The 72,089-nt window shown below is 42.9% G+C and overlaps 3 protein-coding genes and 1 long non-coding RNA gene across 6 annotated transcripts in view; 2 read left to right on the top strand and 2 right to left on the bottom strand.

The window, feature by feature from the left end:
- LOC118401147 (SH3 and multiple ankyrin repeat domains protein 3-like) overlaps positions 1–15,528 on the top strand; it is a 96,477-nt gene extending 80,949 nt beyond the window's left edge. Inside the window, 8 exon segments of the mRNA XM_035798421.2 lie at positions 2,870–2,950; positions 3,274–3,297; positions 3,929–4,059; positions 4,320–4,425; positions 4,545–4,724; positions 4,727–5,085; positions 5,199–7,318; positions 14,924–15,528. Coding sequence (XP_035654314.2) covers positions 2,870–2,950; positions 3,274–3,297; positions 3,929–4,059; positions 4,320–4,425; positions 4,545–4,724; positions 4,727–5,085; positions 5,199–7,318; positions 14,924–15,482 — 3,560 coding nt within the window. The 3' untranslated portion in view covers positions 15,483–15,528.
- A 13,902-nt stretch (positions 15,529–29,430) lies between these two features.
- On the bottom strand, positions 29,431–33,912 carry rabl2 (RAB, member of RAS oncogene family-like 2). The gene is made up of 8 exons (XM_035798420.2): positions 33,093–33,912; positions 32,944–32,973; positions 32,589–32,668; positions 32,318–32,397; positions 32,114–32,225; positions 31,931–32,028; positions 31,726–31,809; positions 29,431–30,814 (listed from the first exon to the last, which is right to left on the bottom strand). The coding sequence occupies exons 1-8, from the start codon at positions 33,197–33,199 to the stop codon at positions 30,731–30,733; spliced, it is 675 nt and encodes a 224-aa protein (XP_035654313.1). The 5' UTR covers positions 33,200–33,912; the 3' UTR covers positions 29,431–30,730.
- A 372-nt stretch (positions 33,913–34,284) lies between these two features.
- LOC118401146 (uncharacterized) lies at positions 34,285–46,654 on the top strand. Its single transcript, XR_008075429.1, has 3 exons — positions 34,285–34,421; positions 35,381–35,520; positions 43,064–46,654. It is a non-coding gene; the product is annotated as an uncharacterized LOC118401146 (long non-coding RNA).
- An 8,052-nt stretch (positions 46,655–54,706) lies between these two features.
- LOC118400751 (CD209 antigen-like protein A) lies at positions 54,707–56,921 on the bottom strand. 3 transcript variants are annotated; one of them, XM_035797759.2, is made up of 6 exons: positions 56,688–56,921; positions 56,513–56,602; positions 56,320–56,427; positions 56,010–56,152; positions 55,358–55,408; positions 54,707–55,225 (listed from the first exon to the last, which is right to left on the bottom strand). In XM_035797759.2, the coding sequence occupies exons 1-6, from the start codon at positions 56,797–56,799 to the stop codon at positions 55,202–55,204; spliced, it is 528 nt and encodes a 175-aa protein (XP_035653652.1). In that variant the 5' UTR covers positions 56,800–56,921; the 3' UTR covers positions 54,707–55,201. The 3 variants fall into 3 exon arrangements, with proteins under 3 accessions (XP_035653652.1, XP_035653649.1, XP_035653651.1); XM_035797756.2 differs by having other exon boundaries at positions 55,358–55,458; positions 56,688–56,915; XM_035797758.2 differs by lacking the exon at positions 56,513–56,602 and having other exon boundaries at positions 55,358–55,458; positions 56,688–56,917.
- Between the last annotated feature and the right edge of the window lie 15,168 nt (positions 56,922–72,089).

Raw genomic sequence — 72,089 nt, 5'->3', positions numbered from 1 at the left:
GGGCTTGAGTTAATGACTGGAGCAGAATAAGTGGAATGGTTTCAAATACATCAAACACGTGGTTTCCAGGTTATTGATGCCATTCCATTTACTCCGTCCCGGACCATCATTATGAGCTGTTCTCCCCTCAGCAGCCTCCTGTGATGGTATGCAGCCTCCTTCTGGAGTGGACAGGGTGAAAAGTGGGACTTCCACTACTGCCTGTCCCTCATTGCAGATGTCATCTCCTCTTCCTCCAGTCCGGTGTCCCATTATTAGCTGCTCCATGTATTTGATCTTTAGCACATACTGTAGCCATTTGATTCTTAAATGACAGCTTCTGTATTCGTATGTTGTCATGGAAATGGCAGTTGACACTAGATGTATGGAAGTAGGATCTGTATGTTCCCGTCACCAAGGTGATTTCACCACGTTGCCACACTGTAAATTCATGTGGTTTCCATGTCAACGGCATCTCTCTGCAAAACATCTCCCACTCACTCCTGCTACTACAACCTCGGGAAAGTGTGTGTGTGTCTCTGTGTGCGTCTCTGTGTGTGTCTCCTTGGGTGGGAGAGAGAGAGACAGATAGCTCTGACCTACTTCCATCTGGACAGTAGATAGCAGATCTGTCTTAGTGCCAGTATGTGCCCCCCGCTCCTCCACACATACACACACACACACACACACACACACACACACACACACACACACACACACACACACACACACACACACACACACACACACACACACACGCACACACATGAGAGAGATAAATGATAGAGAGCAGCAGAGTGGTAGCTGTGATATGGAGGTCTTAGAGTAGTCAGTCAGTGATTGGTGATCTGTGAATCGTCTAGTCATTACAGATATATATAGTCCTCCTGTTACTAGAGACAGTACACTGGTCCATGTGGAACTGACCATGACAGACCTGCTTTGCTGTTTTTTAAGGATGATTTTCATATCCACCATATTGTTTTTTAAGGATGATTTTCATATCCACCATATTCTTTTTTAAGGATGATTTTCATATCCACCATATTCTTTTTTAAGGATGATTTTCATATCCACCATATTGTTTTTTAAGGATGATTTTCATATCCACCATATTGTTTTTTAAGGATGATTTTCATATCCACCATATTGTTTTTTAAGGATGATTTGTACATCCGGCATGTTGTTTTTCCAAGAGCTTCTATTTTTTTGACTAGAAATGTGGAATATTTCTCCTTCTGGTGATGTTTTTGCAGGTGAGTGAACTAATCTATGCAGTGACAACAATATTAAACCTGAGTATACTGAGCTGATAGCACAGGAGGTTGGTGACACCGTAATTGGGGGAGGACGGGCTCGTGGTAATGGTTGGAGCGGAATAAGTGGAATGGTATCAAAAACATTAAACACATGATTTCTATGCGTTTGATGGCATTCATTTCGCTCCGTTCCAGCCATTATTATGAACCGTCCTCCCCTCAGCAGCCTCCTCTGGAGAAATGAGTTGGTCATGAAGAAGTCCCCACATGCTCTCGTCACTCTAGAGGACTCAGGCGTGTACAATGTGTGTTGGGGGGTGGGAGGGGGCAATGGACAGGGCAGAGACGGTAGACAGATCTGAGAGATGTAACCACCCCATGGGGTTCTGCTGAGCTGGCTTTGCTCTGCCTGGTGATTCTGTGATGTTCTAAGCTGTTCTAAGCTGTGTTCAATACTCTAACAGGCTGCTCCAAGGGGACCTTCTCTGCAGTTTGTAACTCTGCAGACACTCTCACACACTCTCGCAATCCCCCCTTCTCTATCTCTCTCACACACAAGCCTCTGCGTCAAACCCTGCTAACGCCATGGTAACCATAGCAACAATGCTGCGTGCTTGAATTAAGCATTGCAATACACTTTCTCTAGCGCTCTCTCTCACTCTCCGTACTTTACATGAATATGCTGACCGGTGATGAAGTGATACTGTATGGACTAGATTAGATCAGATTTCTAGCTGCTCAGTGTAGCAGCGTAGCCAGGCTGTGGTGGCATCCAGATGTTCTGCTGATCTGTTGTTGCTCTCCACAGTGGTGCATTGAGACGGGACTGGCTGGTTGACAGTATGTTGACTGAGGTGTATTGTATTGTGCAGAGACTGGGAGGTATGCTGCTGTATTTTAACATGTTCAGATGATACAGTGTGTTGGGTGGCGGACTGCAGCATAGATTTCATAAGCTGTGCGGTGTATTTTAGCTGTGATCATGTGTAGCTGCACATGCGATGTAGCACAGCGGGAGGTATTGCACTGTAGTAGTTGACGCTGTGATGGCATGGGCTATCTGTTTTGAGGGATTGTATTGTAGCATGTTAACAGTCAGCTTTTCTCCTGTTATTTGGATGTGGACTGGATAGTATAGTAATAATATGTAGGTGTTTGGTATTGGTTGTGGACTGGTGCAGCACTAATAGTGAACTGATTTGCAATAGTTAGTAGGCTTTACAAGGTTCCTCCGGGTTTTTGGAGGTTAGAGGAGATGTGTGTATTCGGACTGGTGTGAGTGGTGTGCTGGTAGTGTATCAAGGGATTTCTGAGCTGTGGGATCTACAACTTTTTCCTCTGCCAAGGCCGCATGGCACAATGTACTCCCCACCGAAGTGTTCAGTGGGGTGGTGAGTGTGAGTGTGTCTGTGTGTTTGACGGAGGGAAAGAGAGAGGTACGATGAAGAAGAGTGTGTCTACCCGCAGCCTGAACAAGTCGTCCAGCTTTCCGCAGGCTGACCAGAGAAAGGCTGTGAAGACAGGATGGAGCGTTCGGCTGGGCCACACTCGCAGGGCGCTGAGCAGCAGGGCCAAGGAGCCTTCCTCCTCACCCTCAACATCATCATCTTCACCCTGCCTTTTCTCCACAGCTCCCCCACCACCCAAAAGAGCCCCCAGCACCACCTTGACGCTGCGCTCCAAGTCCATGACTGCCGAACTGGAGGAACTGGGTGAGTGTGAGAATACAGATGCAAACATTCACACACATATGTCCCCACTCTGTCTCTCTCTGTCCCCACTCTGTCTCTCTCTGTCTCTCTCTGTCTCTCTCTGTCTCTGTGTCTTTGTCTCTCTCTCTCTCTCACTTCACCTTTTTCATAAAAATATGCTTCCTGCCTTAACACAATTTAGAACATGTCTTTAGCTCTGACAGCATAATCTTGTCTTTCTTCTTAACTTTTGATATTTCCTTTCTCTTTGACTCACTCACTCACTCTCTCTTACACACACACACACATCCTGACCCACATTTTCTGTCCTCTCTTTTCCCAAGCTTCTGTCCGGAGGAGGAGAGGAGGTGAGTCTGAGTGGAGACCTGTTGAGGCATCATCATGACCTCTCTGAGCATCACAGCCTGACACACTGTTCAATATGGATGAAGCACCGGCACGGCGCAGGCACTGAGCTCTGAGTCAGTCAGTCAGAACCTGCTCCTCAATCTTGAGGCTCACAACGATTATAGACTCAGACGCTGTACCCCGTGCCTCTGATCCAGTGGAGGCTGCTGGGGGGAGGACGGCTCATAATAATGGCTTGAGTGGCGCAAATGGAATGGCATCAAACCATGTGTTTGATAGATGTTATACCATTCCACTGATTCTGCTCCAGCCGTTACCACAAGCCCGTCCTCCCCAATTAAGGTGCCACCAACCTCCTGTGCTCTAATCCAACATAGTAAACGTTTCTTTAGTTGTGTGATGTGCATGGTGTAACTGTCAATTCTAAATATATTTGAACATGTGTAGACCTGCATGGTTGTGTTGATATTGTGTGGCGTTATGACATTTTCTAGTTTCTAGATGTCTGACAGAGACTAGGAGCTGTGCATTGTGTGCAAACACTCACAATTTGTCACGTAGAAAGTATCTTGGTCCGTACATGCTGTGTAGCTTTATTCAGACTGTGTTGTCTGTGTGATCCCTGTACAGAAAGGCTAGATGAGATGCTGGCGCCCCAGGAGCATTTGACGTTACGTTCCCAGCCCACAGAGGCCGACTACAGAGCTGCTACTGTCAAACAGAGACCTACCGGCAGGAGAATCACATCAGCAGAGATCAGTGTGAGTTCACATAGACACACGTGTGCAGTAACACATTGATGCACACTCTCTCTCTCTCTCCCACGCACGCACACACACACACATACACACACATTCACACACACAGCCATTCTGGAACAGAGACCTACAAGCCGCAGAATAACATCAGCATATACAGTATATACCCTCCCACATACTCATATACCATACATACTGTTTTGTATAAAATATGCGTCTGAAACTTTTTTGTGAGTGTGTGTGTGTCTGTGTGTGTGTTTCAGTCGCTGTTTGAGAGGCAGGGCATGGCACTACATGGTGGGCTCCACCCAGGGATAGAGAGGGCTCATATGCAGCTGCCTAGAGGGATGTCCAGGACCAAGTCATTCGGTAACACCTTTCACCTTTAGTACAGTACCTAGTCAATAACTTGGCAACTATAGTGCATAATCTCTGTACTACTTTAGACATTCTAACTCTCTCTGTCCTTTGCCCCCTGACCTCTCCAGGTGCGACTGAGGAGGACCGACTGTCGGCTTTGGCTGGAGAACACCGTTTCCCCCGGAGCTCTTCCATGACTGACAGCCTCCGAGACCACTCCCACTCCCATTCTATCCCGCCCCCTCCCCAGACTGCCCCCCCTCCTCCCCCCTCCCTCTACTACCTGGACACTGGCCCTCCCCCCTCCTTCTGCCCCCTCCTCCCCCTGCCAGGGGTCAAGGTCAAGGTCATGATCCTGGAGGTCGTTCCAGCTTCAAGCCCTCGTCCCTGGACCTGGACCGGCCCTACGACCCATCGCACCGCCAGTCCTCCCATCTCGAACGCCAGAAGAAGACAAGGTCAATGATTATTCTACAAGACTCCTCCCACTTACCCGTGGAGCCCACCGACATCCCCCGCCCCTCTGCCTCTGCTACACCACCCGAGCGAATTAAAAGGAAAGGACGGGTGATTGACAACCCGTACGCCAATGTGGGCCAGTTTAGTATTGGGTTGTACACGCCCACCAAGCCCCAGCGCAAGAAGAGCCCTCTGGTGAAACAGCTACAGGTCGGTTAAGTTGTTGATTTCTTTATTCTGATTATTAGCTGTTACTGTAGCAAGTGAACAAAGTTTGTTTTGAAGTTGAAGTTTCTAATTTCTTGTCATCTCTACCCCTCCAGGTGGAGGACGCTCAGGAGAGAGCCAGCATCGCCTTGGCTGCCGCCCACTCCCGAGAGCCCTCCCCCTCAGGTCGACACCCACACACCCACGGCCACACACACACCAGCCGGGCCGACTACTACCAGCAGCAGCTGATGGTGGAGCGCGAGCGTATGCGTCTCCAGGGAGAGGCCCTGCTACAGGGGAAAGGGCCGTTCGCTGCCGCTATCGCTGGCGCTGTGAAGGACCGAGAGCGCCGTCTAGAGGAACGGAGGAAATCAACAGTCTTCCTGTCGGTGGGGACCATGGAGGGGGGTTCTGGGTCTGTTCCTGAGGCCCCCTCCTACACCACATCTCGCTCCATCGATGAGCGCCTGCTCAGCAGAGAATTTGGACAGCTGCCACCCCCTGCCCTGGCCCTGCGTCCCTCACCTGGTGGCACTACCTTCATCCACCCACTCACAGGGAAGCCCCTGGATCCTAACTCGCCCCTGGCTCTTGCGCTGGCCGCAAGAGAGCGGGCACTTACCTCCCAGACCCAGTCCCCCGCCAGCAGCCCTGAGCCCAGGACTAAACAGGAAAGGGCTGGGGCTGGGGCTGGAAGTCAGGGGGCTTCGCTCTTCATCGACAGCCAGACCAAAGAGCCTCAGGATGGGGATGGGAGTCCGGGGTCACCCCAGGCTGGTAAACCCCAGTGGGGAGCATCCTCACCCACCTTGCTTCGCCAGGAGATGGAGGGAAGAGTAGAGGAGAGGAAGGAGGAGAGGAGAACGGAGGATAAGAAGAGTTTGTTGATCAGTATCATGGACACATCCCAACAGAAGACGGCTGGACTAATCATGGTCCATGCCACCAGTAACGGCCAGGCAGTGGGGCTGGAACCAGGGCTGGAGCAGACCCCCACCTCCACAGCCACCGAGCCCAGTAAACCCTCCCTCAGTCGGGTTCCATCGCCCAGCCCCTCTGCCTCTCAGCCCCAGGCCCAGCCCCAGGCCCAGCACCCCTCCAGCCCAGCCCAGGCTACCTTGGCCCAGGGCAGTTCAGAGGAAGATGTGGAGCCCTACACGGTGAACCTACCTCCAGCCATGCTGTCCTCAAGTGATGAGGAGACCAGAGAGGAGCTGAAGAAGATCGGGGTGCTCCCACCTCCAGATGAGTTCGCCAACGGGTTGTTGGCCAAGGCACAAGCACTGGAACAAGCCCAAGCCCAAGCCCAGGGGACCCCTGTACCCCAGTCTAAATCCGTCACCTCCCCCACAACATCTACCACCCCTACTCCCCTCACCCCTTCCACCACCACCCCAACCCCCAGCCTGTCCCCCACCCAGCCTCAGGGCCCTCCTCTCCAGCTTTCCCCCGGAGGAGCAGTCGTCTCAGGGAAGCCCTCGGACCCAGACCAGCCCCATCCTCCAGCCCTGCTGGCTGAGTCTGGTTCAGCAGCAGACTCTGGTGTGGAGGAGGCAGACACACGCAGCTCCAGTGAGAGAGAGCGAGACCACCACCTGGAGACCACCAGCACCGTGTCCACCGTCTCCAGCATGTCCACTCTGTCCTCGGAGAGTGGTGAGCCCGCCGACACACATACCTCCTATGCCGACGGGCAGACCTTTGTGCTCGACAAGCCACCAGTGCCTCCCAAGCCCAGGCTAAAATCCCACATCGGAGGCAGTAAAGGCCCGGTAACCTTCAGGGACCCGTTGCTAAAGCAGAGCTCTGACAGCGAGCTGTTATCCCAGCAGCAGGCAGCTGCTCTTGCTGCAGCAGCGGCCGGAGGGGCAGGGCTGGGGCATGGAGGCCTTGGGTCTGGAGGCCTGGGGTCTGGAGGTCTGGGGTCAGGCTCTATATCTGGTCTGGTGGGAGGCCCTGGGAGGCCCCGCTACCTCTTCCAGAGGAGGTCCAAGCTGTGGGGGGACCAGATGGAGGCGCGAGGACCCGGGGTGGGGTTAGGGATGGGGAGTCTTGGCAGTCTAGGGGGGTTGGGGCTAGGGCTGGGGGGTGAGGAGGGAGGCAAACCATCGGTGATTGGGGAACTGAGTTCCAGACTGCAGCAGCTGAATAAGGATACCAGGTCTCTGGGGGAGGAGGAGCCACTGGGGGCATCGCTGGACCCTGGGAGGAAGTCCCCTGTGACAGGTGCCAGGTAAGACAGGAGAGAGGGAGGCTAACTGAACATGGCCAAACCAATCTTAGGCCCTATTCAAGTACTTCTGAGATTCCTTTTTCCCTTCCTTTAAGTAATTAAGAATCTCTTGGGTGGATTAAAGCAAGGCTCCATTAGGCTACACAGCTTTCACATATCCACTCAGCTGTTCAAAAAGCTTCATATTCAGTTTAAAGGTTAAAAAGATTCAAAAACATCTGTAAATATTACATTCTAATTATCACTGCTGGCCTTGTTGTGCATGGTTTGCTCTCTCCCATTATAAAGTATGCCACTGCCACCATTCCCCCTGCACAGCAAACTGCGGTGGTAAGTAAGAGAGACTGAGGATAGAAGACATGCCTCGCCAATGCTACAATGTTAGCATTAACTTTCCTTAGCAATGCTAGTGCAAACAGGCCCTTTCATTAGCAATCCCCATTCCTCTCTGGTACAGCATAGATGGTACAGAAAGGTGAGATAATAGATCATAGGATTCGGGTTGAGGTTACGTTTAGACAGTTTGCTGTGGAACCGATGGAGTGATTGTACGACACACCATTTTTGGAGGATTCTGTTTTTTTTTCTTTTTTTGTTCTTTCATTGTTCTACTGAAAGTCCTTTGTATTCCGACAGATGTTACAAGGACACGGATGGGAGTAAACTTTAAGTTTATAGCCACTAGGGTAAACCCAAACTCATTGTATTATTCATTTCCTAACCAGCCTATTAACTAACCCCATGGGAATGAAATCATTTACCGATTTTGTTTATTTTATTTCTCAAACCGCCATGAGTTACCTTGTTGGCATGATCCACTTCCTGACGTTTCGACCAATAAAATTAGACATCAAGCTTACCGTACACTAACTAATTAATCACTTCCTGTAGAGGACCATAAAACATGACTAAATGTTATTATTAAGCAATAAGGCACAAGGGTTGTGGTATATGGCAATATACCACGACTAAGAGCTGTTCTTAGCACGACGCAACGCAGGGTGCCTGGATACAGTCATTAGCCGTGGTATATTGGCCTTATACCATAAACCCCCTTGTGCCTTCTTGCTATTATAAACTGGTTGCCGATGTAATTAGAGCAGTAAAAATACATGTTTTGTCATATCCGTAGTATATGGCTGTCAGCCAATCAGCACTCAGTGTTCAAACCACCCAGTTTATAATTCCAAATATAATACATTTATAACCTATGTACTGTAGGAATGTAGTACTGGATCTCGCCACCATTATAATGTAAAGTATATATATATATTCAGTAACTGATTGGAGTTTTAAAGATTCTCTCCAATGTACATTACATTCTTTTATTGACAATTCTAGGTCTAGACTGAGTAACCTTCAGATCATCTCAAATAATTATATGATGTAATCTCATACAGTATAGAGATTATAGACCACCTGAAACATGCTGAGTTCTAAACTGTTTCCATGGTGACAGCATTGGCCTGCTATCAACAGCCACCTTTGTTGTATCTAGTCAGTAAATCAGCTCTAAATCTCACTCAATAAAAAACAGTGTGTGTGTGCGTGTGTGTGTGCATGTGTGTGCACGTATATGTGCAGGGTTGGTCGGTTGGTGCAAACAAGGTAACACAGGGCCTGGAGGGATGCACTTCCTGAATGCTTCTTCTCATCTCACGTAACATACACACTCTCACCTCTGACCTTTAGGCCCTGACCTATGACCCTGCCAGCGCCCCCCCTCCCCCCCCCTCACACCTCCCTCTTTCCTACGTGCAATGCTCAGCTGGAGTGGGTAAAAGTTGCTTCTAACCACTGATAAAGGATCAATTTGTTTTTTTAACACCAAAATGTTTTAAAGATGGAATCTGCAGTAGGAGAAACAGCACCAGTGTCTGTCCCACTGTCAGTGTTATATTTTGGGTTGCTGACAGGCAGAGGTGAGGAGGGTCGCGCAACGTGCTAGAATCAATTGCAGTACATGTTCTGCTGTTCTATCACCGTGCAATGATATCTGAGGCAATAAAACAGTGTTCGTTGTTTGCAGTCATTTCTTCGTTGTTGTAATATCACAAACAGACTTGGCAGTGTCACCATTAAGGATTCCAGCTTTAAATTCGGGTTGGGGCCAGGTTCATCTGATCCTAGATCTGTGGTTAGGGTTAACATATACAGTACCTCAACTCCCTCCTTAGATTGCTTTCATCTCTCTCGTCTTTGCCAGCTCCCATGTTCACTCCCTCCTTCCACTATGGTCTGCTGGCTGCTTACACGGATAGTACAACCCAACAATCTTAGTCTGTCAGATACCAAATATACGCGAGACTGTAGACTTCTCCTAATGCATATACAATAGCAGGATCTGCACATATATGACATCATCTACACAATATCATCTACATAAATGGCATAAACTATATGACTTTTAGCTCAACTTTTTAGGTATAAAAACATCTGATATATTTTTGGAGTGAACTATCCCTTCAACGTTCGGAGAGATTGGGCTAAATGAATGATCGTGCCCCCTCCCCTCACCTGACAAATCAACTTCAAGCTCAAGCACATCAGCAGAGATACAGTGGGATGAACCGTTGCCTGCTGTTGAAATACTGTGCATTCGTTGTTTTTACTAGTTTGGTCTTACTTATTTTAGTATATTAGATCTTATGTTGATCATGATTGTTTATGATGTATATAGGTGATAGTGGTAATACAGTATCAAATAGCTTAGATGTAGTTAGTGTAAGGCTCAGTTAACCAACCTTATTAGCAGCAACAGTCTTCTTTCAGGAGTCTTCAGATGTATCTCAATAGTCTAAAATACCTTCCTCTCCTCACCACCTCTCCTTCAGCTGTATTGAATTGATCTGAACAGGTGAGCGCAACATAAGCGATGGCTTCTTGGAATTCGCTTTCACCTGTCCAGTTCTTTCATATGATGCAGTGACTATGAAGTAAAGAAGGGAAGAGGAAGGCAAGGTGAAGAAACAAAGTGGTTTTAGGACTATTGAGATGCAGACCTGATTGTTTGTCTACTGAGTAGGAGGACCAATTATGACCACCAGTACCACCCTGACCTGGTTGTGGATAGGAACAGTAGTGGCGGCCGGCGGGCTCGCCTCATCTCTCTCTCCATGAAGCTCAGCAATGTTCTCAGATAGGTGCTGAGGGACACTACTACTATAGCATTCTATAGAGTAGTAATGGTTAGTCATGTAGCGTACCAGCAAAGCAAAATGTGTTAGTTAGATATTTCACCATGTGTTCGAAGTAAGTATCACATCCCGTCAACTCAACCAATCCCAGAGCTGGACTCTGACATTACCTACATTCCCTGTGATGTCAGAGGATAGCGTGATGTCATATGTTTCATGTGACAGAGTGTTCTGATTGGCCCACTCCTCCGTCTCAGTTAATTTGACTAATCTTGACCTTTTCCAGTCAAAATCAACCTCCCTGCATCGTCCCGCCCCCAACGTCATCTGATATTTCTATTTGTACAGACTTTCTTTCTGTTCAGTTTAAAGGAAGGAAAAGCTCAAATTATGCACATCGTTATTCTCTCTCTCTTCCTCCCTCTCTTTTTCACCCACTTCACACAGTTGCAGAACTCATTCGCTTGATTTCTGTGGTGTGTACACTCACTCTGTTTGCTCCATACATTTATCACCAGTCCATGTCTGTCTCATTCAAATGTATCCATGCTGCCAAAGGTGCTATATGTACCATTCATTCATCTATTCAATAATGTTCACTCATGCTATGTTGTCATAGCTTTGGCTGGTTCAGAAAATCCTGGTTGTCATTTGTTTGAGTTGGGCTCTTTGGTCTCCTGTTCTTCTCTGATCTTTTATTTATGTTACATATGTTACTGTTTGATATCAGTGATTGTGTTGGGTATTTCATTTGTCCACTGACGAGTCATCACACACTATAGTATACACTCTATTATAAACTGGGTGGTTCCAGCCCTGAATGCTGATTGGCTGACCACGGGTATGACAAAACATGTATTTTTACTGCTATAATTATGTTGTTAACCAGTTTATAATAGCAATAAGGCGCCTCGGGGGTTTGTGGTATATAGCCAATATACCACGGCTAAGGACTGTATCCATTCCACGTTCCGTCGTGCCTAAGAACAGCCCTTAGCTGTGGTATATTGGCTAATCTGGCTTTATTGCTTAACTCTACTATACAATACTATGAGTCTCCATAATCTGAGTTTAAACTCACAAACACACAGAGTCAGGAGACTCTTGCCATTCATCCTGTTCCTCATTGTTTTATTTTGTTGTTTTTTCTGTTGGTTTGTATTCTTTATCCTTTTATTCAGTGTTTGAGATGTGAATAGTGTGCTCATTTCTCTCTCATGTGGCCTGCTGGACTCATCTGGTTCTGATTTCCTCAACTCTGCTGTCGTTGTCATGTCAAAAACACATAAACACAACCACACACCCACAAACACGGGCACCATTCATCCACACATACTAACACAACACACATTGGCTTGACATGGCCAGAGGAGTTGTCTAAAGCAGAGCCAGGTGTGGCTAGCAGGCTATGTCTCATGGACTGATGCTAACATTCTCTCCCATTGCTCTCTCTCTGCTCACCTTGCATGTTCCGCCCCGCTGCTCTGATCTGATTGGTCTAGAACTGACTGTACGCCCAGGAGGGCAAGACGACCGTGTAAGTGCGCATGGAGCTCATGTCATCTCACTCCGCCCATCTCTGTAGCTACCAACCGTCTCACCTCCTAAACCCATACCACACAGCACTCTCCCAACACATACACAAATGCACACGCAATCGCAAGTACACATGGATGTTGGTACTGACTGAAAACGCCACGCTGTCCTCCACCACTCCCACACACCTCCCTGCCTGTTCCCAAAACCAACCTACTTCTCCATTTCCCCCTGAACTCTTCCACCACGCCTCCTCTCCACCCCTCCCTCCCCTTAACCCCTCACCCTCTCCAGTCATTCCTGCGGTATTGGCTGTTCTTCACCTCTCCACCCCTCCCTCCCCTTAACCCCTCACCCTCTCCAGTCATTCCTGCGGTATTGGCTGTTCTTCACCTCTACACCCCTCCCTCCCCTTAACCCCTCACTCTCTCCAGTCATTCCTGCGGTATTGGCTGTTCTTCACCTCTCCACCCCTCCCTCCCCTTAACCCCTCACTCTCTCCAGTCATTCCTGTGGTATTGGCTGTTCTTCACCTCTCCACCCCTCCCTCCCCTTAACCCCTTAGTCTCTCCAGTCATTCCTGTGGTTTTGGCTGTTCTTCACCTCAAAACCCTCAGGTCTCATACTGTAAGGTGCTTTATCTGGGTCAAATACAGACAAATAATCAAACCATTACTATCTAAAGTGATCTAACTGTGTACACAGGGTACAGTCCGGAGTGAGACTCAGGGAAAGCACTGGGATATGGTATAAATATGGTAGTTTGCACATCATCTACGGTGTGAGGACTGAGCTAGTGTTGTAGCTGCCATAGCTCTCTCCTTTCTTACCCACAGAGCAGACCATTTTTCTCCCATACAGAGCCCTACCTGTTTCTCCTGTAGAGCTATAAAGACATGACCCTTACTCTTACTACATGCATGGTCAGCTTTTTGGACCCAAAATATGCTGACACAAGGAAATCATGTTCACTGCTTTTATTTGTGTGCATGCTTGTGTGTGCGGTCAAAGACATGGCCAGGTTTTGAACAATTATCCTTTAACCCTGGCATTTGTTGGTGTTTACAGTAGGCTTGTATTATGTTCCTCTGACAGGACAGAACCATAAACCCCCTCCACCACATACCCTCATAGCTTCAAATCAGAGCTGTATTTATTGAGGCAAAAACAAAAAACATTATTTGATCTTGCAGACATTGATTCCGCTTTGATATGACTTTATTAAAAATGAACCATTCGTCAGAGTAGCCTGTTCTCTTGGCCTGCCGAATGAGTAGAGAAAAGACGTAAAGTAGAGGATCACACGCATGCCCACGTGAAAAATACTACAGTTTACTATAGGATACTGTAGTACTTGCTATAGAATTATGTAGTGAACTGTAGTATACAGTAGAATACTATACTACACACTCTAGTATCCTTCGATCATGTAGAATAATATAGTACAGACTACAAAAACACTACAGTAAATACTACAGTAATGTCCACAAAAACAATAATTATTATAGTATATGCTACAGTATTTCATTTGCATATCTCAATTCGTGCCACCCAGTGAGAAACCCATAAGTGAGAAATGATAATGTTCCCTACATATTATAGAAAAGAGCAGAAGCTCTGAACTATCTGTTCAGACCTCAGTCCTACCTACCTACAGGTTATGGAACATTTGCTCTTTGAGTATTTTGCCCAGTAGTTTTCCTCAAGGAGATAGCCACCACTGCTATGTCGAAGATAATAAAACAAAAACACTTAAATACTGTAGTAAATACTACAGTAATGTCTGCAAACTAACTACAGTAAATATTACAGTATATTACAGTCTGCAAAGACACTACAGTAAATACTATAGTATATACTACAACAAAAACATTACTACAGTATTTATTCTATAGTAAACTGTACATACGACAGTGTACTGCAATCATGTCCGCAACACTAGAGTAAATACTACAGTATTCAGTAGTCACTGTAGTGTTTTTGCGGACCAAGAATGGCCATTGGTGAAACTGCACCAGTTTCTGGGTCCCCGTCTGTGAGACTGGAGTCACAGTGGGGTTTAGAATGGACATCAGAGAAACTGAGCGATGGGATCCAGGGAAATGCTGATGAGGGCTCTATGTCAGAGTGGACAACTTGATTGGCAATAAGACGGAATTAAGTTTCACTAAAGTAATTCATGAAGGAGAGAGGGAAAGGGAGAAAGGGAGTGAGAGATAGAAAGAGATTGATGAGCAGATACTCTCAGTGATTGCTCTGTCAGAATGAGCTGGATCCACCAAGTGTTGCTTGATCGTCTTCCACTAGCTAGACAGTATGCAGAACGCGTTTCTCTTGCACACCATATGCCAGCAACTGGATAGATCGAAGCGAGAGAGAACAGAGAAAGCGACTACAGAGGGAATTGGTGGATAGAACCCATTTCTGCTCTGTCAGATGTTCTGCCATGTTCCGGTTCTGTAACGTTCCAGTTCCTTAGTTTTCCAATTCAACTGTGTTTTCTGCAGTGTTCCTCTCTCCTGACCCCAAGAAAGGTTGGACCATCTTGTATAAGGCCTTTAAGCCATGTACAAACCAACTCAGTAGTTGAAAACAATGAAGCTTTTGATCTTGCTGTGATTTTAACTAGCTTGCTCTCAGTAATGGTCACTAACCCTGCAGCCCCTCAGTGGCTTGATGTTTCAAAGGCTCAACAGATCAAATGGTTCTTTTTACTTGTGTGAACACTGTGACATTGTTCTAATATCTCTTTTCCCTTTTCTTTCTCTACATCTCATTGTGCCTGCTTTCTCTGTATCCCTCTCAACCTCCTTCCCTCCCAAACACCCTCTCTCTCTCTCTCTCTCTCTCTCTCTCTCTCTCTCTCTCTCTCTCTCTCTCTCTCTCTCTCTCTCTCTCGCTCTCTCTCGCTCTCTCTCGCTCTCTCCTCCAGACTTTTCAGCAGTCTAGGAGAGCTCCACACCATTTCCCAGAGAAGCTACGGCACTTCCTACACCATCCGGCCCGGCAGCCGCTACCCCATAACGCGCCGAATCCCAAGCCCCGGCTCAGGCTCCCCAGATCGGGGTGACCCCCTAAGTCGACTCCCAGGCTTCGGCTTACCCATTTCGCCCACCACGCCACCCCAGACCATCCTCAAGTCATCCAGCCTCAGCCTGCCCCATGAGCCCAAAGAAGTGCGCTTTGTTATGAGGAGCTCCAGCGCCCGGTCCCGCTCCCCATCTCCCTCTCACTCTCCTGGGCTGGGCTCGCCCCTCCTGGCCCTCAGGCCCTTCCACCAGAAGCCCCTCCACCTGTGGAACAAGTACGACGTTGGAGACTGGCTGGAGAGCATCCACCTGGGGGAGCACAGGGCCGGCTTTCAGGAGCATGAGATTGAGGGATCGCACCTGCCAGCACTCACCAAGGACGACTTTGCTGAGCTGGGGGTGACGCGGGTGGGACACCGCATGAACATCGAACGAGCACTCAAACAGCTGCTGGAGAGCTGACCCCTGAGAGAGAGAGAGAGAGAGAGAGAGAGAGAGAGAGAGAGAGAGAGAGAGAGAGAGAGAGAGAGAGAGAGAGAGAGAGAGAGAGAGAGAGAGAGAGAGAGAGAGAGAGAGAGAGAGAGAGAGAGAGAGAGAGAGAGAGAGAGAGAGAGAGAGAGAGAGAGAGAGAGAGAGAGAGAGAGAGAGAGAGATGAGAGAGAGAGAGAGAGAGAGAGAGAGAGAGAGAGAGAGAGAGAGAGAGAGAGAGAGAGAGAGAGAGAGAGAGAGAGAGAGAGAGAGAGAGAGAGAGAGAGAGATGAGATTATCCAGTCTTTAGAGAGAGAGAGAGAGAGAGAGAGAGAGAGAGAGAGAGAGAGAGAGAGAGAGAAATATGGATAGACCACCCCAGTTTTAAACCAACTCCATTTTAGGTCGCTGCTTTTCATTTCTTTTTTTTCTGATGTGTCTGAACGTTTCAGTGATTGCGTTCATATGCAGCTCTCAGCACTGCACTGAATTATGAAGTCCCTCCCCCATCTCACAACCTATCAGATGAGTCCTCTGAAAGAGGCACAGAAACTCTTTGCAGAACAGAATCTCGCATGAGCTCCGATTAGAACATTTGATTTGTGACTGCTTGAGTTGCTCCTTTAGTCACACCTTTAACCTATCCCACAGACCTTTCCTTGGCTGTGCCGTTCTTCTTCTCTCTGTCCCTCCATCTCTTTCCCTCCTGTTCATTGTTTGCCTCTGAAGGATCCCCAGTTTGTGTGAAGAAGAGGAGGATGAATCTCGTTCCAAACGGAAAGTTCAGTTGCCTTTCAAAATATTCTTACAGAGATCAGCTACGTTGAACACAGGAGTAAAGATGCAGTACTGACCTAGTATTGACATAGAACTGACATACTGATACAGTACTGACCTAGTATTGACATAGAACTGACATACTGATACAGTACTGACACAGGCCTCTCTCCACTCTGCCTGGCATTGTGTTTAACACTTGTGCCCAGAGACAGAGTTTGATGTTGGAGACCACGTGGGGAGAACTCATCTATCCTGGGACCGTCTCACGGACTGACTGTGCTATCTATTATATTTGGAGAATGTTTAACCAACACTAGTGGCTTTTTTCATAATCAAAACATTTGCTTTGGGTTTCCAAAGGGAATATTATAAATATATATATAATATAAATGTATTTAAATAGCTTTGGGGGGCAGAACGTTCTAGACAGAGTATAGAGAGAAGACTTTAACATTGATTCCACCAACAATTTACTTGTTTTTACCAATTATATATATATATTTGAAAGAAAGTATATAGATATATAAAAATGATTTTTTTTTCATAAAATATACAACTTTACTAAAACTATACATATTCAATATACAACACGCTATTGATTAACTGTCCTTCTATGGTCACTCTTTCCTGAACAGTAGCATGAGAAGTTGCATCACGTCTTGAACAGAAGGTTGTGTTTTCGTTTCCGCTTGTTGTCTTGCGGTCTTCCGTCATGCTGAAGGGTATCCCACACAGTGAGGGGTGTGACACCACAGTTGACCCCAGTTTAAACCCAGTGACCTCAACACATACTCAGATGTAGATATACACAGAGTCTTAATTATCAGCCTGTTGCAGAATAACTTTCCTGCACTTGTAGTGCTTGTAGGCTTCTGAAGTTTGTAATTTACACTTTGAAATGTCAGACTTGATTTTGTATCAACCAAAAAATGTCCATTAATTATAATATAATAATAATTCACATTTCCTGTTGCTGCAGGATTATTTTCCTGTTGTAGCAAACTGGCTCAAATGAAGATCTTACATCTATATATACTGTACACACATGACCATTCACCTGGTCAACCAAATAACACACTTAGATTCACACACAGACTCAGACACAATCCTCATCCAACCTAAGACCGGTAGCATCATTATCTACATCTGAGACCATGGTTTGGGTTATAGACCGGGATGTCTTAAGAAATCAACAATTGTAATGTGAATAGCTTCTCTCAATGGTTAGAGACAGTGAGTGGTCATCCATACACACACCATCACAGCGGGAGAACAATGGTGGTGCGTTTAAGAGGGAGCAACATTCTGAATACCGCATATTTATTGATTTGACCTGTATTTATACAGGTGAAAAAACATCTCTTTTCCAAGAGAGACCTGGTCCAATAGCAGTGAATAGACCTGACATGGTACAACTGTCATGAACGTCTTATAAAGAACAAACATGATTCCCTATTATACAAGTGGATTTTTTGCTTTTGTAGGTAAAGAATATGTAGTATAGGTTTCTCAACAGTAAAGCATGTCTGTTCTCTATGACTATCTACATTGAGGTTTAACATTGGACTACCCTGAACATGACCCAGGTGGGCTCTGCTACCACTAAAACCTTAACTAGTCAACAGTAGCACTGAAACCTTTATGCTCAGTTAAGATCCTTGGCAATCTATCTCTGTGAAACGTTCCTTTGTATCCATTCAGCAGGTGGTAAATTCAACGTTGTGTCAAGGTTGTAGGGATAACGCTCACTGTCTCACATTGGACCTCACAGATGATCTCACTCCTGATTCTGGAGACATGCGGGCTGTTCTAAATGACACCCTTATCCCTATAGTGCCCTCCATTTTACATTTTGTGGTACTATTTAAGGAAAAGGATATATTTTGGGCCACTACCATACCGTCTGACTCCTTTAGGCTTTTGTGTGCGGTTGATTGTTGGTTTGTGTTTATTTGTTACCCCCTCCATAATGTCAGAGTTGATTGTTAGTTTGTGTTTATTTGTTATCCCCCTCCATAATGTAAGAGTTGATTGTTGGTTTGTGTTTATTTGTTATCCCCCTCCATGATGTAAGAGTTGATTGTTGGTTTGTGTTTATTTGTTATGCCCCCTCCATAATGTAAGAGTTGATTGTTGGTTTGTGTTTATTTGTTATCCCCCTCCATAATGTAAGAGTTGATTGTTGGTTTGTGTTTATTTGCTATTCCCCCCCCTCCTCCATAATGTAAGAGTTGATTGTTGGTTTGTGTTTATTTGTTATCCCCCCCTCCATGATGTTAGAGTTGATTGTTGTTTGTGTTTATTTGTTATCCCCCTCCATAATGTAAGAGTTGATTGTTGGTTTGTGTTTATTTGTTATCCCCCTCCATAATGTAAGAGTTGATTGTTGGTTTGTGTTTATTTGTTATCCCCCCTCCATGATGTAAGAGTTGATTGTTAGTTTGTGTTTATTTGTTATCCCCCTCCATAATGTAAGAGTTGATTGTTAGTTTGTGTTTATTTGTTATCCCCCCTCCATAATGTAAGAGTTGATTGTTGGTTTGTGTTTATTTGTTATCCCCCCTCCATAATGTAAGAGTTGATTGTTGGTTTGTGTTTATTTGTTATCCCCCCTCCATAATGTAAGAGTTGATTGTTAGTTTGTGTTTATTTGTTATCCCCCCTCCATAATGTAAGAGTTGATTGTTGGTTTGTGTTTATTTGTTATCCCCCTCCATAATGTAAGAGTTGATTGTTGGTTTGTGTTTATTTGTTATCCCCCCCTCCATAATGTAAGAGTTGATTGTTGGTTTGTGTTTATTTGTTATCCCCCCCTCCATAATGTAAGAGTTGATTGTTGGTTTGTGTTTATTTGTTATCCCCCCCCCCATAATGTAAGAGTTGATTGTTGGTTTGTGTTTATTTGTTATCCCCCCCTCCATAATGTAAGAGTTGATTGTTGGTTTGTGTTTATTTGTTATCCCCCCCTCCATGATGTAAGAGTTGATTGTTGGTTTGTGTTTATTTGTTATTCCATGATGTAAGAGTTGATTGTTGGTTTGTGTTTATTTGTTATTCCCCCTCCATAATGTAAGAGTTGATTGTTGGTTTGTGTTTATTTGTTATCCCCCTCCATAATGTAAGAGTTGATTGTTAGTTTGTGTTTATTTGTTATCCCCCTCCATAATGTAAGAGTTGATTGTTAGTTTGTGTTTATTTGTTATCCCCCCTCCATGATGTAAGAGTTGATTGTTGGTTTGTGTTTATTTGTTATTCCCCCTCCATAATGTAAGAGTTGATTGTTGGTTTGTGTTTATTTGTTATCCCCCTCCATAATGTAAGAGTTGATTGTTGGTTTGTGTTTATTTGTTATCCCCCCTCCATAATGTAAGAGTTGATTGTTAGTTTGTGTTTATTTGTTATGCCCCCTCCATGATGTAAGAGTTGATTGTTGGTTTGTGTTTATTTGTTATCCCCCTCCATAATGTAAGAGTTGATTGTTGGTTTGTGTTTATTTGTTATCCCCCCTCCATAATGTAAGAGTTGATTGTTGGTTTGTGTTTATTTGTTATTCCCCCTCCATAATGTAAGAGTTGATTGTTGGTTTGTGTTTATTTGTTATGCCCCCTCCATGATGTAAGAGTTGATTGTTGGTTTGTGTTTATTTGTTATCCCCCTCCATAATGTAAGAGTTGATTGTTAGTTTGTGTTTATTTGTTATCCCCCTCCATAATGTAAGAGTTGATTGTTGGTTTGTGTTTATTTGTTATTCCCCCTCCATAATGTAAGAGTTGATTGTTGGTTTGTGTTTATTTGCTATTCCCCCTCCATAATGTAAGAGTTGATTGTTGGTTTGTGTTTATTTGTTATCCCCCCTCCATAATGTAAGAGTTGATTGTTGGTTTGTGTTTATTTGTTATCCCCCCCTCCTCCATAATGTAAGAGTTGATTGTTGGTTTGTGTTTATTTGTTATCCCCCCTCCATAATGTAAGAGTTGATTGTTGGTTTGTGTTTATTTGTTATCCCCCTCCATAATGTAAGAGTTGATTGTTAGTTTGTGTTTATTTGTTATCCCCCTCCATAATGTAAGAGTTGATTGTTAGTTTGTGTTTATTTGTTATCCCCCTCCATAATGTAAGAGTTGATTGTTGGTTTGTGTTTATTTGTTATCCCCCCTCCATAATGTAAGAGTTGATTGTTGGTTTGTGTTTATTTGTTATTCCCCCTCCATAATGTAAGAGTTGATTGTTGGTTTGTGTTTATTTGTTATCCCCCTCCATAATGTAAGAGTTGATTGTTGGTTTGTGTTTATTTGTTATGCCCCCTCCATAATGTAAGAGTTGATTGTTAGTTTGTGTTTATTTGTTATGCCCCCCTTCATAATGTAAGAGTTGATTGTTAGTTTGTGTTTATTTGTTATCCCCCTCCATGATGTAAGAGTTGATTGTTAGTTTGTGTTTATTTGTTATGCCCCCTCCATAATGTAAGAGTTGATTGTTGGTTTGTGTTTATTTGTTATCCCCCTCCATGATGTAAGAGTTGATTGTTGGTTTGTGTTTATTTGTTATCCCCCCTCCATAATGTAAGAGTTGATTGTTAGTTTGTGTTTATTTGTTATCCCCCCTCCATGATGTAAGAGTTGATTGTTAGTTTGTGTTTATTTGTTATCCCCCCTCCATGATGTAAGAGTTGATTGTTAGTTTGTGTTTATTTGTTATCCCCCCTCCATAATGTAAGAGTTGATTGTTGGTTTGTGTTTATTTGTTATCCCCCCTCCATAATGTAAGAGTTGATTGTTAGTTTGTGTTTATTTGTTATGCCCCCTCCATAATGTAAGAGTTGATTGTTGGTTTGTGTTTATTTGTTATCCCCCTCCATAATGTAAGAGTTGATTGTTAGTTTGTGTTTATTTGTTATCCCCCCTCCATGATGTAAGAGTTGATTGTTGGTTTGTGTTTATTTGTTATCCCCCCTCCATAATGTAAGAGTTGATTGTTGGTTTGTGTTTATTTGTTATCCCCCCCTCCATGATGTAAGAGTTGATTGTTGGTTTGTGTTTATTTGTTATCCCCCCCTCCATGATGTAAGAGTTGATTGTTGGTTTGTGTTTATTTGTTATCCCCCCCTCCATAATGTAAGAGTTGATTGTTGGTTTGTGTTTATTTGTTATCCCCCCCCTCCATAATGTAAGAGTTGATTGTTGGTTTGTGTTTATTTGTTATCCCCCCCTCCATAATGTAAGAGTTGATTGTTGGTTTGTGTTTATTTGTTATGCCCCCTCCATGATGTAAGAGTTGATTGTTAGTTTGTGTTTATTTGTTATCCCCCCTCCATAATGTAAGAGTTGATTGTTAGTTTGTGTTTATTTGTTATCCCCCCTCCATGATGTAAGAGTTGATTGTTAGTTTGTGTTTATTTGTTATCCCCCTCCATAATGTAAGAGTTGATTGTTAGTTTGTGTTTATTTGTTATCCCCCCCTCCATGATGTAAGAGTTGATTGTTGGTTTGTGTTTATTTGCTATTCCCCCCCCTCCTCCATAATGTAAGAGTTGATTGTTGGTTTGTGTTTATTTGCTATTCCCCCCTCCATAATGTAAGAGTTGATTGTTAGTTTGTGTTTATTTGTTATCCCCCCCCCTCCATGATGTAAGAGTTGATTGTTGGTTTGTGTTTATTTGTTATCCCCCCCTCCATAATGTAAGAGTTGATTGTTGGTTTGTGTTTATTTGTTATCCCCCCTCCATAATGTAAGAGTTGATTGTTGGTTTGTGTTTATTTGCTATTCCCCCCTCCATAATGTAAGAGTTGATTGTTGGTTTGTGTTTATTTGTTATCCCCCCTCCTCCATAATGTAAGAGTTGATTGTTGGTTTGTGTTTATTTGCTATTCCCCCTCCTCCATAATGTAAGAGTTGATTGTTGGTTTGTGTTTATTTGTTATCCCCCCCTCCTCCATAATGTAAGAGTTGATTGTTAGTTTGTGTTTATTTGTTATCCCCCCTCCATGATGTAAGAGTTGATTGTTGGTTTGTGTTTATTTGTTATCCCCCCCTCCATAATGTAAGAGTTGATTGTTGGTTTGTGTTTATTTGTTATCCCCCCTCCATGATGTAAGAGTTGATTGTTGGTTTGTGTTTATTTGTTATCCCCCCCTCCATAATGTAAGAGTTGATTGTTGGTTTGTGTTTATTTGTTATCCCCCCTCCATAATGTAAGAGTTGATTGTTGGTTTGTGTTTATTTGTTATCCCCCCTCCATAATGTAAGAGTTGATTGTTGGTTTGTGTTTATTTGTTATTCCCCCTCCATAATGTAAGAGTTGATTGTTGGTTTGTGATTATTTGTTATTCCCCCTTCATAATGTAAGAGTTGATTGTTGGTTTGTGATTATTTGTTATCCCCCCTCCATAATGTAAGAGTTGATTGTTAGTTTGTGTTTATTTGTTATCCCCCTCCATAATGTAAGAGTTGATTGTTGGTTTGTGTTTATTTGTTATCCCCCCTCCATAATGTAAGAGTTGATTGTTGGTTTGTGTTTATTTGTTATCCCCCCTCCATGATGTAAGAGTTGATTGTTGGTTTGTGATTATTTGTTATCCCCCCTCCATAATGTAAGAGTTGATTGTTAGTTTGTGTTTATTTGTTATCCCCCTCCATAATGTAAGAGTTGATTGTTGGTTTGTGTTTATTTGTTATCCCCCCTCCATAATGTAAGAGTTGATTGTTGGTTTGTGTTTATTTGTTATCCCCCCTCCATAATGTAAGAGTTGATTGTTGGTTTGTGTTTATTTGTTATCCCCCCCTCCATAATGTAAGAGTTGATTGTTAGTTTGTGTTTATTTGTTATCCCCCCTCCATGATGTAAGAGTTGATTGTTGGTTTGTGTTTATTTGCTATTCCCCCCTCCATAATGTAAGAGTTGATTGTTGGTTTGTGTTTATTTGTTATCCCCCCTCCATAATGTAAGAGTTGATTGTTGGTTTGTGTTTATTTGTTATTCCCCCTCCATAATGTAAGAGTTGATTGTTGGTTTGTGTTTATTTGTTATCCCCCCCTCCATGATGTAAGAGTTGATTGTTGGTTTGTGTTTATTTGTTATCCCCTCCATAATGTAAGAGTTGATTGTTGGTTTGTGATTATTTGTTATTCCCCCTCCATAATGTAAGAGTTGATTGTTGGTTTGTGTTTATTTGTTATCCCCCTCCATAATGTAAGAGTTGATTGTTGGTTTGTGTTTATTTGTTATGCCCCCTTCATAATGTAAGAGTTGATTGTTGGTTTGTGATTATTTGTTATGTCCTCCCCCTCCATAATGTAAGAGTTGATTGTTGGTTTGTGTTTATTTGTTATTCCCCCTCTCTCCATAATGTAAGAGTTGATTGTTGGTTTGTGTTTATTTGTTATTCCCCCCTCCATAATGTTTATTTGTTATGCCCCCCCATAATGTAGGGGTGGATTTTGTAGCTCTTGGATTAAGACATTAAGAACTTTTTCTATTCACTCACCTAATCTGAATTTCAGAGTGATCATGAAAAAGAGAAACTAAAATATTTAAACCTCTCAAAATGGCGTACACCCTGTAAATATGAACAAAATACAAATATTTGCTTTTTTATATTAATCAAAAGCAATGTATATATGATAGTTTTCATATACATTTTTGAAAATCAAAAAATATATAGATCTATATATGAATGTTTGGCATATATGCATAGTTAATCACTGAGGAAAAAATGTGTGATGAGATTGTATTCTTTCTATGAACTCTGAACTAGGAGATGATTTGCACAAAACACGGTGCTAGCAATACAGCCACCATTCGTTTCAGCGCATGCAGGCTGTGAAGAGAGGAACACCCTGACTCTCTGTACACTCCCCCCTCTCCTCTGTGTGATGCGTGTATGTATGTGTGTGCGCTAGTTCAAACCCTCAAAGTGAGTCCACTGTAGCCTTAATACCATCAGAGATTCCTGGCAGTGGCTGTGTCTCACACACACAAACACACTCACACGTGGTGCACACACACATTTGCACAAACAGAGACACAGACTGAACTCCAAATCTGTAATCATTATAGGACCCTTGGATATCTATTCATTGATGAGAGAGAGAGAGAGAGAGAGAGAGAGAGAGAGAGAGAGAGAGAGAGAGAGAGAGAGAGAGAGAGAGAGAGAGAGAGAGAGAGAGAGAGAGAGAGAGAGAGAGAGAGAGAGAGCTGAATCTTTTTTACATTCTGTCTGTTCCTGTATAGCCCCTGTCTGTGTGTCAGAGACCCTGTCTGCCTTGGGCACTGTGTGTGGTTTGGGCTGTGGTTCAATAGGAGACATAGACACAGACAATTACAATGTTACCATCATCCTGTTACACACTCTCTGCTCTGTGTTTCAACCTGTTACACACTCTTTGCTCCGTGTTGCATCCTGTTACACACTCTGCTCCGTGTTTAATCCTGTTACACACTCTCTGCTCCGTGTTTCAACCTGTTACACACTCTCTGCTCCGTGTTTCATCCTGTTACACACTCTCTGCTCCGTGTTTCATCCTGTTACACACTCTCTGCTCCGTGTTTCATCCTGAGACACACTCTCTGCTCCGTGTTTCATCCTGAGACACACTCTCTGCTCCGCGTTTCATCCTGTTACACACTCTCTGCTCCGTGTTTCATCCTGAGACGCAGTCTCTGCTCCGTGTTTCATCCTGAGACACACTCTCTGCTCCGTGTTTCAACCTGTTACACACTCTCTGCTCCGTGTTTCATCCTGAGACACACTCTCTGCTCCGTGTTTCAACCTGTTACACACTCTCTGCTCCGTGTTTCATCCTGAGACGCACTCTCTGCTCCGTGTTTCATCCTGAGACGCACTCTCTGCTCCGTGTTTCATCCTGAGACACACTCTCTGCTCCGCGTTTCATCCTGAGACACTCTCTGCTCCGCGTTTCATCCTGAGACACACTCTCTGCTCCGTGTTTCATCCTGAGACACACTCTCTGCTCCGTGTTTCATCCTGAGACACACTCTCTGCTCCACGTTTCATCATGAGACACACTCTCTGCTCCGCGTTTCATCCTGAGACACACTCTCTGCTCCGCGTTTCATCCTGAGACACACTCTCTGCTCTGCGTTTCATCCTGTTACACACTCTCTGCTCCGCGTTTCATCCTGAGACACACTCTCTGCTCTGCGTTTCATCATGTTACACACTCTCTGCTCCGCGTTTCATCCTGAGACACACTCTCTTCTCCGCGTTTCATCATGTTACACACTCTCTGCTCCGCGTTTCATCCTGAGACACACTCTCTGCTCCGCGTTTCATCCTGAGACACACTCTCTGCTCCGCGTTTCATCCTGAGACACACTCTCTGCTCCGCGTTTCATCCTGAGACACACTCTCTGCTCCGCGTTTCATCCTGAGACACACTCTCTGCTCCGCGTTTCATCCTGAGACACACTCTCTGCTCCGCGTTTCATCCTGAGACACACTCTCTTCTCCGCGTTTCATCATGTTACACACTCTCTGCTCCGTGTTTCATCCTGAGACGCACTCTCTGCTCCGTGTTTCATCCTGAGACGCACTCTCTGCTCCGTGTTTCATCCTGAGACACACTCTCTGCTCCGCGTTTCATCCTGAGACACTCTCTGCTCCGCGTTTCATCCTGAGACACACTCTCTGCTCCGTGTTTCATCCTGAGACACACTCTCTGCTCCGTGTTTCATCCTGAGACACACTCTCTGCTCCACGTTTCATCATGAGACACACTCTCTGCTCCGCGTTTCATCCTGAGACACACTCTCTGCTCCGCGTTTCATCCTGAGACGCACTCTCTGCTCCGTGTTTCATCCTGAGACACACTCTCTGCTCCGCGTTTCATCCTGAGACACACTCTCTGCTCCGTGTTTCATCCTGAGACACACTCTCTGCTCCGCGTTTCATCCTGAGACACACTCTCTGCTCCGCGTTTCATCCTGAGACACACTCTCTGCTCTGCGTTTCATCCTGTTACACACTCTCTGCTCCGCGTTTCATCCTGAGACACACTCTCTGCTCTGCGTTTCATCATGTTACACACTCTCTGCTCCGCGTTTCATCCTGAGACACACTCTCTTCTCCGCGTTTCATCATGTTACACACTCTCTGCTCCGCGTTTCATCCTGAGACACACTCTCTGCTCCGCGTTTCATCCTGAGACACACTCTCTGCTCCGCGTTTCATCCTGAGACACACTCTCTGCTCCGCGTTTCATCCTGAGACACACTCTCTGCTCCGCGTTTCATCCTGAGACACACTCTCTGCTCCGCGTTTCATCCTGAGACACACTCTCTGCTCCGCGTTTCATCCTGAGACACACTCTCTGCTCCGCGTTTCATCCTGAGACACACTCTCTGCTCCGCGTTTCATCCTGAGACACACTCTCTGCTCCGCGTTTCATCCTGAGACACACTCTCTGCTCCGCGTTTCATCCTGAGACACACTCTCTTCTCCGCGTTTCATCATGTTACACACTCTCTGCTCCGTGTTTCATCCTGAGACGCACTCTCTGCTCCGTGTTTCATCCTGAGACGCACTCTCTGCTCCGTGTTTCATCCTGAGACACACTCTCTGCTCCGCGTTTCATCCTGAGACACTCTCTGCTCCGCGTTTCATCCTGAGACACACTCTCTGCTCCGTGTTTCATCCTGAGACACACTCTCTGCTCCGTGTTTCATCCTGAGACACACTCTCTGCTCCACGTTTCATCATGAGACACACTCTCTGCTCCGCGTTTCATCCTGAGACACACTCTCTGCTCCGCGTTTCATCCTGAGACGCACTCTCTGCTCCGTGTTTCATCCTGAGACACACTCTCTGCTCCGCGTTTCATCCTGAGACACACTCTCTGCTCCGTGTTTCATCCTGAGACACACTCTCTGCTCCGCGTTTCATCCTGAGACACACTCTCTGCTCCGCGTTTCATCCTGAGACACACTCTCTGCTCTGCGTTTCATCCTGTTACACACTCTCTGCTCCGCGTTTCATCCTGAGACACACTCTCTGCTCTGCGTTTCATCATGTTACACACTCTCTGCTCCGCGTTTCATCCTGAGACACACTCTCTTCTCCGCGTTTCATCATGTTACACACTCTCTGCTCCGCGTTTCATCCTGAGACACACTCTCTGCTCCGCGTTTCATCCTGAGACACACTCTCTGCTCCGCGTTTCATCCTGAGACACACTCTCTGCTCCGCGTTTCATCCTGAGACACACTCTCTGCTCCGCGTTTCATCCTGAGACACATTCTTTGCTCCCTTTTCCCTATTCAGACAGAGTTTTTAGGGTATGCTATGATGAGGTGATTTTGAAGAGGACCGACAAAAAAAAGAAACAAAGAGGGAAAAACGTGCCAAAAAATAACAAAAAACTTTCAATGGTGTATTTTCCTTAATAGGACTACCTTAGTTTGGAAGTTGTTGAGCTGTTACTCAGTAATATGGTGCCATCTCCTGGGAATCTTGAGAACTACAGACATTCATTTAGCTTCTCCACTGTGTGTGCACAACATTTTTGGAGTGGAACTCCAGTCATTTTTTAATGTTTTGTAAAGGAATATATATATATATATATATATATATATATCCTGAAAAATGACCAGATTTGATGAGCTTTGCATTATTACCATTTCTATATCTATTTTGAGACAAGGTATCAAAGTATTGCTTGGTTTAAATGTGATGAAGGTTGTATAGCTTGTCTAACTGATGCTGAGAGATGCTGACATGGGTTTAAACACACAGCTCATATATACACACATGCTGTACAACGCACACGCCGGCATGCACATGCACTCACACACACACAGTGCAGTTTGGACTCCAGTTGCTTTCCTGGTTAGAAAACACGTCAGTAAGAGAGAACCTAGTTGGACCCCTTAGTAGGTTTACCACAGGTAGCCTATACAGATGCAAACCCATGCTGCGGGACACAGAAAGGTGAGGCAGACACTTCATTCACACCAATGAGTTTCTCTGTACGGTCGACTTCATCTTCTTTTCTAATCAACAAAGCACAAATCTACACGGTGAGAGGGTATCTGGTAGACCCACCACTGGATCTAGTGATCTTATCATCATTCAAAGGGTTTTTCTTTCATTGTTGATTTTCTCCTTGTTTGCACTGTGAAGTTTAACATGGTGGATCTATCACAGGCTATGTCTGGGCCTTGCCTGGCCCATCTAAACCTCCCCTCCTCTTGATCCCCCAGGCATCCCGGCTCTCCATCTTCCTCAAAGACACTGAACTCCACACAGAACTGTAGCCTGGCTGAAACTAATGATGAACACTGGCTTAATGACAACCTCAGTAGATTCATATTATTCAGTAGTTTAGCATTGTTGGATTAATCCTGACAGCATATGTGTCAAATGTGGTAGGAGGTGAAAATGTGAAAGGTCAGATTGCTAGCTAACTAGAATAAAATAGTAGCGTTCACTTTGGTGCTATAGATGTACAGATTTTTGCTAGACAGTGTTACTGTGACTATTGGTGAGGCCAGGATTTTAAGATACAGTTCTGTGTCATCTCAGATACAGGAAGGGCATACTCAAGTGTAAATGTTTTTGCTGTTGAAATTAAAATAGCCTCATTAGTCTGCAGAGAGAGAGATATAGGCTACCTGCCTCTAACTAGCATCTGAAGGTGAAGATGGGGAGCAACCATGTCTACTCCCAAACACACCGTACTGAAAGGGGTCAGGGCAGAAGCGGGCAGACAGACTGGAAAATAAGAGAGAATACAGTGGCCACTGGCCATTGAGTAGATTTCTGGAAAATAACAATAATGGAAACAAAAACACACTTTATGGTCAGTCCCATGATTTACAAGATCAGTTGAACCCTTTTCACCCTGGTTCTCTTATCATCCATAAGGGAACAGATAGGGAAGGGTGGCAGGGTAGTGAGGCTGAGGCAGGTCCACAGCTGTGATAGCTCCACCACAGAGATATATGTTTGTTATATTATGTAATACATTTATAATTAAAAACATGAATCCTGTGTATCAGCTCCTCATTGCTGAGATCTACTTTGGCCAGAGCTTTAGATGTGCCAACTGCCATGTCAGTTGTGACCGGAGTCTTTCCCGAGGAAAACTGAGGCCCTCTGCTGGAGAATTGCTGCCGTGTGGCTCTAGTTTCACAGTAGTCAGTACAGAATTTCCAAATAATTTATTGTGTACATTTGAGCTGTGATTATAAAATGTTTATTTCTTGAAGGGGGTTGAAATTCCACTAATAACCAGGGTTAATACCCTGAGGGAAGCACATCAAATAGACATAGTATGTCTTGAAATTATCCTTTTTTTAATCACAGTTCATAGGATATCATACAGATTTTTTTTAAATGTGGATTTTCCACACAGAACATTAAGGGCTCTATTCAATCCATATTGCAGGAGTTCAGAGTGATTTAAATGTGAAGGCATTCTAACACTTCAGTGACAGAATACAGTCCTTAGAGTTCTACTACACCTAGATTGTGAACCTCTCAGAAGTGGTCAGTCATTGTAGTTCTGAGCTATCTTCAGTACTTCTGCAACAATTCCAGTTGACTATCATATATATACACACACACACGTATATCTAACTTGTACATTGATCGATAAATGCACTGGAATGAATTACTGGTGACATTGATGCAGCCTAGCCATGTCAGGTAGCAAGTATTGAGGTATGAAACCACACTGAAATAATATCTAACAGTCGCTAGTGCCGTCACATGGTTACAAGGTACATTCATTGTTTAAAATACATTAAAAGACATGGCATAAAAGCTCTGGCTTTACATTGTAGCACTTAAGAGCAACGACAGCAGCCTTTACATACATGTACCCCACTATCACCTTACATTGAACAAATCCTCATGTAAAAGCCTCAGAGAGCAAAAGCTGATGACAAAATCACAAGTGGCAAAGAAAGTTCACATTCACAGTTTCACTTTGCTCTCCAAAAATAGCCCAAATAGGAAAGTATTGTGTGTGCCCCACATTTTACAAAGCTTCACATTCTAGTTCACCTCAAATAACAAGCCTGCTTCACACACTTTGGCAGACATTTCACCAGCCTGACAACATGTTTCCTACAGTATGTTTGTTCTCACATCAATAGATTTCCCCAGTTCTCACAGGTCACTATTATTATATGGGTCAAATGTTAGCATTTCCATAGCATCAGTCCCACAGAAGCATGGCTCTCTCATGGCATAAAATACACACGTGAGGAGAATGGAAGGATAACATGTCCACAAAGTGAGAATAATATGAATATAACATATCCACAACGTCAGGTATTCAGGAGCAAGGCTCTCCCAGGGTAGACTAGTAAAATGTCAACACTATCTGGATAACATATCCAGTGTCCATAGCTGCACTGTAGTCCAAATCAGAGCTTGTGTTCACAACGTCAGTATAATGTAAAGATAACGTGAGGATAATGTATCCACATCAACATCCAGTCAGACAGACTCCGAGCTCTCTGGTTTCAGTCCCTTCTGAGCCGTCTGTAACGACAAATCCTTGTTCTGCTCCAGCTCAAAGTTCTGCAGGCCGGGGATGAACAAAAAATACATCATAATAATTATAATACATTTATTTTATATTGAGCTTTTCATACAGAATCACAAAAAGTTTGTTTTATATATTTTTTATTTAGGGAGCTGGTTGTCGATGGGAAATGGTCTTCCGCAGATAGAGGATGATGGGGCGGCAGGTAGCCTAGTGGTTAGAGCATTGGACTAGTAACTGAAAGGTTGCTGAATCAAATCCCCAAGCTGACAAAGTAAAAATCTGTCGTTCTACCCCTGAACAAGGCAGTTAACCCACTGTTCCCCAGTAGGCCATCATTGTAAACAAGAATTTGTTCGTAACTGACTTGTCTAGTTAAATAAAGGTTACATGATGCATTTCAGGAAAGGAGTAGCTTAAGTGCAGTCTTTTAGGGCTCTAATCAATCTGTATCACTGAAGCGTTAGATTGTTCGCTAAAAATGTAAAATGTCATTTCCCATTGAGCCGACATATGCAGCACTTACCATGAATGCAGCCAACATTGCTTTTAATTATAAATTGCGCTAGAAAGCAGATCTTTAGTGCTACGGATTGAATATAACCCTTAGACTCTAAAATGGACCTCCAGTAGCTGTGTATTACACATTATCTGCAGACTTTTCCCCATCACCACCCCAGCCTGTTTTTGGTCCTTACCCCTAGCTAGGCTATGATCCAATTCAATACCTGAGCACTTCCTTGGGTGGGGAGCACCCTGAAGATCAGAGCCTAAACACTAAGACCAAATGTATTATCATTTTCTGTTCAATGTGCACCGAATAGATTAATTCTAATGACAGAGCAACTGTCAGTCAAATAGCTGCAGGTAACTGTGGAGAGTGAAACAGCAAAATAAATAAGAGGGGATATATTATCAGTGCTTATATCCAGAGGGAAACATGTACCTCTAGCTCCCGCATCACTTCATCCATGAAGTCACTAGAGTTCTGCTTGTACGACATCGCCATTTTGATCGTTTCCTTAAACATCTAGGATACATTTTCAGAACACAGAACTTTTGTTCCCTTTTTTTTTGTTAAGCATGGGAATACAGTATACAGACAGAGTATATGGTGTGTAATTAAGGAGGTCAGTGTTGTCCATCCTCACCTTGACCACATTGGTCCCATCAGCAGCTGATACAAAGTACAAAGGAAGTCCCTGCTTCTTGGCAAAGTTAAAGTTCCTCTGGGTCACCTTCATATCAGCTGCAAACAATAGAGACAACCGAGTAAAAAATAAAGTGGGAAGGAAATAAAACATTAAAGAATAAGCCTGTCTGGCTGGACTCACCATCTATCTTGTTAGCCACCACAACACAGGGGATCTCAGGCCTGTACTCTCTCAGCTCTGTGTACCAATTGGTCAGGTTCTTATAGGTGATCTTCCTCTGCACGTCAAACACCTAACAAACCCAGGTACAGTAAATGATACAGGCTGAGACATAAGTGCAAGCCTTGTAGTAGTATCGTCTTAGAATCTAGCATGAAGTCTTACCATGATACAGGCGTGAGCTTTGTGGTAGTACGAGGGATGCATGCTCTGGAACCGCTCCTGTCCAGCAGTATCCCAGAAGTCTTTGGGGCAGACATAATCACAAACACAGCTGAAGGCAACCAAACAGATAGCATGGCAACCAGATAACAGAACAGGATTATGGTTTAAAGCAATAACAGATTGGTTTACTTAAAACCAGCTGATTATTTTATAGCCTTAACAACTCAGTCTAAATCAGACATTTTGATAAGGAAACCATTCATAAACATACCTACTAATACAGCCTTTCTGTCAATGGTGGTATTGTATTTGTAGAGTGTCAGAGCATAGGTTGACAGCTGCTGGGGACGACTGGAGAACAAGTTAAGGAAAAGAATAAACAACATTGTAAACTAGCTGTACAGTAGCTACAGCATATGGTAACATTGCTGGTCAAAAGGCATGTCGGCATGCTGGATGACCAACCAATTACAAGCCAAATCGGTCACTGCATGAAGGCATTGGGTTTCTCTCCATTTACTGCCATTAACACTAGGCAACACTTAACTACATCAACCCAAAACACTGATGAATGTCTTCATGTGACTCAAAAACCAATTACAGAAGGAATAGATGAGAAAGGATACTATCCATCAATCAGGAACCTCTCCATCAACCTGAAATACAACAAGAGGCAGGTGTTTAACATCTCCTGGGTCACAAAAAGTATGCACTATCATCTTTGAGGTGAATTTGCAGTGACAAGAGGTAGCTGGCATGCACCCTATCTCCGTACTTGGATTTTCCCACTGCACTGTCCCCAAGGCAGATGATCTTCACTTGTTCATCTGCATCATATTTATCTTGGTCCAGTTCAGGAATGCCATTGGCGTCGCTTGCCATCCTTCCTTCGGGATGGGGAAATCAGCTGCGTCGCACAGCGGCTTAGTTAACTTCTAACTAGGTAGCTAGCTAACTTTAGCTAGGAACAAGATGACCGACTACACTTAGTCTGTGATTACACTAACGCTAGCTCCTGAGCTAGCTAAATTAAACCGCTTAACGTTATCGCGTCACACATTGGCATGTAACTGTTAAGTTATTCACTTAAAATATGACTCAACCCCAGTCGAAGTCATATGTCTAAACTAACTTATTAGCTAAACTAGCGAAACGGGTAACGTTATGTTTTCAACTCGTTGGTTACCTAGCCAGTGGCTACTTGACTTATCTAACTAGTTAACTGTAGATAAAATGTAGCTAATGCTTAACGTTACATCCAGTCAGGGACATTTGATATGTTTGGCTATATCTAACAACCCTATTTAGCTGTCAATGGTCGAGCAGAATAAGCATCAAAACATTAACGTAGCTATCGATGGAAAAACGTAAACATATTGTAGCTAGTTAGCTAGCATGTTCTTGTAACAACAGCTTCGATAGAGAATGTTTGTTTCTATGCAACGCAGACGCTTGAAGGCCCCCCTTTTGACGTGGCTGTTCCTATTATTGCCTGAAAATATATATTCATCGTCTTTTAGCAACGGCTTCTATAGAGAAAGTCTGTTTCTATGCAACGCTGACGCGTGAAGGCCCACTTTTTAACGTGGCTGTTCCTATTATTGCCTGAAAATATATATTAATGTTCTTGTAGCAACGGCCTCCATAGAGAAAGTATGTTTCTATGCAACGCTGACGCGTGAAGGCCCACTTTTTAACGTGGCTGTTCCTATTATTGCCTGAGTATATATGTTAATGTTCTTGTAGCAACGGCTTCCATAGAGAAAGTCTGTTTCTATGCAACGCTGACGCGTGAAGGCCCACAATGCTGTTTCTATTATCGCCAACGTTCCTATAATACCTCATTATACCGCAGGGTTGTCGAATTCTCGTTTCTGATTGGCTAGATTATGTTGCAAAGAAGCGAAACGGGAAGGGACCATTCGTTGGGGACCTTCGTGAACTTTCCTAATAGAAACTCGTTTTCAAACTGTTTGGACTAACGATTACACCCATGGTTTCTTTTTCAATGAGTGAAAAAAGTGCATTAATTGTCATTGTTGAACATTTCTTTATTGATTGATTACCACATTTTGACAGGTTGGCTATTTTAGATGACATCAAAGTGAGTGAACATAAGTAATTTTGTTGTGAAAATCATGTCAGATCAATGTGATATCAAACCACATATTTGGTACTGGGTAAAAGACATACTACTAGATAGTTTATATTAATTGTAATACTGAAAGTGGTCACAAACCTTTGGCCTGATATCAAACTGAATCTCACGTGGTAAAATATGTGCACCTTAAAACAGAAACGTATCCTGTTGAAAAGTGATAACTGAAGTATAAATACAGTAATGTACACCCCCCCCCCAATATGTGATTGTCGGGTTAGCTTGTCAGCATCATTTTACTCAATGCAGCATACGCAATACATAACAATAAGGCACAAGTAACTGCTTTCTTCAGTGCAGAGCAGTTTGATGCTGCTTTATTTATTGCTGGGATAAGGGGTGGAGGAAATGGAAGAAGGAAGGGAGGAGAGTTCCTATTACACCACGTCCACGGTGAGTGGAGCGATGAACTCGGAATGATGAATTCTGAAAGTGAAGCTTGGAGGTTTGATCCTGGTGAAGGTCACCTACCAATGGAAGATGGGCAGCTAGGACACTACCGATGCAACAGTGGGTAGAAAAACACTTTGCATATTTTTTATTTTAAGATGTTAATCATTGCATAACAGAAATATAAGAGTGATATGGGTATGATGGGGTGACTTGCCTGTTCAGGGTGGTGAGCTCCGGGCCTGGTGTCATGGTGGTGTCTCCAGGCATGCTGTTGCATCCTGTCATGCTGTAGTGGGGGGGCTTGTGTTTGTAGGTGCAGGGGTCCACCACTCTGAATGTCCCTGGGCCAGGGACAGGTGAAAACACAGGGAAGAAGTGTGAGGGAAGATACAATGAACGATAGGCTTATCGATAGGCCTATTGACTCAATCTGTTCATCTTCAATAAAGAGGACAGGTGAGATTTCCATTTGGAAGAGTCTGTATTCGACATGTCAGATCTACCTTCTGCAGGTCCTCGTGGAAACTGACCATCTTGCTGCATCCTCGGAGGGAGAAGTTAGGGGCGGAGGTTTTGTTGACGGTGGCAGGCCCCAGCACAGAGAGCTGCATGTAAGCAGCAGGGCCTGAGCGAAAGGACGCAATCACATTCCGTAAGTACACCAACATTCTATTCCACAGTTCTAACACATTCTCTCAGTCTTCATCGAACAGTCTCCTTCGATCACATTCTAAAATTCTGCAGCCAGCATTCTACTCCATGTCTCTAAAGAGCACAGTGTTGGACTGTTATCATTATTGAAGAGGATGTTACCTGATGTTACCTGGGGTCTGGTAGTTGCAGAAGCCTTTGCTCCAATCAGACAGGGAGTAGGCAGGGGCAGATTAATATGCAGACTGCCCCGACCTCTCAGTGGAGTAGCGACCTGAAACACCGAACAGACAGTAAGAACACAGTTTCATATTATATGTCTTGAGTCTGTATGTGTGTGTAATTTATGAGGGACACTGTGTGAGTTTTGAGCATGCTTGTGTGTGTGTGTGTTACTGACCAGCTCCAGGGGTTTGGAACAGCTGGGGGTCATTGGGGCGGCTGTTAGAGGGAGTATGAAGGGGCCCCGTCATGTCCAATCCTGGTGATGTTGGAGGGAACCAAGTACGCTGGCCCTGGGGAACGGTCTGAGCTGAGCTGTTGGTGACGCATCCCAAAACTGAACGCCGGCCCTGGGGAGCGGTCTGAGCTGAGCTGTTGGTGACGCATCCCAAAACTGAACGCCGGCCCTGGGGAGCGGTCTGAGCTGAGCTGTTGGTGACGCATCCCAAAACTGAACGCCGGCCCTGGGGAACGGTCTGAGCTGAGCTGTTGGTGACGCATCCCAAAACTGAACGCCGGCCCTGGGGAGCGGTCTGAGCTGAGCTGTTGGTGACGCATCCCAAAACTGAACGCCGGCCCTGGGGAGCGGTCTGAGCTGAGCTGTTGGTGACGCATCCCAAAACTGAACGCCGGCCCTGGGGAACGGTCTGAGCTGAGCTGTTGGTGGCGCATCCCAAAACTGAACGCCGGCCCTGGGGAGCGGTCTGAGCTGAGCTGTTGGTGACGCATCCCAAAACTGAACGCCGGCCCTGGGGAGCGGTCTGAGCTGAGCTGTTGGTGACGCATCCCAAAACTGAACGCCGGCCCTGGGGAGCGGTCTGAGCTGAGCTGTTGGTGACGCATCCCAAAACTGAACGCCGGCCCTGGGGAGCGGTCTGAGCTGAGCTGTTGGTGACGCATCCCAAAACTGAACGCCGGCCCTGGGGAGCGGTCTGAGCTGAGCTGTTGGTGACGCATCCCAAAACTGAACGCCGGCCCTTTCAGCATTCTGGGGTCATGGTAGTTCTGACCTGAAGGAAGAGATGAAGATGACAGGCAGGTCAAATTTAAATCACATGTAATTAATAATTTAAATCACAATAATTTACAAAAATGGACACATTTATTCATGTTTTTTTTAATGCAATGCAGTCAGAACTTGATGAAAAAATATGCTTCAGTTTCTCATTGTGTGTGTGTGTGTGTGTGTGTGTGTGTGTGTGTGTGTGTGTGTGTGTGTGTGTGTCTGTCTGTCTGTCTGTCTGTCTGTCTGTCTGTCTGTCTGTCTGTCTGTCTGTCTGTCTGTCTGTCTGTCTGTCTGTCTGTCTGTCTGTCTGTCTGTCTGTCTGTCTGTCTGGAACTGTCTGTGTTTTGACAGCTGGATAAACCAGCAGACATCAGACCTACCTATGTTCCATCCTGAGTCACCCCTCAATATTACGCAAACTCGTTTTTTTTCTAATTATTTTTGATGGAAGAGTCAGAACAATTCCTTAAATTACCAGGTGGTGGTATTGCTCAGCTCTCTGTCAATTGGCCCCCAATTCACTCAAAAATAGGCTACATAGGCATCCTCTGTACTACTAGGGGTAAACTCAATGTTTACATTGTATTTTAAGGACAGATGTGATTTCGGGTTTAATATTCAATGACAATGTTCTCTAGAGAAACAGCTTGCATGGTGTGTTCATTTTAACATCTCATCTGCACTTGACTGAAAATGTGCCTGTGCCTTGAGTGTTCAGAATACATCAAAGTCAACTCTCATCTAACAGTGGCTTTGGCATCAGTAAAACATTTCACATCCAAACCTTTATAATGTGACAAGTACATAAATATGTCTAGGCTTGATTGAGACAATAATAAACCTGTTTACTGTCCCCTCTCTATCAAACTCAAATGAATGTGCCTCATTTCCATGTGGTTTAGGGTCTGAGTAGCAGGCTGAAGGCTTTTAAATGATGATTCATGAAAAACTGAAACAAAACCTTTGTGGAAAATTAAGGATCAGGAGGTTAAATATCATCAAATAAATGTATCAGCATTCAGATTATTGAGTCTGTCCAAAACGCAGTTATGGCTTTTAGAAATGTTCTCTCCAGCCACTCACTTTTAAGTGATTTTATGCCTTATGCATGGTTATCAATTTACACAGTTCCTGGATAAAGGTGTCAATGTTACTCTAGAGAGCACTAAAGAAAAGTGGGAAAGAGAGAGAGGGAGATATATAGCTAGAAAGACATGTAAAAAGAGAAAGAGAGAGAGAAACTACTCAAAGTGGCCCCCAAAAAGCCAGCTCTTTAATAGTGGTGCATTAAATCATTGAACCCCCCCTAGTAGTGAAATATGATTGGCTATACAGACACTGGCTCCAGACCCCTTCATAGCATGAATATCTACATCACTTGTGGTTTGGTGCTCATCTCTCTGAACAGCTGAGCACAGATTCCAATCTCTCTGGTCCCTACATAGTTTTGGGTTATTGATGCTGAGCCTGATGCTAAACCGTGATAAGCTGTGAGACGCAGTCAATAAAGGTTAGAGGCTGTGACCGGGCGTTCTATTAAACAGCCTTCCATGCCTGTCCAACCTCTCGCTCTAAAGACATCTGAGTCTCTCTGTCTGAATCCCATTACTCTGTCTAATTAAAAACTTCACCCCATAGCACTGCCCTCCGGGGCCAATAGTCCCAGGACCTCTGAACTGGCCCCTACCGTAGCGCGCTGCTTTCATTAGATTAAACACAATAATGAGAAAATCTTTTATCTTTGCATATAATTAAGGATCAGATGAAGGACATGTTGATCGATGGCAGGGAGTGACAGGTTCGTAAAAATCTTAGAGCTGCCGATGGAGGTCCTGCCAGGGATCAATAGAAAATGTCCAGCTCAGATTGGAGTGCATGGAGAGGCTGTCGTCACAGCAACGGGACGTTGTCAATACTAACAACTAGTTAAATCTCTCATACTGCAGACATGGATGGAGTCCTCTATCTGAGGTTGTGTGTGAGGGGGGGGGGCTCTGTGAGTGTGTTTAATCATAACCCTAATTCAACAAATCAAGGACTACATAAGAAACCACTTAGATTGTTCTGCTGTTTTAGTTCCGGGCTGGAATAAAAGCCGCCACACCCTGCAGCTCTCCAGGTCCACCAACCCAGGACCAGGGTTGGTGATCACTGCTTTTTCATAGATTGCTTCTCTTCCCAGTCACTGGAGGGCAGTGTCGTCCTATATGAAAGGGAGGCTAATTTCAGGCAGACAGTGTGTGAGACTGAGGAACACTTTAGAATCGTGAGTTGCTTGCTGTACTTTGCTTCTATTAAGGAGTAATGTTTCACTATAACCAAAATATGAATCAAAACTAATATTTTACATCGAAACTGAACCTGTTTGATTTTATGACCTCAGTGGTTCCGTGTGGCTCCATTGGTGAAGAATGGCACTTGCAAAGTACGAATGAAAATGTATGCACTCACTACTGTGAGTTGCTCTGGGTAAGATCATCTGCTAAATAACTCAAATGTCACACAACAATGTCAATCAGGTTGTAAAATAAATCTTTGCCGGGATCTACAACTTCTGTTTTAGTTTCCTACATAGTGTATTACTATAACATGCAAGAATGAGCTATCCAAAAAACATATTGTTGTTTTGTTTTTACACAAGTTGTTGTTAGTCTCCAAAAATGTTAATGTGTAGTGGATTTGTAATTGAGACAACATGGGAAGATGAGAGATATTCTGAGGTGTTGCCATGATATTGGTTGTGTATGTTTGAGGAGATTGGAGAGAACGGGCCAGTATTGACAACACTTCACTCCTCTTTCATACACAGACACAAAGCCACTGTCACATGAAAGAGGTTTTGGCTATTTGTCTGATTGCAACATACGGTGGGCCTCCTGCTTCTAGAGGAAACATAGACAGACAGACAGACAGACAGACAGACAGACAGACAGACAGACAGACAGACAGACAGACAGACAGACAGACAGACAGACAGACAGACAGACAGACAGACAGACAGACAGACAGACAGACAGACAGACAGACAGACAGACAGACAGACAGACAGGCCACTTTGAATGTAATCATACATTAAACAAGTTTGCTTGGAAACAGAGAGAAACATTGTAATATTATTGTTTTTAGAATCCCCCTCTTTTGACAGTGGACTTGACAGTGTGAGCCTACACACTTATCTGGGATTCTAGTCAATTACAGTGCTGGGGATTCCTACGGTGTTCTCAAGTACTGTTAGAGCTGCCATAGTAAAAAGTTCAGCACCTCTATGTCCCCTGTCTCGCACACACACACACACACACACACACACACACACACACACACACACACACACACACACACACACACACACACTCACACTCACACTCACACTCACACTCACACTCACACACTCACACTCACACACACACACACACACAGTCTTGTACAGCTAGCTAACCATGTGGGAGGACACAATTCAGTCCCCTTCAAAATTGTATTTTTCCCTAATCCCTAACCCTAAACCTAAACCTAGCTCTGGTACTCACAAGAATAGTTAAACATGTCCAAACACACACACACTCTCTCTCTCTTAACCTACATTACCAACTACAGCCAAACTGTCACTGCTCATAATTGGGTCTCACTGTCGGGACAGAAATCAGCCTCACTGTTCAGACTACAACTGAAACATCCCTCACTCATTCCTCGTCTCTCCCATCCCCTGGTGAGTTTGGTGTGTGTGTGTGTGTGTGTGTGTGTGTGTGTGTGTGTGTGTGTGTGTGTGTGTGTGTGTGTGTGTGTGTGTGTGTGTGTGACAGCGGTAGCCTGGGGGCCTGGTTGCTGTTGACAGGTACGAGCGTTTCTGATTTGAGGAGAGCCGTCACCCAGACGACTGCAGCTGCCTCCTCAAGTGACACCTCCCTCTTACCAGGGGGATTAGGGGTGTGTGTGTGTGTGTGTGTGTGTGTGTGTGTGTGTGTGTGTGTGTGTGTGTGTGTGTGTGTGTGTGTGTGTGTGTGTGTGTGTGTGTGTGTGTGTGTGTGTGTGTGTGTGTGTGTGTGTGTAGAAGTTCTCAAGATAGGGAAAGTTTCCCTGATGAGGTGACAGGTCCTCACACTCTACAGCCAACCAAAGGATACAGAAGAAGAGGGAGGAGAAGAGGTAGAGGGGAGAGAGGAGGAGAGAGAGGGATGCTCCCTGGTCACCAATTTAGGCCCAACCATGGCATCCTGCAGCACACACACACACACAATACCAATACAAGCCAACCCATATATAATATGAGCCAAGCTCCATCCCATGAGCAGCTGAGCATGCCACGGCAGCATGCGGTCGTTGAGTTTGCCTTTCTCTAGATGTGTGTGTATTTGTGTCCATCCATCCACCACCCATGCACCCGAGTCTGCCCAGTGTGAGTGCTGCGTATATCACCGCTCTGCCCTATCTAATTTCATTAATGTGATCTCCTGTCCATCCCCCCGATGTCTTAACTGCCATTATTTGTGGTTCCCTTCAAATAAAGTCCAGGCTATAAATTGTGTTCTGTGGAAATTGAGATATAAACGCCACCCTGCATTACAGTCTAATATTCTGCCATTTCATTAACTGAAAGCTACACTGACATTTATTGGATTGCAAGTTACTTGTTAATGGCAATGCATTGAGAAACCACCCAAAAATATCATTGCTTATTTTACATCAATAATTTGTGGACCTTTAGCTAATGATTATTCATTACAGCCCCATGGGGACTGTCTCGTTATGGGGAGGGAAAGTGAATGAAGAATTTAAAGATTTAAGTGGCTAGTGTCTGTTTCTCTGCGTCTACAGATAAAAGGTTCCCCAGCTGTCCCCATAGTATAACCCTTTTTGGTTACAGGTAGAAAGAACCCTTTTGGGTTCCATGTAGAACCATCTGTGGGATGGGTTCTCCATGGAACCCAAAACGATTCTACCTAGAACCAAAAGGGTCAACCTGGAACCAAAAGGGGTTCTTCAAAGTGTTCTCAAATGGTGACAGCCAAAAACCATTTTAGGTTTTCAATTCAAAGTGACTTTATTGGCATGGGAAACAATGTTTGCATTGCCAAAGCAAGTGAAATAAAGAATAACAAATTAACAGTTAATTAACATTAAACACACAAAAGTTTCAAAAGAGAAAGACTTTTGACATTTTATATTAATATTAACTACTGCATGTACAGTGTTGTTACAATGTGTGAATAGTATAAGTACAAATGGCAGGGGAAGATAAATAATCAGATATTATTCAAATATAGGTTCCATTTACTTGTGTTTCAGCGCCACTGGTTGCCCTTTTCTTATTGCAACAGGTCACACATTTTGCTGCGATGATTACAAACTGCTGTATTTGACTATATGTATACACAGTCCCGGTCAAACGTTTGGACACACCTACTCATTCAATGTTTCTTCTATATTTGTACTATTTTATACATTGTAGAATAATAGTGAATACATCAAAACTATGAAACAACACATATGGAACCAAAAAAGTGTTCAACAAATCTAAATCGATTTCATATTTTAGATTCTTCAAAGTAACCACCTTTTGCCCTGATGACAGCTTTATACACTCTTGGCATTCTCTCAACAAGCTTCACCTGGAATGCTTTTCCAACAGTCTTGAAGGAGTTCCCACACATGCTGAGCACTTATTGGCTGCTTTTCTTACACTCTGCGGTCCAACTCATCCGAAACCATCTCAATAGGGTAGAGGTCGGGTGATTGTAAAGACCAGGTCATCTGATGCAGCACTCCATCACACTCCTTCTTGGTTAAATAGCCCTCACACACTTTGGAGGTGTGTTGGGTCATTGTCCTGTTGAAAAACATAGTCCCACTAAGCGCAAACCAGATGGGATGGCGTATCACTGCAGAATGCTGTCGTAACCATGCTGGTTAAGTCTGCCTTGAATTGTAAATAAATCACAGACAGTGTCACCAGCAAAGCACCCCCACACCATCACACCTCCTCCTCCATGCTTCACGATGGCAGAGATCATCCATTCACCTACTCTGCATCTCACAAAGACACGACGGTTGGAACCAGAAATCTCAAATTTGGACTCATCAGACCAAAGGATAGATTTCCAACAGTCTAATGTCCATTGCTCGTGTTTCTAGGCCCAAGCAAGTCTCTTCTTATTGTTGGTGTCCTTTGCTTTCAACTGTGTGTTGTTAATCTCTTAGACATGTGTCTTAGAAATCTGTATTAAGAATATTGGTAGTAGTAATAATTTGTCATACAGTAAATCATGTGTCTGGATTTCCTGAATCAGAAATAACCTAATCTAAACTGTTGTCTTCTCTCAAGGTTATGGCGAAGGTGACCACAGATGGTGTCCAGATGCACGGAAGGGATCAGGGACCAACAATGGCGTAAACTATAGTCTTTCACCACTTCTACCGTGAGACCAGAGTCTGAGCCAGCAACCTGTACACAGCATCCAGTCGAAGATATCAGTCAAAGCTATGCTTTTCCTCTCATGCCTGTTCTCTCAGGAGTGCAACATGAGTCCACGAGGAGTGAGCATGGAGAGAGATCCCGTCCAAACTTGTTGGTGTAATGGTAGAAAAATGGACAAGACATAATGCACTGTAAAGGACAGAGGCGGCTCAGGTGAGAGACATTATTAAGGGCCATCCACATTGAACATTTGCCATTGGGAGGACGAACTGAAACACTATCTGAAGAGAACATGAAGAAACGCAAGAAGGATGAGTGCTGGGATGGAGGGGGGTGGTCAACCGTGCCCGTAATTGATTTAGGCTTATCCAAAATGGTTATTTGGGGTATCAGGTTGATTGTGGAGGTCTGCACACTGTGAAATGTATAGTAATTAGACTAAGAATGCATTGAGATACCAATCTGTCATTACCACAAGAGATGACAATAGTTATTACTAGAAATATAAGATGCATATATTGTATGTCAATGTAAATGTACATTCTGCCAGTGTCGGTGTGTGCTAAATTGAGGTTCTTAAATTAAAGTGATAGAACCAACGTGGAGCATTAACTTCTTAGTGATCCCTTTGCGCGCCGTTAACGGGATTGATTTGACAACACCCAGTGAAATAGCAGCGCGCCAAATTCAAAAACAGAAATACTCCTAATAATAATAATTCATGAATCATAAAAGTGTTATACATCGGTTTAAAGATTAACTTCTTGTTAATCCAGCCACAGTGTCATATTTAAAAAAGGCTTTACGGCGAAAGCAAACCATGCTATTATCTGAGGACAGCACCCCATTAAACAAACACATGAAAATCACCTTTCAACCCGCCAGGCGTGACACAAAAGTCAGAAATAACGATATAATTAATGCCTTACCTTTAAAGATCTTCTTCTGTTGGCACTCCAAATTGTCCATTAAACATCACAAATGGTCCTTTTGTTCGATAAATTCTGTCATTATATCTCCAAAATGTACATTTATTTGGCGCATTTTATCCAGAAAAACACTGGTTCCAACTCGCGCAACATGACTACAAATTACCTGTAAACTTGATCCAAACATTTCAAACAACTTTCCTAATCCAACTTTAGGTATTTTAAACGTAAATAATCAATCAAATGTAAGATTGGATAAACTGTGTTCAATACCGTATGAAAACAAAGTGTTGCTTTCAGGTCACGCGCCCCAACCACAACAGTACACTAGACTTGACCCTCATTCTGAACAGCCCTACTTCTTAATTTCATAAAGGAAAAACATCAACCAATTTCTAAAGACTGTGGACATCTAGTGGAAGCGATAGGAACTGCAATCTAGATCCACATAGAAAACCCATTGAAAAGAGAGTGACTTTTAAAAAGAATTACTGGATGGTTTGTCCTCTGGGTTTCTCCTGCCAAATAAGTTCTGTTATACCCACAGACATAATTGTAACAGTTTTAGAAACATCAGAGTGTTTTCTATCCAAATCTACCAATTACATGCATATCCTGGCTTCTGGGTCTGAGTAGCAGGCAGTTTACTTTGGGCACACTTTCCATCCGGGTGTGAAAATAGTGCCCCCTAGCCTTAAGGATGGAGTTTCTAAATTTGGGTTGCATAATTGATCAATAGTTATAATTACGATTTGGAAAGGCTTCTAGGGACAGAGCTATGGCCCTAAATTGTGAGGAGAGCCACCAGATTGTAGCTTGGGCTAACCTTGCCCCATTCTCATTCTTATCAAGGTTGGTGTGAAACTGTTGTAACACATGTTCTCTCTCATCGCTGTGAAAGTCAATATGCATTTGCCCAAGACCAAATTCGGGAGATCTCTAGAAACGTAGAGAAAATTGGTAATGCAAAAATAATTGTGCAAATTGGCTCTGCAAAACAGAGAGGCTCTTTTGGCAGGTCTTTTGGCAGGTCAAGGGGGCTCTTCAAATCAAACTTTATTTGTCACATGCGCCAAATACAACAAGTGTAGACCTTACCGTGAAATGCTTACTTAAAACCCCTTAACCAACAGTGCAGATCAAGAAGAGTTAAGAAAATATTTACCAAATAAACTAAGGTAAAAAATAATAAGCAGTAACACAATAACATAACAATAAGGAGTCTATATACAGGGGGTACCAGTACCGAGTCAGTGTGCAGGTGTACGGGTTTAAGGTTATTTGTACATGTAGGCAGGGGTGAAGTGACTATGCATAGATAATAAACAGCGAGTAGCAGCAGTGTACAAAACAAATGGAGGGGTGGGTGGAGTCAACGTAATAGTCCGGTGGCCATTTGATTAATTGTTCAGCAGTCTTATGGGTTGGGGGTAGAAGCTGTTAAGGAGACTTTTTGTCCTAGACTTGGTGCTCCAGTTCCGCTAGACGTGCGGTAGCAGAGAAAACAGTCTCTGACTTTGGTGACTGGAGTCTCTAACAATTTTATGGGCTTTCCTCTGACACCACCTATTATGTAGGTCCTGGATTGCAGGAAGCTTGGCCCCAGTAATGTACTGGGCCGTATGCACTACCCTCTGTAGCGCCTTACGGTCAGATGCCAAGCAGTTACCATACCAGGCGGTGATGTAACCGGTCAGGATGCTCTCGATGGTGCAGCTGTAGAACGTTTTGAGGATCTGGGGATCCATGACAAATCTTTTCAGTCTCCTGAGGGGGAGAAGGTTTTGTCATGCCCTCTTCACGACACTTGTGCAATCATTGGCGATGAATGTTGAACTTTTGTCCCAGATCACTCTTCTAATATGACTGATCTTGCCAAATACATTGCCACTGTTGCTAAGAATAATTCCCCACAACTAGAGTGAGCGTCTGTATCTTGGTTGGAATCCCTGTTTGGAAGTTGGGGATCCCAAATTGCCAAATGGGCTGCAGTGTGTGTTAATAGAAGTATAACCTTTATTATGATTATAGTATTACCATACTAATTAGATTGTATTACCCAGAATGAAGGGTTTGAAATTATGAAGTGTCTGTTTTTTTCTTTGTTGATTTCCCTTACTTTAATAGGAGTATAGAACATTTTGACATAGAAGCTAAAATGTAAATGCTTACATTAAAATGTAATGATTATTATCACACAAGTGATAAGAAGATGGAACGTGATGGAAGGTTTTATGTTGGTGCTTTTTTAAAACTTTATGTTGGCACAGCCAGAAGAGGACTGTCCACCCCACATAGCCTGGTTCCTCTCTAGGTTTCTTCCTAGGTTTTGGCCTTTCTAGGGAGTTTTTCCTAGCCACCGTGCTTCTACACCTGCATTGCTTGCTGTTTGGGGTTTTAGGCTGGGTTTCTGTACAGCACTTTGAGATATCAGCTGATGTACGAAGGGCTATATAAATACATTTGATTTGATTTGATTTGAATAAATACATTTCATTTGAACTAACGGGACTGCCCCGAGAGAGCTCCTGACAGATGTTCACTATGGTGCATCAAGTTTGTTGGAACCTCTCCAGCACACTGACAATAAACAATTATTAATTTAAGATAGATAGACTTATCCTGTGTAAGAATTTCCATGGCACACCTTTGGCAGCAATTACATCCTCAAGTCTTCTTGGGAATAACACTGCAAGTCCAATCTTCCAGTCCCTGCTGCTGAAAATCATTCCCACAGCATTATGTTTCACCGTAGGGATGGTGCTAGGTTTACTCCAGACGTAATGCTTGGCATTCATGCCAAATAGTTCAGTCTTGGTTTCAACATACCAGAGAATCTTGTTTCTCATGGTCTGAGAGTCCTTCAGGTGCCTTTTGGCAAACTCCAAGCGGGCTGTCATGTGCCTTTTACTGAGGAGTGGCTTCCGTATGGCCACTCTAACATACAGGTCTGATTGGTGGAGTGCTGCAGAGATGGTTGTCCTTCTGGAAGGTTCTCCCATCTCCACAGAGGAACTCTGAAGCTCTATCAGAGTGACCATCAGGGTCTTGGTCACCTCCCTGACCAAGGTCCCTCTTCCCCGACTGCTTAGTTTACCTGGCAGCCAGCTCTAGGAAGAGTCTTGGTGGTTCCAAATGTTTTCCATTTAAGAATGATGGAGGCCACTGTGTTCTTGGGACCTTCAATACTGTAGAAATGTTTTGGTACCCTTCCCCAGATCTGTGCCTCGACACAATCCTGTCTCAGAGCTCTACGGACAATTTCTTCGACTTCATGGCTTGGTTTTAGCTCTGACATGCACTGTCAACTGTGGGATCTTATATAGACAGGTGTGTCTTTCCAAATCATGTCCAATCAATTGAATTTACCACAGGTGGACTCCAATCAAGTTGTAGAAACATCTCAAGGATGATCAATGGAAACAGAATGCACCTTAGCTCAATTTGAGTCTCATAGCAAATGGTCTGAATACTTATGTAAATAAGGTATTTCTGGATTATATTTTTAATACATTTGTAAAAATGTCTAAAAAACTGTTTTCGCTTTGTCATAATGGGGTATTGTGTGTAGATTGATGAGGGGAAATAGTAATTTAATCCATTTTAGAATAAGGCTGTAACCTAAGAAAATGTGGAAAAAGTCAAGGGGTCTGAATACTTTCCGAATGAACTGTATTTCACCTAACAGATACGCAAGCTTGCCGATATTTGTTTTAAAATACTTTTTGGGTCCTTGTAATCTGAGGGAAATATGTGTATCTTTTATCGTCGTACATTTGACAGGAGGTTAGGAAGTGCAGGACTGGCTGAACAAGGGAACTTTTCTCTATGTTCATCTCTTGTCATTTCAGGGCTTTATAGTGGTATGAGTAAGGGTCGATTGCTTTTAAGTGGTTATAGAATTTGATGTCTACTTTTTGGATATTACTTAGTAATTGATATTGGCCTAAATTTGCCCTGCATGCATCACTTGGGGCTTTCTCTGTACTCTAAGAATATGCTTGCAGGATTTCAATTGGAGGTTTGTCCCATTTTTTAAAATGTTGATTGACCCCACACTTCACTTCTATATAGGGCAATTGGTTCAATTTTAGATTTTAATATTTTGAGCCAGACTCTAATTGGTATGTCAATTTGAATTTGTCTTTTGATAGCGTAAAAACCCCTTCTTGTTTTCTCTTTCATTTCATTGACCGCCAAGCAGGTATTACCAGTAGAGCGTATCTTTAAGCCCAGAAATGAACAGACTTTAGTGTGTTCTATGTCTATTTGGTTTGTGTGTCCATTTCTCTGTCTGTCTTTTTCTGTCTCTGTTTCTGTCTCACTCTGTCTACATGTTTTTCTCATGAAGTGGGTTCTGACCCACTGTGTGTGTGTGTGTGTGTGTGTGTGTGTGTGTGTGTGTGTGTGTGTGTGTGTGTGTGTGTGTGTGTGTGTGTGTGTGTGTGTGTGTGGTGTGTGTGTGTGTGTGTGTGTGTGTGTGTGTGTGTGTGTGTGTGTGTGAGAGAGAGAGAGAGAGAGAGGTAGAGGCAGAGTTTTTAATCCCCCTTATGAGTCTAAAGTGGTGAGGAGGTCAACCTCTGGTCCCTCTATAGGACATGACAACAACACAGAGAATGCATCAGACCAATCCATCATCAGCCATACACTATTATGGTATATTACTGTAGATATAACCTTCAGCTCTGGGCTAAAGTTAATGCAGAGGGAGTGTTGAGTCAAAGGAGAGACCTCTTCTTCCTATATGTTTATGTGGAGTTATGAGAAGGTTGTTGTGAGGTAAGGCATTTGCTGTGTCATGTATTTTGGTTGAAACTGTGGTGGACTTGAATTCTTTGCATTGGCTCTGATCTGAGTCATATGGCTGCCAGCTCTGCTAAAGATCCATAGAGAGAGAGGTCAGTGACTGTGTTCCTCTTAGTTTATTTTTGTTCGTCTGTCTGTCTGTGTTCCTCTTTCAAGAAACCGTGAAGTTGTGTTCCTGTTTCTGTCTCTCTGAAGCCACAGTGTAAAGCAGTTCTTTTTCTCCCAGTCCTCAGTGCTCTTTTGTCTACTCTTTAGTGCTACTCTCCGTCTGCATCAGTCAGGTGGCTTGCCAGCTTGCCAGTTGTGTGAATATTTCCTGTCATATTGAGGCATCATACACACACAAACAACCCCCCTTACACTCACACACACACACACACACACACACACACACACACACACACACACACACACACACACACACACACACACACACACACACACACACACACACACACACACACACACACACACACACACACACACACACACACACACAGGAGTCAGACGGCGAGCTCTTGTTAGGCGCTGCCATTTGGCTGGGACTGGCACTGATCTGGCATGGTGGGCACAGCGATATGACAGACCTGCCACATTGATGAAACCCTCAGACGCCAGGCAGGGAGAGACGCTCGGCTGCACACACAAAAGACCGCACAAGTCAAAAAGAGCAGTCAGTCAGACGGTACGCACGCTGCCCGAACCTGTCAGCACAGATCTAATCTATGTGGGTCTTCACTGAAAGAGAGAGGCAAGAGAGGTAGAGAGGAGTGAGGGTTTTGGGAGGGGAACATCAGGCGGACAGACAGAGACATGACTCAAATTAAGAATGATGTGGTGTGAGCTGGAGGACCAGCAAGATTCTAGCCTTATCAACTCCACCTGTCTCTCTCTCTCTCTCTCTCTCTCTCTCTCTCTCCAGCTCTTCTTCCTCTTCCCTCTCCTCTTTTTTCCCCTCATCCCACTACTCTACCCCCACCAACTGCTCTGTCTCCATCCCCTCCCTCTCCTCTCTCACTAACCTCCCCCCTCCATCCCTCCCCCCAGGGGTTATCCTGTGTGATCGTCTCACCGACATCTGCTCATATATATATATATCTCATCCAGCTGAAGGGACAGAACGACCCTCCTCTTCTCCTGGTTGGCTGGTTGCTCCTCCTCCTTGTTCGCATCTCACTCATCCCTTCTGATGCCTCCCAACGACCTGCAAATAAACAACAGTGACAAGACAGAGAGAGGGAGAGAAAGAGGGGACATCAAAAGTCGCTGTTATTTTGCAAGGCCAAGAGCAGAGTCCCTAAAATACTGAGGAACCGAAATCACATTGAGGACCATACATTCTGACTTTGTATGAGGGAAACAACCTGCTTTTTAATTTGGAATGACTTTGAAAATGATCAGAGCACTACTCACCACATAATGCAGTCCCAAAAAGAAGAACTTACACAGTTACTTGTGAAATTGTTCAGAAATTCAGTTAATGCACTATACAATCAAAGTTCATATCCTGCTCATCCAAGGCCCTTGTCTGTGACTACCTGTCCCAGGCTAATGGACAGACACAGTTGACAGCTCAGTGTGTGTGAGGTCTAATTAGGAGGAAGTCTGACGACCTCTTGACGTTCTGTCACTGGTGGAGCATGTCCTAACATTCTAGACGGAAAGTTAGCTGAATGTTCATCTAATTACAGGTGTGTTTTAAATATGTGTTATTAAATGTTAACTACTGTCAAAAGCCAATGTAGAGTTGTAGCAGATTACCTTAGATTGACTTTGTTGAAAGGCACAGTAAACCAAACTGACATGGATCAATTAGTAAAAGACATGAATTTGGATATTAAGCTCCAGGTTTATTAAATCAGCCTTGGCCATTAACTGAGCCTCAGTAAGAATCTAAAACTACATCTAACATCTAAATGTTTACATAATATTGCCTCTATATCTTTATCTATATAATAAAACCTCTATATCTCTGCGGTAATGTTAGCTCTATAACACTGTCTACATAATATAAGCTCTATGTCTCTGGTAATGTTAGCTCTATAACACTGTCTACATAATATAAGCTCTATGTCTCTGGTAATGTTAGCTCTATAACACTGTCTACATAATACAAGCTCTATGTCTCTGGTAATGTTAGCTCTATAACTCTGTCTACATAATATAAGCTCTATGTCTCTGGTAATGTTAGCTCTATAACTCTGTCTACATAATATAAGCTCTATGTCTCTGGTAATGTTAGCTCTATAACTCTGTCTACATAATATAAGCTCTATGTCTCTGGTAATGTTAGCTCTATAACTCTGTCTACATAATATAAGCTCTATGTCTCTGGTAATGTTAGCTCTATAACTCTGTCTACATAATATAAGCTCTATGTCTCTGGTAATGTTAGCTCTATAACTCTGTCTACATAATATAAGCTCTATATCTCTGTGGTAATGTTAGCTCTATAACTCTGTCTACATAATATAAGCTCTATATCTCTGTGGTAATGTTAGCTCTATAACTCTGTCTACATAATATAAGCTCTATGTCTCTGGTAATGTTAGCTCTATAACTCTGTCTACATAATATAAGCTCTATATCTCTGTGGTAATGTTAGCTCTATAACTCTGTCTACATAATATAAGCTCTATGTCTCTGGTAATGTTAGCTCTATAACACTGTCTACATAATACAAGCTCTATGTCTCTGGTAATGTTAGCTCTATAACTCTGTCTACATAATATAAGCTCTATGTCTCTGGTAATGTTAGCTCTATAACTCTGTCTACATAATATAAGCTCTATGTCTCTGGTAATGTTAGCTCTATAACTCTGTCTACATAATATAAGCTCTATGTCTCTGGTAATGTTAGCTCTATAACTCTGTCTACATAATATAAGCTCTATGTCTCTGGTAATGTTAGCTCTATAACTCTGTCTACATAATATAAGCTCTATGTCTCTGGTAATGTTAGCTCTATAACTCTGTCTACATAATATAAGCTCTATATCTCTGTGGTAATGTTAGCTCTATAACTCTGTCTACATAATATAAGCTCTATGTCTCTGGTAATGTTAGCTCTATAACTCTGTCTACATAATATAAGCTCTATGTCTCTGGTAATGTTAGCTCTATAACTCTGTCTACATAATATAAGCTCTATGTCTCTATGGTAATGTTAGCTCTATATCTCTATCTACATAATATAAGCTCTATGTCTCTGTGGTAATGTTTGCTCTATATCTCTGTGGTAATGTTAGCTCTATATTTCTATATGCATAATATAAGCTCTATGTGTCCGCCCTGACCTTGGAGATCCTTTTTATGTCTCTATTTTGGTTTGGTCAGGGTGTGAGTTGGGGTGGGCATTTCTATGTGTTGTGTTTCTATGATTTTCTATCTTTATGTTTTGGCCGGGTATGGTTCTCAATCAGGGACAGCTGTCTATTATTGTCTCTGATTGGGAACCATACTTAGGTGCCTTTTTTCCCACTTGTCTTGGTGGGAAGTTGACTTTCTTCATGGCACTTTGCCTTTGAGCTTCACGGTTTGTTTTTGTATTGTTTATTGTTTTGTCGGCGTCATTTGGATCCTTAAAAGATAATGTACGCTCACCATGCTGCACCCTGGTCCTCTCCTTCAAACAGCCGCGACACCATGTCTCTGTGGTAATGTTAGCTCTATAACGCTGTCTACATAATATAAGCTCTACATTGTTATCCACATAATTTTACCTCTATACAGTGTATTCGTAAAGTATTTAGACCCCTTGACTTTTTCCACATTTTGATACATTACAGCCTTATTCTAAAATTGATAAAGTAACAGAAAATTCTCAGCAATCTACACACAATATCCCATTATGACAAAGCGAAAACTGATTTTGTTCTCTTCTAATTTATAAAAACAGAAATACCTTATTTACAGAAGTATTCAGCCCCTTTGCTATGAGACTCGAAATTGAGCTCAGGTGCATCCTGTTTCCAATGCTCATCCTTCAGGTGTTTCTACAACTTGATTAGAGTCCACCTGTGGTAAATTAAATTGATTGGACATGATTTGGAAGGAAACACATGTCTATTTAAGGTCCCACAGTTGACAGTGCATCTCAGAGAAAAAACCAGAAAAACGTAGAGCTCCGAGACAGGATTGTGTCGAGGCTCGGATCTGGGGAAGGGTATCAAAACATTTCTGCAGCTTTAAAGGTCCCCCAAGAACCTTCAAATGGAAGATGTTTTGAACCACTAAGACTCTTCCTAGAGCTGGCCGCCCGACCAAACTAAGCAATGAGGGGGAGATGGGCCTTGGTCAGGGAGGTGAACCTAATGGTCACTCTGACAGAGGTCTAGAGATCCTCTGGGGCGATGGGAGAACCTTCCAGAAGGACAACCATCTCTGCAGCAATCCACCAATCAGGCCTTTATGGTAGAGTGGCAAGACGGAAGCCAGTCCTCAGTAGAAGCGACATGACAGCCCGCTTGGAGTTTGCAAAAAGGCACCTAAAGACTCTCAGCCCATGAGAAACAAGAATCTCTGGTATGATGAAACCAAGATTGAACTCTTTGGCCTGAATGCCAAGCGTCACATCCGGAGGAAACCTGGCACCATCCTGACGGTAAAGCATGATGTGTGTGTGGATTGATGAGGAAAACTAACAATTTAATAAATGTTAGAATGAGGCTGTAACGTAACAAAATGTGGAAAAAGTCAAGGGGTCTGAATACTTTCCAAAGGCACTGTATCTGTGTCTACATAATATAAGCTCCATATCTCTGTCTACAGAAAGGGGATAGATCTTATCAGCCATCTGGACATTTACAAGATGATCAACTCCAGTAAAAGGAGATTAGATGAATGCCTTATGTATTTGACAAATGGTTAATTGGCCTGACGTAGCCACTGACCCTAAAAGTACATGTTGCAGGAGGATAATCTTCTTAGAAGGAGTGTTCAATTAACCAGACTAAATGATGAGAAACATGGTGCAGATGAGGAGATGCAGCTATGAACAATTTCTCTCTCTCTCGCTCTCTCTCTCCACCACCCCCTTACAAAATATTATATGACTTCCCATTGTAAAATGAATCTGTTTCTGAGCCCTCCAGTATTGTTTCTGCAAGAGTAGACAGTACAGGGTAGTGAGGCCATGTCATTATTCCCCCATTGGCCCTCTATAGCAGAGATCAGAGCCTACTGTACATTACCCATATTCCTAGGGGCCAAGCAATCTCTGTATGAGACCTGTGGTAGGGTATTACTGTGTTGATGCGTTTCACTACCAGGGACTGTGTAAATAGTGTGTTATTCTACCAGGGTGGTTTTTCCTCCACCACCTCTGGGTATCATAGCCACTAGTACATAATCAAAACTCAGGGGCCATATCCTCAGGCCAGGAACAACACAAGCATGCACACACTTACTCACACACACACACAAACACACACGCAAACAAATAAACACACACACTCACAGGGCTGATCCGTAAACCCTGTAGTGCCAGCTGTGAGTCATGGCAGCCTGTTGACATTCTGTAACTGTGATATATGCCAGCGGATGAATGTGTAATTAGGCCTTGGCAGGGACTCCACAGTTACTTAGCTCCACACTTCATTATTGTCCACACCCCCCCCCCGGTTGCTTCTAACCCTACAGCCACACTGATGATTTAAGCTAATGTAGGAACAGAACAGGAGAAACCTTCTCTTCTCTGTTTCCTCTGGTGGAGGGCCATTCTCCTGCTGTAAGGGATTTGCTGGTTGTTTTAAAACGTTTTGATTCAAAGAGTTTAGACATGTAAGAAAGCATTGTATGTGATACCGTGGAATGATTCAGGTGTGTATTCTTATTTTATTTGGAAACCTGGAAACAAGTGGAGGAGTCATACATCCATACTTTTGGTATAAGATATAAAAAGACTCAAATGACAACAAAACAAAGTAAAATAACATTTTGGGATTATTATAGGGTAATAGCAGTTGCACTAAGCTAATTAGGCATTGATATATATATTTATATTTATTTAAACAATGGGGAAATATAATTAATCAAAATTATAATTGATATGATAATCTAATAATTGTATGCAATAGTCCAAGCAGGAGTTGTAAAAAAGCATATACAGTATATTACTTGATGGTTCATGAAAAATTAAAATAAAAAAATGCAGTTTGAATGCAGTTATGTGTGCAGTTTGAGTTACGGATAAGCAACTTTCTCACAGATCCCTAACTTCAGTTGACCACATGGTACATCATTCCAGCTCTGCTCTGTCTTAGAATAAGTTAAGCTTCTCTCAGCACAGTCCTCTTCACCGCCGTAACTGTTAGGCTCTCCACTCTTCCAGTACCTGTAACCAATCAAGACCCAGCCCTCAGTTTACAAACACAAAGTAAATGGAATGTAATGTAAAGAAATTGAGGCCTGTGGCTTTAACTGAAATACAGTTATTATGGGACATTAGAATATTTAAATGTCTTACTCTATGGTCAGTGGTGTTCCATCCACCCATTTCCATGACCCCTCTGTCTCTCTGTCAGACAGACCAATCCAGAACATCCCATTGAATCCATTGATAAAATTCTAAAATATTGGCACAGACATTTAATGTCAACAAAACTCAATGAATCCTTCATCTATAACTAGGGCCAGTTGTTTTCTGGGGTTTTTCTTTCATCAATATTTCCATCATTATCCACTAGGGTTGCTGCAGGTATAAAATCCTAGGACATATTAAATGACACAAGCTTGAGTGTTTGGTGGGGGGGGATCCCCTAAACCTTGAAAGTCACTAGACCTGGGTTCAAGTCTCGGTTGGGGCTATCCACACAGTGATGTGTAGAATCACTGATCTACAAATAGTATTCCCTGCCAAGTAATAGGCTTTGTGCAATTAAAATGTGTAGAGCTACGCCTTCCCTGGCGATTGATTAAAGAACATTTCCTAGAATTTTCTACCTGAAGCAAACCTAGTGGATAATGCTGGAAATAACAGTTCAAGAAAAATAAATCACCAAAACAGCTACCAATAACTACAACACCATTTCTACTGCTGCTACTACCACTACTATCCATTTACCTCTCTCTCTCGCTCTCTCTCTCTCTCTCTCTCTCTCTCTCTCTCTCTCACTCACCTGTTCCTCTCTGCTGTCTATGATCACCAGGTCGGCTCCACTCCCTACACAGTCCTGTTTGCTCTGCTCCCAAGTCTTCTCCACAGTGGAGAAAAGGTAAAAACTGGATCCAAAATGACGCCATCCCATTTTAAAATGATGCTCTGTTGAAGAGCAAAGGAGAACACATGTTCAAGCAGCAGCTTCATACTCATAAACCCATGAACCCAATAACACTAATAATGACAATAATATTTGCAATTGTTATGGTGTGTGTGATTGAATTCCAGCCAGTCCAAATGGTGTGGTCAGATAAGGATAACTCACTCACCCATAAACAATAATTTTTTTTGAAGGTTAACTATCTCCCCCTTCAGCTGGTCTGTCTCTGTCAATAGCTTAGTCTGCTCCTCCTCAAGGTCACTTGCCACTCTGTTGTCTGCAAAGAAACATAAAAAGCAATGACCAAAATAATCACACTAAAACAACCTGACTATCAATGATATAAAACTGGGTAAACTCACAGTGGGCACAAAGGCCTATGATCCCAGTCAGTAAAAGAACACACAGCAGCCCCAGACACACAACAGCAGCTTTGAGGTGGTTACTCTTTGCTGAGGATCAAAGACATTATTTACAGCTTACTGTGGTACAGCTTAGCAGGTTGTGAAAGATGTGTGTGCTGTTTTTTTATCTTACCAAATTGTTGCCTTCCTGCCATACCACTGGAGGTGACATCCTGGGTCTCAATGTTGGGGTCATGAAGAACCTTTACGGTTTCAGCACTAATATTAGCATAAATATTCTCCATAACATCAGTACTTTTCAGTTCATCCTTCTCAATGGTGTCAGTTGGTAAAGGTTATACTGAGTCTATACAGTGTTTTAAAACTGTATGTCCTTTCACCATCCCATTTTTTGACTGACATTTCCGGAAGTCGGTCAAATAAGGTGATACATATTTCAACACTGTCAAGAAAAGAGAACCACAAGTATAACTTCTGGTTAGGGTTGCGGAACCTCTAACATTATATTGAGAGAGGCATGCTTTTAAACTGAATTATCTTAGATTTTCAAGTGGTGAGTTCCTAATTCGTACAGAAGTAGCTAGCAAGTTATGCTAAAGTTAGCTAACCAAAATAATGTTTAAAATGCCATGGCGGAATGCCTCTTGCGTTAACTCTTAACTTCCCACAAAGATTTTAATCATAACAGGACATCCATTCCATTTAGCTACTGTTTTGTTGAACAGTGCCTTCAGAAACTATTCATACCCCTTGACTTATTCCACATTATCTTGTTTTACAGTCTGAATGCAAACATTTTCTCACCCATCTACATAAAATACTCCATAATGACAAAGTGAAAACATGTTTTTAGAACGTTTTACAAATTCATTGAAAATAGAAATACAGAAATAAGTATTCTAACCCCTGAGTCGGTACCGTACATATTTGCTGTAATTGCTGCCAAAAGTGATTCTTTCTGGGTAAGTCTCAGATTTTCACACCTGGATTGTACAATATTTGCACATTATAATTTTTTAAATACTGCAAGATCCGTCAAGTTGGTTGTTGATCATTGCTAGACAGCAATTTTCAAATATTGCCATAGGTTTTCAAGCCAATTTAAGTCAAAACTGTAGCTAAGCCACTCAAGCATTCAATACCGTCTTGGTAACCGACTGCAGTGTATATTTGGCCTTGTGTTTTAGGTTATTTTCCTGCTGAAACGTGAATTTGTCTCCCAATTTCTGGTGAAAAGCAGACTGAAACAGGTTTTCCTCTAGGATTTTGCCTGTGCTTATCGCTATACCTTTTCTTTTTATTATGAAAAACTCCCTAGTCCTTGCCAATGACAAGCATACCCATAACATGATGCAGCCACCATCATGCTTGAAAATATGAAGAGTTGTTCTCAGTGATGTGTTGTGTTGGATTTGCCTCAAACATAAAACTTTGTGTTCAGGACATAAAGTTAATTTCTTTGCCACAATTTTATTTTGTTATTTTTATTCTGTACAAGTTTTTCAATCTGTCATTTAGGTTAAGCAGTTGAAGCTAGGGGGGCGCTATTTCATTATTGGATAAAAAAATATTTTGTCACAAAAAGATGCTCGACTATGCATATAATTGCCAGCTTTGGAAAGAAAACACTCTGACGTTTTCAAAACTGCAAAGATATTATCTGTGGGTGCCCCAGAACTGATCTTACAGGCGAAACCAAGATGCAACCTCAAACAGGAAATGAGCAGCATTTTTTAGGTTCTGTTTTCCATTGTCTCCTTATATGGCTGTGAAAGCGCCACAAATTAGCCTGCCCTTTCTACCGTTTCTCCAAGTTGTCTGCAGCATTGTGACGTATTTGTAGGCATATCATTGGAAGATTGGCCATAAGAGACAACATTTACCAGGGGTCCGCCCAGTGTCCTTTGTTGAAATTGTTGCGTAATCTCCAAGCTGCTCGCATTCATCCATGTGATTGAGACAGAGAGGAGACTTCCAGGAATTATATATCATGAAGAGATATGTGAAAAACACCTTGAGGATTGATTCTAAACAACGTTTACCATGTTTCAGACGATATTATGGAGTTAATGTGGAAGACAGTTTGGCGTTTGGATGAATTAATTTTCGTTTTTTTTTGGTAGCCAAACATGACGCAGAAAACGGACCAATTTCTCCTGCACAACTAATCTTTCAGGAAAACTGAACATTTGCTATCTAACTGAGAGTCTCCTCATTGAAAACATCCGAAGTTCTTCAAAGGTAAATTATTTATTGAATGTTTTTGCTGGTTTTTGTGAAATGTTGCCTGCTAATGCTAACGCAAAATGCTAATGCTAAATGCTAACGCTAAATGCTAACGCTAAACGCTAAATGCTAGTTTGCTATGGTTGAGAAGCATATTTTGAAAATCTGAGATGAGAGTGTTGTTAACAAAAGGCTAAGCTTGAGAGCGAATAGATTAATTTCATTTAATTTGCGATTTTCATGAATAGTTAACGTTGCGTTATGGTAATGAGCTTGAGGCTGTATTCACGATCCCGGATCCGGGATGGCTCGACGCAAGAAGTTAAAACCTCATAGTCCGCCCCATCCCGCATGCGGTCGCGTTACTACAGCCTCAAGCTCATTACCATAACGCAACGTTAGCGATCTCTAAAAATCGCAAATGAAATGAAATAAATATGCCTGCTCTCAAGCTTATCCTTTTCTTAACAATCCTGTCGTCTCAGATTTTCAAAATATGCTTTAGAACCAGAGAAAATCAATAATTTGTGTAAGAGTGGTGATAGCTAGCTTAGCATTTAGCGTTAGCATTTAGCACGCAACATATTCACAAAAACCAGCAAAGGGATCAAATAAAATAATTTACCTTTGAAGAACTTCAGATGTTTCAATGAAGAGACTCTCAGTTACATAGCAGATGTCCAGTTTTTCCTGAAAGATTCTTGTGTAGGACACAACATTCCGTTTTGTTACTATTCATTTGGCTACCGAAACTAACCGAAAATTCAGTCACCTACACGTCGAACTTTTTTCCGAATTAACTCCATAATATCGACTGAAACATGGAAAACGTTGTTTGAATCAATCCTCAAGGTGTTTTGTCATATATCTCTTCATTGAAATGCCGTCCCTGGAAGCCTGCATTCTTCTCTGATTCGGATGGAAAAATACTGGTAGCTGACTTTTGCGCACCAATTTCCACACAGACAACGTGCGGGACACTTGGCAATTGTAGTCTCTTATGGTCAATCTTCCAATGATATGCCTACAAATACGTCACAATGCTGCAGACACCTTGGGAAACAAGAGAAAGTGTCCGTTCATTCCTGTCGCATTCACAGCCATATAAGGCGATCATGGAAAACGTAGCCTCAGAAATCCTGTTAATTTCCTGGTCGGTCAAACATCTTGGTTTTGCCTGAAGCATTTGTTCTAGGGCACTCACAGTGAAAATCTTTGCAGTTCTGGAAACGTAAGAGTGTCTTCTTTCCAAAACTATCAATTCCAAGCATAGTCGAGCATCTTTTCGTGACAAAATATTGCGCTTAAAACGGGCACGTCTTTTTATCCAAAAATGAAATACTGCCCCTATAGGACTAACAGGTTAATATTGTCTAGTAACTACAATGCTGTTGAGCCATCCTCAGTGTTCTCTTATCACAACCATTAAGGATGGCAGTTCTTAAGGATTGGACAATTGTTTTTCAATTTCTGCCTTAAATGACATACCCAAATCTATAGCTCATATGCATATCCTTGGTGCCATTTGAAAGGAAACACTTTGAAGTTTATGGAAATGTGCAAGGAATGTAGTAGAATATAACACAATCAATCTGAAAAAAAGATAATACAAGGAAAAAAACTACCGTTATTATGTATTTTTTTGTACCATCGTCTTTGAAATGCTAGAGAAAGGCCATAATGTATTATTCCAGCCCTGGTACAATTTAGATTTTGGCCACTAGAGGGCATCAGTGTATGTGCAAAGTTTTAGACTGATCCAATGAACCATTGTATTAATGTTCAACATTTTGTATGAAGACTGAATCTCCAACAACCTGCAAATGGAGACCTTCTCCCTTACCTCACCTCGCTCATCAACTCATCCCTGACCGCTGTATTAATAACTTTTCATGTTCAAAATTGTGCACGCTTCTCAAACAAAAGCATGGTATTATTTCACTGTAATAGCTACTGTAAATTGGACAGTGCAGTTAGATTAACAAGAATTTAAGCTTTCTGCCAATATCAGATAAGTCTATGTCCTGGGAAATGTTCTTGTTACTTACAACCTCATGCTAATCGCATTAGCTTATGTTAGCTCAACTGTCCCGTAGAAGGGACTCCGATCCCAAAGAAGTTTTTAAACTCTGTAACTGTTGGCCTCATGGTGAAATCAGAATAAAAACAAAAAAATCCATAAAAACGAGTGTCAAAAATGTTATAAATTAATTTGCATTTTAATGAGGGAAATAAGTATTTGATAAAGTAATCCCCCCCCTCTCAATCAGAAAGATTTCTGGCCCCCTGGAGGTGTCTTTTAAATACCATTGTATTAATGTTCAACATTTTGTAGCTGAAATGTGTATTAGTTCAAAATTGTGCAGCAAACAAAAGCATGGTATTATTTCACTGTAAAGGGAGTGCTCTGCCAATAATCTCAAATGTTTGTTACCCTCATGCTGTATCAACTGTCCCGAGACTCCGACCTCTCCACAGAAATCAGCAATCAATCAAATCAATCAGATTTCTGGCAAACTAACGCCACCATGGCCAAGACCAAAGAGCTCTCCAATGATGTCAGGGATAAGATTCTAAACCTACAGGCTGGAATGGGCTACAAGACCATCGCCAAGCAGCTTGGTAAGAAGGTGAAAACAGTTGGTGCGATTATTCGCAAATGGAAGAAACACAAAAGAACTGTCAATCTCCCTCGGCCTGGGGCTCCATGCAAGATCTCACCTCGTGGAGTTGCAATGATCATGAGAATGGTGAGGAATCAGTCCAGAACTACAGGGGAGGATCTGGTCAATGAGCTCAAGGCAGCTGGGACCAAGAAAACAATTGGTAACACACTGTGCCGTGAAGGACTGAAATTCTGCAGCGCCCGCAAGGTCCCCCTGCTCAAGAAAGCACATACACATGCCCGACTGAAGTTTGCCAATGAACATTTGAATGATTCAGAGGACAACTGGGTGAAAGTGTTGTGGTCAGATGAGACCAAAATGGAGTTCTTAGGCATCAACTCAACTCGGCGTGTTTGGTAGGAGGTGGAATGTTGCCTATGACCCCAAGATCACCATTCCCACCGTCAAACATGGAGGTGGAAACATTATGTTTTGGGGGTGTTTTTCTGCTAAGTGGACAGGACAACTTCACCGCATCAAAGGGACCTCAGCCAGGGCATTGAAATGGGTCGCGGATGGGTATTCCAGCATGACAATGACTCAAAACACATGGCCAAGGCAACAAAGGAGTGGCTCAAGAAGAAGCACATTAAGGTCCTGGAGTGGCCTAGCCAGTCTCCAGACCTTAATCCCATAGAAAATCTGTGGAGGGAGCTGAAGGTTCGAGTTGCCAAACGTCAGCCTCAAAACCTTAATGACTTGGAGAAAATCTGCAAGGAGGAGTGGGACAAAATCCCTCCTGAGATGTGTGCAAACCTGGTGGCCAACTACGAGAAACGTCTGACCTCTGTGATTGCCAACAAGGGTTTTGCCACCAAGTACTAAGTCATGTTTTGCAGAGGGGTCAAATACTTATTTCCCTCATTAAAATTCAAATCAATTTATAACATTTTTGACATGCGTTTTTATGGATTTTTGTTGTTGTTATGCTGTCTCTCACTGTTCAAATAAACGTACCATTAAAATTATAGACTGGTCATTATTTTGTCAGTGGGCAAACGTACAAAATCAGCAGGGGATCAAATACTATTTTCCCTCACTGTTTTTCCTCCAAACACCGGCTTCTCAGGTATTATCAAATAAATTAAATCCAATAAAATGTTATTGGTCATGTACACGTGTTTAGCAGATGTTATTGCGGGTGTAGCGAAATGCTTGTGTTTCTAGCTCCAACAGTGCAGTAATATTTAACAAGTAATATCTAACAATTTCACAACAGTACATTCAATACACACACATGCAAGTAAAGGAATGGAATTAAGAATATATACAAATTTGAATGAGCAACGTCAGCATGGCAAAGACTAAGATATAGTACTATAGAATACAGTATATACTGTACATGTGAGATTGGTAATGTAAAATATGTGAACATTATTAAAGTGACAAGTGTTCCATTATTAAAGTGGCCAGTGATTTCAAGCCTCTAATGTGCTAGTGATTGCTGTTTAAGAGTCGGATGGACTCTCAGTCACAGCTTTGATGCACCTGTCTTCTGGATGATGAACAGGCAGTGGCTACAACCACCCTAGGTTGATGCAACTGCAGATAGTTTGCCCCCAGTGATGCATTGGGTAGACCACACCATCCTCTGGAGAGCCCTGCAGTTGTGGGCAGTGCAGTTGCCGTACCAGGCATTGAAACAGCCTGACAGAATGACCTCAATTGTGCATCTGTAAAAGTTTATGAGGGTTTTAGGTGACAAGCCAAATTTCTTCAGCCTCCTGAGGTTGAAGAGACGCTGTTGCGCCTTCTTCACCACACTGTCTGTGTGGGTGAACCATTTCAGTTTGTCAGTGATGTGTACGCAGAGGAACTTGAAGCTTTCCACCTTCTCCACTGTGGTCCCGTCAATGTGGATAGGGGGGTGCTCCCTCTGCTGTTTCCGGAAGTCCACGATCAGCTTCTTCGTTTTTTTGACGTTGAGTGAGAGGTTATTTTCCAGGCACCACGCACCCAGGTCCTCACCTCCTCCCTGTAGGCTGTCTTGTCATTGTTGGTAATCAGGCCTACTACTGTTGTGTCCCAAATTGATGCTTGAGTTGGAGGCATGCGTGGCCACACGGTCATGGGCGAACAGGGAGTACAGGAGGGGAACGCACCCTTGTGGGGCCCCAGCATTGAGGATCAGCGAAGTGGAGGTGTTGTTTCCTACCTTCACCACCTGGGGGTGCCCCGTTTGGAAATCCAGGACCCAGTTGCACAGGGCGGGGTTCAGATCCATGGCCTCGAGTTTAATGATGAGCTTGGAGGGTACTATGGTGTTGAATGCTGAGCTGTAGTCAATGAACAGAATTCTTACATAGGTATTCTTCTTGTCCAGATGGGATAGGGCAGTGTGCAGTGCGATGGCGATTGCATCGTCTGTGGATCTATTGAGGCGGTAAGCAAATTGAAGTGGGTCTAGGGTGTCAGGTAAGGGAGAGGTGATATGATCCTTGACTAGTCTCTCAAAGCACATGATGACAGAAGTAAGTGCTACGGGTTGATAGTCATTTAGTTCAGAAAACTTTGCTTTCTTTGGCATAGGAACAATGGTGGCCATCTTGAAGCAAACTGGGATAGGGAGAGATTGAATATGTCCGTCAACACTCCAGCCAGCTGGTCTGCGCATGCTCTGAGGATGTGGCTATGGATGCCGTATGGGCCAGCAGCCTTGCGAGGGTTAATACGTTTAAATGTCTTACTCACATCAGCCACGGAGAAGGAGAGCTCACAGTCCTTGTTAGTGGGCCGCGTCGGGGGCACTGTGTTATCCTCAAAGTTATCCTTAAAAGTCACAGTGGGTACAACATCTCCTATATACTTCCCGATTAATTCAGTCAACGTGATGGTGTATTCGTCTTTGTTATTCTCGGAGGCTACCCGGAGCATATCCCAGTCCGCATGATAAAAAAAAACTTGAAGGGAGGATTCTAATTGGTCAGACCAGGGTTGAATAGTCCTTAGCACTGGTACTTCCTGTTTGAGTTTCTGCCTATAGGACGGGAGGAGCAAAATGGAGTTGTGATCAGATTTTGAGGGAGAGCGGGGGAGGGCCTTGTAGGCATCCCGGAAGTTGGAATAGCAGTGGTCGAGTGATTTAGCAGCACGAGTACTACATTCAATGTGTTGATAGAATTTCAGTAAAGTTTTCGTCAAATTTGCTTTGTTAAAATCCCCAGCTAAAAAAAATGCATCCTCAGGATATGAGGTTTCCAGTTTGCATGAAGTTCTTTGAGGACCGTCGTGGTATAGGCTTGAGGGGGAATATACACGACTGACTATAACCAAAAATAATTATCTTGGGAGGTAATACGGTCGTCATTTGATTGAGAGGGATTCTATGTCGGGTGAACAAAATTACTTGTGCTCCTGTGTGTTATCACAATCACAGTAGTAATCATTAAACAAACCCCTTCGCCCTTCTTCTTCCCGGAGAGATATTTATTCCTGTCTGCGCGATGGACTAAGAACCCAACTGGCTCTATGGACGCAGACAGAATAACCCTAGAGAGCCATGTTTCCGTGAAACAGAGTATGTTACAATACTGATGTCTCTCTGGAAGGAAATCCTCGCCCTGAGCTCATCAACTTTAATAAAGATTAGCGAGTAATATAACCGGAAGGGATGGGTGGTGTGCGCGCCTCCTGAGTCGGACTAGAAGTCCTTTTCTCTGCTGCCGTTGTTTTGGATCGGTCTCTGGAATCAGTTCAATTGCCCTGTGTGGTGCGAGGAAAGGATCCAATTCGGGAAAGTCATAATCCTGGTCGTAATACTGGTAATACTGGTGAGTTTCCGTCGCTCTGATATACAAAAGTTATTCAGCTGTATGTAATAACACAATACATTTTCTGGGCTAGCAATGTAAGAAATAACACATAAAAAGCAAAATACTGCTAATTTGCCTAGGGGCTTTCTATCGGTGCCATTTCAGTTTTAAATTCAGGTTGTAACACAACAAAATGTGTAAAAAGTCAAGGGATGTGAATACTTTCTGATGGCACTGGAGTTCTCAGGTCAAAATATTTAAGCAAATGATCCCGATTCTAATAGTAGCAGCTTCTGTCTAGTTCATGATGTAGTAGCCTATGCTAGATCTAATAGCTGTGTTACATAAACTCAGACCTGGCTGACCTGTTGTTATTGTCTTCCGTGGAATTCATAATATTGTTGGACAGGTTTAAATGCTCTTTGTTCTTTGTATCCGTAGAGACAGTAATGTTTTCCTCATTTAGAATGTCTGAAGCTTTAACTGTGTGTGTGTATGTGTGTGTGTGCGCATGCGCATGCGCGCAAGTGTGTACGCAAGTGTTAAACTTCAAGGACATTGATGAGGGAGTATCAGAATGTTGTTTCTGATACAGATTAGTGTTTCCGTCCCTTACAGTCAAAACATAGTCTGCTTGTAACTCAATCTTTCTTTCGGGAGAAACTAGCTAATTAAACATTTTTGATTAATCACGATTAACTACAGAAAATCATGCGATTAATCATAATTCATTTGTTTAATTGTTTGACAGCCCTAAGTCAAATACAGTACATCATTACATGCACCAGGGATGTGGTGTGCTCGTTGGCTGGCTTGCTATCCAATCAGCTACTGTAGCTGTGTTGATTTTTGCATGGTATGACAGAGAGAGGTCAAGTGTCCTGACCTTTGATGATGACAGATGACCCATCGTCATAGTGATGTGGTAATCTAATAAGTCAGAGTAGAGTCAACAGGATCATTCTTGAACACACTAGATCACTGTCAGTAGAGCATCATGGTACTGCTTCTCCTTCTCTGACTCCTAGAGATACACTGTACTATCTCTCGATATCAGAACCAACACTAGAACAAAACCAAACCTCTCACATGTAACCTCTCTATGTAACCATCCACCCTTGTCTAAGGTCATGGGTTGCTGTGTGGAGTGGAAAGCTACAGTACTGTAGCACTATTGAGCAGTACAATGTGGATTGATGAGCAGCCTGCAGATACAGCTGCGTGTGTGTTGTGTGTGTGTGTGCATGTGTGTGCGTACATGCGTGTGTGTACATGTGTAAGTGTGTGCCTGTATGTGGAGTGCTTCTCAGGACCTCTCTCTCTCTCTCTCTCTCTCTCTCTCTCTCTCTCTCTCTCTCTCTCTCTCTCTCTGTGTCTCCATACTTGAGTTAAAAGTTTAAAAGTATTTGGTTTTAAATATACTTAAGTGTCTAAAGTTAATGTAATTGCTCAAATATACTTAAGTATCAAAAGTATAAGTATAAATAATTTCCAATTCCGTACATTAAGCAAACCAGATGGCACCATTTTCTTGTTTCACACAGTCGTCCAGAACAGTTGATGCTCTCTCATGGACACCTACACCACCCGATGTTACAGGAAGGCCATAAAGATCATCAAGGACAGCAACCACCCGAGCCACTGCCTGTTCACCCCGCTATCATCCAGAAGGCGAGGTCAGTACAGGTGCATCAAAGCTGGGACCGAGAGACTGAAAAACAGCTTCTAATCTCAAGGCCATCAGACTGTTAAACAGCCACCACTAACATTGAGTGGCTGCTGCCAACACACTGACACTGACACTGACTCAACTCCAGCCACTTTAATAATGGGAATTGATGGGAAATGATGTAAATATATCACTAGCCACTTTAAACAATGCTACCTTATATAATGTTACATACCCTACATTATTCATCTCATATGCATACGTATATACTGTACTCTATAGCATCGACTGCATCCTTATGTAACACATGTATCACTAGCCACTTTAACTATGCCACTTTGTTTACATACTCATCTCATACTGTACTCGATACCATCCACTGTATCTTGCCTATGCTGCTCTGTACCATCACTCATTCATATATCTTTATGTACATATTCTTTATCCCCTTACACTCAGTAGTTTTGGAATTGTTAGTTAGATTACTTGTTGGTTATTACTGTATTGTCGGAAATAGAAGCACAAGCATTTCGCTACACTCGCATTAACATCTGCTAACCATGTGTATGTGACAAATAAAATTTGATTTGATTTGTATGCTTCAGTGTTACTTGCCTCGAAGCGAGCATAGAAGTTATTTTGCTCGTCTGGTAGTTCTGTGTCACTGGGCAGCTCGCGGCCCTGCTTCCCTTTGTAGTCTGTAATAGTTTACAAGCCCTGCCACATCCGTCGAGTGTCGGAGCCAGTGTAGTATGATTAAATCTTAGTCCTGTATTGATGCTTTGCCTGTTTGATGGTTCGTCGGAGGGCAAAGCAGGATTTCTTATACGCGTCCGAGTTAGAGTCCCATCTTCTTGACAGTGGCAGCTCTACCGTTTAGCTCAGTGCGGATGTTGCCTGTAATCCATGGCTTCTGGTTGGGGTATGTACGTACGGTCACTGTGGGGACAACATCATCGATGCACTTATTGATGAAGCCAGTGACTGATGTGGTGTACTCCTCAATGCCATCAGAAGAATCCCGGAACATATTAGAGTCTGTGCTTGTAAAACAGTCCTGTAGCTTGGAATCTGCGTCCTCTGACCACTTCCTTATTGAGCGAGTCACTGGTACTTCCTTGACAGTACATACTGTCAGTTGAAAGCTAAGCTAGCTAGCTACCTAAGGTGTCGGCAGTAGTAACAGATCTGAAGTGCGAGAGAGAGACAGTGTAGCCTGAAGTGCAATTTTTGTTTTCCGTAGCTTTTGTGTGAAGGAAAATCATCCAATTGAATAGCCTATTGTAGCTTCATTCATAATATATATACTGTAGCTAGCTAGCTAGTTTGTAATTCGTTCATGATTTCAGAAAAAGGGAGGGTTTTGATAGTGCCGTGAAAACCTGATGTGATGTGTTACAAGCTGGCATCCACCAAACTGATGTGATGTGTTACAAGCTAGCATCCACCAAACTGATGTGATGTGTTACAAGCTAGCATCCACCAAATTGATGTGATGTGTTACAAGCTAGCATCCACCAAACTGATGTGATGTGTTACAAGCTAGCATCCACCAAACTGATGTGATGTGTTACAAGCTAGCATCCACCAAACTGATGTGATGTACAAGCTAGCATCCACCAAACTGATGTGATGTGTTACAAGCTAGCATCCACCAAACTGATGTGATGTGTTACAAGCTAGCATCCACCAAACTGATGTGATTACAAGCTAGCATCCACCAAACTGATGTGATGTGTTACAAGCTAGCATCCACCAAACTGATGTGATGTGTTACAAGCTAGCATCCACCAACTGATGTGATGTGTTACAAGCTAGCATCCACCAAACTGATGTGATACAAGCTAGCATCCACCAAACTGATGTGATGTGTTACAAGCTAGCATCCACCAAACTGATGTGATGTGTTACAAGCTAGCATCCACCAAACTGATGTGATGTGTTACAAGCTAGCATCCACCAAACTGATGTGATGTGTTACAAGCTAGCATCCACCAAACTGATGTGATGTGTTACAAGCTAGCATCCACCAAACTGATGTGATGTGTTACAAGCTAGCATCCACCAAACTGATGTGATGTGTTACAAGCTAGCATCCACCAAACTGATGTGATGTGTTACAAGCTAGCATCCACCAAACTGATGTGATGTGTTACAAGCTAGCATCCACCAAACTGATGTGATGTGTTACAAGCTAGCATCCACCAAACTGATGTGATGTGTTACAAGCTAGCATCCACCAAACTGATGTGATGTGTTACAAGCTAGCATCCACCAAACCTGATGTGATGTGTTACAAGCTAGCATCCACCAAACTGATGTGATGTGTTACAAGCTAGCATCCACCAAACTGATGTGATGTGTTACAAGCTAGCATCCACCAAACTGATGTGATGTGTTACAAGCTAGCATCCACCAAACTGATGTGATGTGTTACAAGCTAGCATCCACCAAACTGATGTGATGTGTTACAAGCTAGAATCCACCAAACTGATGTGAAAGTGCTCCGTTGCTGTTTCATCCGACATTTAGATTAAAAACTATATTAATACTCTGAATTTTGCAATAATACTATACATACAGATTATGAAAGCAAAGACGTTATGTTGTTAAAACCAGTTGAAAGCCCCAAACTATGCAACATTACCAGTTATTGTTTATGGCCATCTCTGACGTTGTCACCATAAAACAGATGCTGTTGCCATAAAACCAAGAAGGTGAATCATTCTAATAAGTTTGGTCAACGAACATGAGAAAACATATATATTAAAACAAACTTTTAGCAAAGAATGCTGGGAAATATGATAATGAGGTCCCTCAAGTCTTTTTCACTCTGAGCGATAATGGGAAACTAAACACTAATGTTTAAAATCTGAACACTTAGGTTAAATAGATGTTCTCCTGGTTGGAAAGAGCTGACTATCATGTTTAATCTTGCATTCTAAATGCCTGTGTTTAAGATGAAAACGCTTAATGGCAAATCGAAATGCCTAATGTTAACCCTTTTTTTCAATTTCTGCCCTAAAATGACATACCCAAATCTAACTGCCTGTAGCTCAAGGATATGCATATTCCTGATACCATTTGAAAGGAAACACTTTGACGTTTGTGGAAATGTGAAATTAATGTAGGAGAATATTACACAATAGATCTGGTAAAAGATAATACAAACAAAAAAACATGCATTTTCAAATACTTTTTTATATCCTCTTTGAAATGCAAGCAAAAAGCCATGACATCACATAGGATTTGAATGCAATTTAGATTTTGCCCACCAGGTGACAGCAGTGTGTGTACAAATTTTCAGACTGATCAAGTGAAGCGTTACATTACTGCACAACGTTTTGAATCAAGTCTGCCCAAATGTGCCGAATTGGTCAATTGATACATTTTCAAGTACATAACTATAGAGGACATACAAAAATGACATGGTAATAAAAATGTAAGTTTACACACTCCCAGGAAAGTCATATATGATGGATAATTAGCTTTCCAATAGGAAAGACACTAACCTTCACACATCTAGATGGTCGGGCGGGGTGGGGCCAGAAACTGTGTGGGGCCAGAAACTGTGTGGGGCCAGAAACAGCCGGGGTTCAAACTGTAGAACCCAGTTCCTACATTTGAATATAAAATAGATTTTATTTAACAAAACTAAGCTACATTTTATCTCTGGGGCCCTTAGGATGACAAATCAGAGCAAAATTACTGAATTTAAGTACATTATTATTTACCTTCCGAGGTGAATGTATCAAACCAGTTGACATGGTAAAAGTTTTTTGTTGTTGTGCACTCTCCTTCAACAATAGCATGTTTTTTCCCACTGTAATAGCTATTGTAAATTGGATAGTGCAGCTAGATTAACAATCATTTATGTTTTCTGCACATATAAGACATGTCTATGTCCTGGAAAGTTGGCTGTTGCTTATAATGTCATTCTAGTCACATTAGAGCACGTTAGCAACAACGGTCCCGGAATAGGGACACCGATCCCGTAGAGGTTTTTAAACACTGACGTTGAGGTTATAAACGTGTTACATATTTAATTGTTTTAGAGTGTAGTTATCCTGTGAGAGGAATGCAGCTTTAAATCCGTTTCTTTCCTCTGTCACCTTTCATCTCTCTTTCTACATTTTTCTTTCATCTTCTTCTTTCGTTCTCTCTTTCTTTCAGTTTCTTCCCTCTCTAGGAATCAATGTCCTGATGGATCACATGCTTGGCACATTTCTTCCTACCTCTCAGGAGTGGGGACGGGAGGACACAATCACTCCCTCTGCTGTCATTACCATCTACTGCCCCTGTTACACACCCGCACACACACACACACAGACATGGCTGCGGTGTGGGTCAGAGTATACAGATGCTGTGGCTGTGATCCATAAGTGCCCTGAGTATCAAGCGACCTTGAGACATTCAAGTCCCTTTGGCCTTGCCTATACCAGCCTTGCTATGTGCATATGTACAGTTGTAGGATCTTAATTTGACCCGTTTCAGAAAAGAAACCTGCAGCAACAGGAAATGTGAATTATTATGTGGATTATAGGTAATGGACAATTTTGGAGGGGTTAATAAGAAATGTTTTTAGGGCAAATCAAGTCAGATTTCCTAAAATGGAAATTACAAGTGTTTCATGCTGTGCAGGGTGATCAAAACTAAGCTCCTACACCTGTATGTGTGTATGAGTTCATTGCAACTCCAAGGACCACATTGTGGATAACTTATTTTTGGTTTCAACAGTCATTTCATGTGAGAATCGTTTACTTTAATGTTACATTTTATTTATATGATCTGAAGGATCATTCCCTTCATGTGTCACCGCACAATGGGACATAAATGAGGTCCCCCAGTCCAACTCTTTCTCCCTTCTCTCCCCCCCTCTCTCCCATGCTCGGCGAACATTAGCATTATCGATGGGCTCACCCCTTCACCCCAGACAGTGGCTCTTAAAAGAGAATAATTTTATGCAAATTAGATATTGATGAGCTAATGATTAATTGGCTGGTGGACGGCGTTAATATGCAGTAGCTGTCGTGTAATATGCATTTCTAATGACTCTGTCTGAGTCTGTTCAAACAAATGGGCCACTTTGATCATTGGGCTAGTGTGAAGCCTTTCAACATGTTAGCTGGGGGGTAAACCACAGCCCAGGGACTTAAACTGGCTGCCATGGGAATGGAGATAGGGGGGAGAGGGAGAGAGAAAGTGAAACTGTGGAGAGAAGTCATTACATCTTTGAGAGGGAAAACAGTCAAAGGATGTTT

The sequence above is a fragment of the Oncorhynchus keta genome, chromosome 22, assembly GCF_023373465.1.
Source record: "Oncorhynchus keta strain PuntledgeMale-10-30-2019 chromosome 22, Oket_V2, whole genome shotgun sequence".
Lineage (NCBI taxonomy): Eukaryota > Metazoa > Chordata > Actinopteri > Salmoniformes > Salmonidae > Oncorhynchus > Oncorhynchus keta.
Note: the sequence above shows the minus strand (reverse complement) of the source record. Positions and strands in the feature narration are given on the sequence as shown.

Coding starts and splice junctions, on each gene's coding strand:
- rabl2 (XM_035798420.2), bottom strand. CDS start 33,199: ATGGCAAGCGACGCCAATGGCATTCCTGAACTGGACCAAGATAAATAT. Junction 32,974..33,092: donor AGTGCAGTGGGAAAATCCAA/GTACGGAGATAG, acceptor GTTGTATTTCAG/GTTGATGGAGAGGTTCCTGA. Junction 30,815..31,725: donor AAGTGATGCGGGAGCTAGAG/GTACATGTTTCC, acceptor CCCGGCCTGCAG/AACTTTGAGCTGGAGCAGAA.
- LOC118400751 (XM_035797756.2), bottom strand. CDS start 56,799: ATGGAGAATATTTATGCTAATATTAGTGCTGAAACCGTAAAGGTTCTT. Junction 56,603..56,687: donor GGCAGGAAGGCAACAATTTG/GTAAGATAAAAA, acceptor TTTGATCCTCAG/CAAAGAGTAACCACCTCAAA. Junction 55,459..56,009: donor TAGACAGCAGAGAGGAACAG/GTGAGTGAGAGA, acceptor CCAATATTTTAG/AATTTTATCAATGGATTCAA.